The sequence below is a fragment of the Takifugu flavidus genome, chromosome 14 (assembly GCF_003711565.1).
Source record: "Takifugu flavidus isolate HTHZ2018 chromosome 14, ASM371156v2, whole genome shotgun sequence".
Lineage (NCBI taxonomy): Eukaryota > Metazoa > Chordata > Actinopteri > Tetraodontiformes > Tetraodontidae > Takifugu > Takifugu flavidus.
This window is the reverse complement of record NC_079533.1, coordinates 11,957,521-12,029,609: the sequence shown is the minus strand read 5'-3', so window position 1 is coordinate 12,029,609 and position 72,089 is coordinate 11,957,521. Positions and strand designations below refer to the sequence as shown.

General features: G+C 49.5%; 1 protein-coding gene across 1 annotated transcript in view; it reads left to right on the top strand.

The window, feature by feature from the left end:
• Positions 1 to 1,093, top strand: part of LOC130537609 (eukaryotic translation initiation factor 4 gamma 1-like) — a 1,591-nt gene extending 498 nt beyond the window's left edge. The window contains exons 1-5 of the mRNA XM_057054521.1: positions 1 to 72; positions 156 to 277; positions 375 to 459; positions 658 to 795; positions 912 to 1,093. The exon at positions 1 to 72 is cut by the window's left edge and continues 498 nt beyond it. Of these exons, the coding sequence (XP_056910501.1) occupies positions 1 to 72; positions 156 to 277; positions 375 to 459; positions 658 to 795; positions 912 to 1,060 (566 nt within the window). The 3' untranslated portion in view covers positions 1,061 to 1,093. The remainder of the gene's footprint in view (positions 73 to 155; positions 278 to 374; positions 460 to 657; positions 796 to 911) is intronic.
• The last annotated feature ends 70,996 nt before the right edge of the window (positions 1,094 to 72,089 follow it).

Here is a 72,089-nt window from a genome sequence, read left to right as displayed (position 1 = left end):
AACCTTTCCTGCACCTGGAAGAACAAAAGATGAACACAGGAGCCCAGATGAAGGATTTCAGGAAAATTCCAGGTAAATAACTGAAAAAGCCAAAAGATTGGGAGCATTTCTAAAACACCTGGATGGGGTTTTTCACTACTTGTTGCTCTTTGCAGTTGAACACAAGACCCAGGAGGAGGCACGAGCACAGGACTGGGATGAGGAAGAAGTTTACCAAGCGCTCAAAAGTCTCCTCCAGAAGAACTCCGTCAATGAGAAAATAGAGGAGTGGATCCAGGTAAGGATGAGACGAGAATGACCTTTAAACCGGGTTTTTCTCTAGAGAGTGTGACTGTAGGCATGAAACTAACAAAGGTTCCTCTCCCCCCTCCCAGAACACCCTCAACAACAGACAGAGGTCATCAGACGGGTTTGTGAGGGCCTTGATCAGAGCAGTCGGCCGATCAGTCATTGTTGACTGTAAGTGTTCTATAAAGTCATAAAGAGGCAGAAAACTCAGCCTGTTTCTGTCCAAAAACATGACTCATTAGTTTTACCTCACATAGACGTCTGGTTTACATGATGTGAGCACAGAACCAGTGTGGGACACTTTATGGTCCATGATTAGATGTGTTCAGGTTCTTTACAGTGGTGAGAAGAGAGTGTTTGTGTTGTCAGGTGGGGTTAAAACGCTGAGAACCTACGAGCTGCTGCAGAGAGTCAGCCTCTTAAAGAAGTACATCAAGGATGTGGAGAAGCAGCTGGTGGTCCTGAGTGTTCTGCAGCAGCTGGTGGTCCACATAGACCAACCTGATGGTGAGGGTCCATCTATCCACCTTTGTTCATTTGAACTTTGAACTACACATTCAGAAGCCAGTGGTGTGTTTCTATTGACTTATTCCTGTGATTGTTGCTGGTGTGTGTCCGTGTAGGTCTGCTGCGGATGTTCTTTGATGTCCTGTTGGATGAAGAAGTCATCCAGGACGAGACCTTCTTTAAATGGAGGTCGTCCACCGTCTCTGTAGGATCCCTGCACAACTTCTATACCTGGCTGCACGAGGCGAACAGACGGTTACACTGACGTTGGGGAGCACAAAAAAATCTTTTTTTCATTTATTTTTTTAAATCTGCATTATTTAATTGTCAGCAATATCACCTGTCTTTGAATAAAATACAATTTATGTCCAAATACAAGTCTTTAAATGTCATTTATGCTTTAGTGAAGTTGGGTAATATAGTCCCAACTGGCACCACTTATCCTGATGTGATCATCATGTTTTACTTTCTAATGGAGTTTTGGTTTATTGAGGTTGAATGTTCAAGACAGTTATAAACATTTACACTAAAACTACCTAAAGAGCCCAATCTCTACCAAGTAATTAGAATGGTTAATGATGAACTAAAGTGCTATATAAAGTAAAATAGATTCTGATATTTTGAGCGTATTTCTTATATTTATTCTTTTAGTGATACTAAAATGTTACACTCAAGCTTGATGTAATGGCATGGAAATGGGGGGGTTCAATTTCTGCACTTGTGCCACAATGTGGCATTATATATGCAGTTTGCAGTTGTTGAGGGACTCAAACATGCACACACACACACACACACACACACGCGCACACGCACGCACACGCACACGCACGCACACAAAATAAAACTAGCTATAAAAAACCCATTATATGCACGTGAGGGATCAGATTTCAGGGGAACCTTCACCTTGATAAATTATTACACCTGTACGTAGTGACGTTGTTTTGACGCAGTATCCTTGACTGTGTCCCACAAATACACCGGTGGGGGGAGGGAGGGAAGGAGCAAATAAAGGGAGGCAGGGGACCAGAGTCGGACCAGGGGACATCGCTATCTGGGACAGGACACCCATTTAAATACCCTCGCCCTCATGAATCAGCTGGGGGGGAGGGGGGCTCTTAATGAGCCCAGACCCATGTGACCGCTGAGGAGGGATAATGAAGCCAAGTGCTACTGCTTCATTAATAAGCACTCTGTAACAAACGGCGGCCTGTCGGGGGGGTTCTACAGGGTGGAGGGTGTGTATTGGTGACGGCACACCTGCTTCAGCTTCTGATCCAGGCTGATTTATGTGACCTCATCATCATGAAACGTGGGAACGCCGCTGCAGCTACAACACACGGCGGTTTGTAGAAGCGCCAGGCGGTGACCTTATCCAGCCCGCGCACACACAAAGCTGCAGGGCTGCCGCTCGCGAGAAGGTTGACATCCCGGTGTCTGTGTGACGGAGTTAATGGTCTCAGTCGCAGGGTGTGGCGAAGGGTTAGCGGGCACTAAAGCGGGCAGAGACGTGCTCTGGGAGACAGAACATTCCTGACTGTTTATGTTTGAGCCAACACAGAGCAGCCCTGTCCAACAAGTGCAGTGATTTAACGGATAACAACAGTATTCCTGGGCTGAACCAGCAAACATGAGAACATGCTAACACTAATTCGTTTATTCCTTAAAAATCTTTCTTTTGGGTTTGGTTTGGACAAGAACTCACGTCGTTTTTACATGTTTCCAAAAGCCAGTTTTAAAAAAAATGACTCAGACTGTAACAATAAGATGTTTTCAGTATTACCTTAAATAGAGAAGCTGGCTTTGGCCCTCTGGTGGTATTTGGAGAGAGGTCAAACACGTGCTAATAGTAAATAATGCAGGAATTAGCTGCTAGAATCAACTGGAATCCTGAATTACTGACTGATTATTGAGCTCAGTCAACCTTAGAGAGACAAGTGACTGACTGAATGGAAACCAGTCACCCGTCTGATGTCTGAGGGACGCAACTGTCTGGCTCTTTCTGAGGATAAAAGCTCTTCTAAAAGAGAAGCAAATGGATGTTCCAGCACATCAGATGAGAAAAGGCTCCTGCAAAAACCCTCATCAGCCTGAAAACCTAAGAACATTTTACCTGTAAAGACAAACAAATGAAAGGAATCCGAGTCTGGTGCAAAATGCATCATTGTTCTGGAGTCATTCGGCTTTCTTTTCCCAAAAACGAATGAAACTCAAGCTTCAAGCAGTCTGAAGAGCAGCAGTTCCCCCTTTGAGTTGTTGGAATTAGACATTAGAGCTGCTGCTCGCTCTTCAAAGTCTTTTTCCTCAGCGCCGACTAATCAACACACTGACAAAGAAAACATCTTGAATATATTTAAATTTGTGGGGTAATAAACCCCCCTAATCCTGTTTTGATTCCTCGTGCGCCTTAAAGTGAGTTTCTCCTTTCAAGTATTGTTAGCGTAGCCTAAAGTAGCTAAACACATTGTGTGTAAATACATCATGTCAGTGGCAGAGCAACACTGCCATATATTATCTGGAGGCTCCAACACTGAACCAGTTAAACCACTAATACCAGTTGTGCTACACCGCAGCAGCTTTTATACTCTAGTAGGGTTAACGATTGTGATAAGGAAGAACCGTTTGCTGCCTCTAATCTCATGGAAAAATGAACATACAAGCAGTGGCAACGGCTGCAGAAATAATTCAATTTGGCTTTATTCTGGCAAAAAGAGGCGTGGATCTCCTGTATATGTGTGCCCGTGTGCCTATTTATCAAAGAAAGTATCCAGTATGTACGAGTCGTGACGGTATTTAGAGAAAAGGTCGGAACGTACTGAAACTGCAGTCTTCCCTTGTGTTTCCCCACAGGCTTGGCGCGCCGACCGGCTGATTCACGCACGACTTTACGGGAGCGACGGCTGCTTAAGTTGCCAAATTTGGGACGGTGACTTTGACCGCAGCCCCGAGCTGGAGAAAACTGGCTTCCACAGCCAGGCTTTTATGTTTATCAAATTTGAAAGTGGAAACGCCAGACAACAACAACAAAAAAAAAGAGTTGAAAATGGGACTTGAGCCATCGCTGCAGGGACCCGCTGACGCTGTTTGACTGGTAAAAAGGGGCCACGACGACAGCCCAGATCCACGTCCACGTCCACGTCCACAGGCCTTTGATGAGCAGTAGACATCAAGAAAAAGTGAATAAAGTGTTTCACCAGCTTCCCTGTTCTCCTGCCAAGACGATGACACATATGCAGACATACTGTACATCCCAGCATCCGACGCTCCTAACCATCATCGCTAATGTTAATTAGCAACATGGCGAGCTCTGCCAGGAATCTTTCCCCGTCCCCTCTTAGCAACCACTCCATATAAGTCACATGTTTGCTGAGGGATTATAAGACATCGAATGCTCGCGGGATCTGGAAACAGGTCTGACGGAGGGATGCGATCAGGTCCATAAAATGAGATGAATCCACGCTAGCAGCCTTTAAATCTGAAGCCAGATGACTGTTGGCCGGACAATAACGCTGACTGAGAGCGCACTTCTGCTAATGAAGATCAGCGTGATCCAGTGGCCGGCTTGGTGATTTACGACGGGGAGCTGGTGATCCTCATCACACTGTATCGACGCGTGACTTCCAGCATATGGATGAGGCGGACATGGGAGGCGAACCCAACACAACCACACGAGAGACACTGTCAGCACAGCCGTTTTAGGACGGCACACACCCAAAAGCATGTTTTGGACTGGATCGGTGCGTAATCTAACCCACACAGACACGTGCCACGGTCCTGATGGGCAGACTGCAAACGGATCCAGCCCCCCTGGCCGTTGGGTTTGATCGAAGAGCTGGCTGTCAGAAAAACGGTGACTGATGAACGCGTCAAAACACTCAAATTCAAAACCTCAGACAAAGAGTTGCCTTTGATTTCTCTTGCGAGACCATCCAACCCCCCCTGGAGGAGACGTCACGTGGCTCCATAGTGTCCCCACAGGTGTCAGAACATCATTCAGGCCAAACAGTGGCCGTGCGGCCGCGGCGATGGAGCCCTGCTGGCCTGTTTGGCCCTCCCCAGCCTTCGTAGTCACTGTACCTTTGAAGAAGCAGTCCTTGCTGTGGACCACGTAGATGCGTCTCCTCTCCAGGCAGGCGGTGCGGTACACCTCGCAGTGGTTCTCGTAGAACCTGCCGTCGGAGCCGCACACCGGCACGAACGAGGGCCGACACTTCTCCTGGCAGACGCACTCGGCCCGGCCGGTGTCCGCCATCACAGCGCACTGCCGGCCCCGTCCGCAGTAGGTCCTCCGGCAGGGACTTTCCTCCGGGTAGGACGGAGCTGCAAGGACAGCAAACCTTTGCTTTAATGTCACGAACTCGCGCGTTTTATTTGGCTTTTTTTTGCCAAGTAACTCTGAAGCTGGGAAAGGAGCAAACTTTAGGAAGCTAGCGTGTCAAACTAACAAACATTTAATAAAGTGGGACACCTCAACACTCCCACGGCTCCTCCGGTCATGACTGTCACCTGCTCGGAGGCATAACACTCGGAATTTGACGGAGAAACGCGACTAATTATACTCAAGGTGGAAAGAAAAGGAACAACACCTCCGACTTTGTTTGCGGTTACGACGCTGCGCTAATGAAGAGACGCTTCCTATCTCAATAAAACTTGACTCCTGGTAATCAAGCACACAGGTGTTCTTTTCATCATCCCTCTGAACTCATTCGCACCCGCTGCAGATGTGCACATCTGGCAGGAAGGCGGCTCAGGAGGCTCCACATCGCCACCGCTCACGCTGGCAGCGGGACGGAGCTTCCTGCTCCTGATTTAATCTATTTGCACTTCAAGTAAGTGGAAAAGCTGCTGATCCAGCCAGACGCTCCCCTCCGGATTGATCTTTCCTGACTCCACGGGATGGACTGGACTCCACTCTTGTTGTGATCTAAGAGGGGGATTTATGGATCCGCCTGCCTTCGGGTTAATGTAGCAAAGAAGTGTCACATGGATATGTGAGGAATGTGATGGTCACGTGACCACAGACAGGGGGGAAGAGCGCCCCCTCATGGACTGTCCCTCTCACACCTGTGCAGGTGACGTTAGTGTGACACACCTTTAATTAGAGCTCGCTGCTGGCTGTTGCAGCGTTCACCAGGACGTCTGATACAGATTTCCAATTCAAAGTTTATTTTCATATGTTTGTAGCCACATTAACTAGCTGGAATACACCTTCCGTAACTGGCTAGCTTGGCAACATAAATACTGAGTTGAAGCCTGATTCTGATTCGGCCTGATTGCTCCCTTCCCTGAGGATCAGAGGTGTGTGCCTGGAGCCGATACGTGCCGATTTAAAACTGCTCATGTCTGATGAAATCCCACTGTGAACTGGTTTTCACAACACAGCTGCGCAGTATTGAGTGGTATTTTTCCTCCCCCGTCGCCTTTCTTAGCTTTTTATCATACTACTCCTGCCAAATTTAGCTTCATCCACCTGTCAGCGCTCCAGTCCAGTCCAATAAGTTGTTTTAGGACTGATGCTCTGTCACCAACTGCTCTCTTTGTCTTCCCAGCCTGCGTCCTGCTGTGTCGTGCAACTCAAGGTCAGTAAACGTTGAGCCACACCGGACGATTTCCCCCAGTCGGAACCCGTTGTTCTTCCCGTTAGCCTCTGTGCTCCCTGAGCTGATGCTATTGAAGGAGCAGACCAAGCGACAGTTGCTCCCTCACACCTGAGGCATTAACCAGGTACCAAAGGGGTACCCTTTTACCCCAGCATGGAGGTGTTACTCCAGATGTTGTGCTGGACCTTACAGTATTTATACGATGGTGATTCAGTTGGGCTGGATCAATACTTACAAACATGAAGATCTCTCAATCCACAGGTCTTTGGCAGAGAGCTAAAGGTTAGCCCTTATTTGCTTTAATATACCCATTTTTCTGTTCAGGCCTGATCAGCGGGGCTGCATTTTCCCAGGAAAGTAGAGTAGATCAAATCCAATAAATGCCAATTTGCGACTTCTGTTGAACACAGTCGTGCGCGCGTTGATGGAACGGTGACATTATAAAGTGCCACCTGCTCATCGGGAACAGATGCCGCTCACACATGTATTCATCTGGAGCGATTAGGGTCCTGCTATGTACTTTAGCGGTGGTTCTGCCGCCACATCTGTACAATTTTCAGCCAGAAACTCTGTTTTTGTGCACATCTGAGAGCTCTAATTGTCTCTACTTTGGTATTGCAGCTGTGATAAACTTTCAATTAGGAAGCGTTCCATCTCTTCTGGTGCCAAACATGTCAAATTGCCCCCTATAAATAAATGCAATGTCGCGATAGAGGGGAAATAAGGAGAATAGAAATCATAAATCCTTGTGTCTGCTGCTTGGAGATTAAGATGGTGAGAAGAGGGGTCATTTCCATCCTTCCTCTCCACAATAAAGCTAAAAATCTCCCTCTGGCTTCACTTAAAAAGGAGCCACTCTGGGCTTTCTAATCAAACTGCTGAAAACACAAATTGAATTTGCCCAGAGTATAATCATATCTCAACTCTCAGCATATTCAATAACAGAGGTAAAGCGCTGTTGTTGTGGGGGTGGGGGGGGGGATCCTTTAATTACACCCGGGGCCGAAAACACACTCCATCACACACTTTAAAAAAACACTTGTAAGTAAACAGGGACTTAGGTGTCAGTGTTTAGCCAAGCAAAACGTACATTGAATTATTCCTAAATACATTTTTGGTGCAAATATGTGAAAAGATCGACCAGAATCACTTAATTGCTTCTATTTCCATGCCTGGAAGCACAAGAATGAAATAATCTGCCTCATTTGTCACCAAGTTAAGAACCAGGAGGGTGCTGGAGGAGCCGGCGTGGGGATGTGCCAGGTAACAACCGCAGAGGGATCGGGGAGATGCCGCCGCTGTCGCCGGAGCAGAAAGTTCCCTTTTACCCAGTTTACTAATTGTTCTGCGTGTTGCCGCAGAGCATCTGCAGGGAAATGCAAAGTAGCCCAGCTCCCTCGTGACCTTACTGTTCATGTCAAGGTCGGGGACGATTACAAGATGGTTTGTATTCTCCCGGCGTGGGAGATTAAACGCTTAGCACCAACCGTCCGGCAGCAGCTGGCGGCGGCTCTTCTACCATCTTCCTCTTTTCCTTTCACTCCTCCGCCCTCCTCTGCCCTTTTCCCATTTTGCCGACTGAAAGGGGAACATGGACGGAAAACAACGGGAACAAAGGCTCATAAAAGTTGCATCGACAATGCACAAGCTGACTGACATTTAGCTAAGTCCCGGTGATTACGGCCGTCCTGGCACCGCCTCCTTTGTCTTGGGTTTGTCTGCATGCTGTCGGCTGCAGCTCTGTTGCTTAAGAGGCTGAAAGTGCCGTCTGATAATCCCTGACTGCCTAAGCTGCCGGCTCAGCCGCTGTGAATGGATCTTAGGACTTCGCCGGCTTGGCAGGACGGAGACAGTTCCAGGATGACCGTCCAGAGACAGTAGGGACGCGCTGTCACTCAACTTGTCTCCCCTACAGTTAGCACTGGGACGGCAACTTTTTTGCTCTTTATTTATTACCCCCAAAGTCCCATTTGGTGTGTGTGTGTGTGTGTGTGTGGTGTGTGTGTGTGTGTGTGGTGTGTGTGTGTGTGTGTGTGTGTGGTGTGTGTGCGGGTGTGTGCGTGTGTGTGTGAAGGGGGGGTTCACTGGGCTTTAAGACCAGGCATTGTCCGCTCCATGGGTCGGGTACATCCTTCTAACAGGATGAAACCTTGAACAGGACCAGGTTTATAGGGAGGGGGGGCAGACATGTTTGACTTTACACTGGGCCCGTTTACGTGATCATACATATGTTTATCCGATTATTGGAGTTATCAGATTATTTAAGTGATCGTGTGAACAGCGTAAATTGATCTGTTTAATCAGATGTCAGCGGTAATCCGATTATGAGAGATCGGATTAACACACCTTGATTCCTCAGTGCTACTTCAACGCCCTCGTGCACGGAGACCCACTATAATAAAAAAATCATGCATTTTGTCATGCAAAACATCTGCACATATGTAAAAAGAAAAGAAAGAAAAAAGAAAATAAGGAAGTTTGATTCGATGTGTGAAGTCTGCAGCAAATCCGATGAATGGAGTGAAAGCGGAACGCCGGGGTTGTTCTTTAAGCCATGAGGGCAAATACAACAGATCAGATGACAACAATCTCATTACGTCAAATTATTCGATTTTATGACCGTCTATGCACCATGTTTACGACTCATTGGATCCAGTCACTTGAATGGATTAATTATTAAATTAGCCTCAAGCTAACAAACCTCAGCAGGTCCCACTGAATCCCCATGTTAGTGTCCAAAATATAACACACACACACTCACGCACACACACACACACTCACGCACACATACACACAAACACACTCACGCACACACACACACACTCACACACACACACACACACACACACTCACGCACACACACACACACAAACACACTCACGCACACACACACACACACCACACACACACACACACACCACACACACACACACACACACACACACACATTGGTTTTCTGAGGCCAATCTTTTAGAAGCAGCACACAGCAAACTTTGTGTATTTTCTTTATTCTGTTTGTTTTTCATTCGGAGCGGGACGCCGCTTCGCTCCACAGTAATTTCATCAGAAGTCCCTTTTTTCCCGTCGTCCTGCTGACGTGGGACCGCGGCTCTCCGTATAATAACAGCGGTGTTCTAAAGTGGTCAGACGCCCTCAAATGAAGGCTTCCCATCAAAACCCTTCAGTGACCCTTCCCAGTCCACATAAACGATGAAGCTGCTCCCAAACCTGGCGCCTGCTTCTCTTTTCCTCCTCCCAATGCAACTGTTTAGCAGCACGTGCGCTTCCTGCACGAGCTCTTATGTATATACAGCAGAATCCCACCAGATCCCTCAGATCGGCCTATTTGCTCCGATGAAACTGTAGATAATTAAATCCGGCGCCGGGCTGTCAAGCACCGCCTCCCCTGTGCCGATCAGGCGGGTGCAGCTCCTCTGAGCCAGAATATCAATGGACGGCAGCGGCCTGTGGCGACACCGTGGCGTGCGCAGAGATAAGAACAACTGTCCATTTCCCTGCATTGCACCTAAAGTGATGCTTCTCTTCTCCTGCGAAGCGGCCGGAATACAAATAACGCCAACAGAATGCAGAGATGCTGCTGTGGAAGGAGAGAGAGACTTGATCTGTTACAATGAGCCAAGTGAAACGCGCACGTTCGCCCGGCGGACATTAAAGTCGGCTACAGCATCTCGCACGAGCCGACTTCAGATAATTATATTCACCGTCAACTTTGTCCCGCCGCCAATTTGCTTTATTAAGTGCTGCAAATTACCCATTGGCACCGTGACCTCTTGCTAACGGCGTTTTACCTGGAACACGAGTGTTACGTGATGGATGGACGTCCGATGGGATATTTAACTTCAACGATCCGGCCTGGGCGAGCAGTTTAGAGGAGCTGCAAAAGTGCACGAGTGAAGGTAACAAGCTAAATTTACAAGGGCAAAGGTCAATAGGTCGTTATCAGGCGTCTTGTTAACACGCGTCTGGTGACGTTGTCGCGCTCCCCCGGGTGGGGAATTGAATATTTCTACTTTGGGTTGTTTTTTTTTGTCTTAATGCAATGAAACAAAATTAAAACGAAAACAACCGCTACAATGAGGCAATTAAGAGAACAAGAGGACAACTGGCGACGAGCGGGCCGATATTCCGGGGGGGGGGGGGGCGCCCAGCGGGGGGGTTAATTCTTCCCCTAAAACAGGGGGGTCACCACAGAAATAGTGACGCATTGTTGCCCGATTCGCCTCCTCCCGCTAAACTTTGAGCGACTCGGAAAGACCAAAGACCAAATAACCCTTGAAGCTCAGGCTGGTGCGCTGGGATGGAGCATGTTTGTTACCTCGGCTCCACAAACAACAGTAAACAGGACACAGCGGAGCGCCTCTGACCGAACATCGGTCACGATTTCGGAACAATAACGTCTTTTCCTGCGGCGGCTGTGGGAGAGCTCCTCCTGTTCCGGAATCACCGAGAAGAACAACAACTGACGTTTGAACAGAAACAACACAAACAAATTAATATTAATGTTCGTTAAAAATGCAGCCTTGTTGACTGAAACGTGCATGTTGATGCCAGAAAACAAAACATGTTGGTTTTTGTGAGTGTGTGTGTGTGTGTGTGGGGGGGGGGGGGGGGGGGGGGTGCAGCAGTTTTTAGAAGTGATGAGAAAAAACATCATCGGGCTCGTCGTCCGGAAAATGAGGTGAGCTGCACTCGATCCTGTGAGATCCCTCTAATGGTGGCGGCCAATTTGCTTCTGAGCCGTCTGATTGGTCAGGAAGGAAACGGCACGACGGCGTGACGGGAATGAGCAGCGGTTCTCGCCCTCTTTAAAGCTTGGACAACCACTGTAAATATCCACAGAGGTGACCCAGGAATCCAGACATGGAGACAACCGTTCCACACTGGCTGAAGGTGACGCTGTCGTTAGCGTGTCTGCGGCTATCATGGTGGAGACGCCTAAAAAAGTGCGCGGTTGCCCCGCGCGACGGCTTTGAGCTGTTTCAGGAGGAAGCAGAACAGCGGTGAAATACGGAGCCTCTTCAGCTGCCACGCTCCTATTTTCACTCTCACGCCGGCATAGCCGAGGAGGAAATTGGCTACTGTGAGCGTTCAGCTTCCGAGTTTAGGAAAAACAAACACCCTCAGACGGAATGTTGCTCTCTGGCAGGTCTGCTTTTTCAGACACATTATCCAAGCCTGCAGCAGGAGGCTTAAATCAATTTTTCATATTTTTTGTGAGCACTTTTCAGTGCATGTAGTGTGCCCCCCCCCCCCCCGCTCATGTTGCTAAATAAATCTGAGTTTATTTCCCCTTGTTGCTGTAGCCCCCCGTGGTGGCCAAGCAACACCGCAACCCTCGTTATCATCAACAACATCTTAATCCCTTCGATCCATCTTCAGCCTCGTCCTACTTTATCTCTTCTTCTTCATCTTTCTACAGTGAGCACTGCTCTTTCTGCTGACACCTCCCGTCCCGCGGGGCCGCGAGCCAACGCGCCCTGACGGCCTCGCTCCCGCGGCCAGAGATGACTAATGGCCCCCGCGGGGCGAGAGACCACAGAGGTGAGGGGGAAAGGTGAGGCGGGGAAGATAAAGGGCCCCGGCGGCTGACACCGCGCCCGTGTTCGCTGCCTTGCGCCTCACTGTCAGGCCTGTGATTTAAATCTCGTGTGTCCGTTTTGGGGGGCAGATTACAGACACCGAGGGCATTTATCAGAGTGTGGGGGCATCCAGATAAGAGTGCTCTCTCTTCACACACATTGTTTACCCTGGAGATTAGAATCTGATGTGTTTTGCATTGAATTTCTGTCTGAAAGAGATAAAGATCACAACACAATAACATTCTGCTCTGATTAAAACTACAGAATCTCTTAAGTAGGTCGACAATGTAGCTTTTTTCCCCAAAGCTACATAATCCGATATTATAAACACATTTGAGGGCTGCTATGGCAACGACTCCAGCTATTCGTCTCATTTGCTTAGCTTATTAGTGCATTTCTGCAGCTTGTAATGTGCATTTACATCAGGAAACCTTAATTAAATCTACTGATAACTTACAGCGTCCAGCCAGGAAGCCTAAAATGACCAATAACAGCATGTTTGCACACATTTCATGAAGAACCCACACTCAGGGTCAAAGACGGGTCCTTGAGATCGATGCTACGACTCCTGATTCTCTATAATTACTGTCGTGCAAAATGACACCCCCTCCCTGTTCTCCCTTCTCCTCTTTCACCCAGGCAACAGACAGGACAGCCCCCTCCATCCTGGTCCTGCTCAAGGTTTCTTCCTGTTAAAGGCAGTTGTTCCTGCTACTGTTACACTTGATTGAAATAATCTATTTTTTTAGCAACTGGGCCATTAATGCTAAGCCCACCCGGAGCAGCGGCATCATGAACAGCAACAAACCCACACTAGACCCGCGACACATATTTGACGGATCAGCTCTTCCACATCTGTCTTCTCTTCTGGCTCACATCTGTTTGAATGACGATGGATGAAGAAACAGGGGAGCGAAGAATCCAATTAAATGAACAATGAGTCAGACTTAAAAAACACGAGGAGAGTTAATCAGACTGATCCCATTAAGCAGAGATTAATGTGGCTGCGGAAACCTGCACCGGGGCTGTTGAAAGGGGAAAGTCAAGCCAACGCCACGAGTCACAAATGCCGGCAAATAACACAAAGGAGGAGGAGGAGGGGGAGGGGGAGGAGGAGGAGAGGAAGATGAGGGGACAGTCAGGGGAGAGATGGAACAGGCATGCAGGCTCCCAAGGGCTTCAGGGGTCTGTGGAGATGTCAGATTCACTGTACAGCTTCAAATCAGAGCGCTGGATGATGCCAACAGCTTGAAGAGGCTCATCAGGAGGAGGGTAACGCCTGGGAGTTGAACTACCGCGCCCAGAAGATTAAGGAGACTCCGTTGCCATTCTAACTCCACTTTTTGCCACTTAAACAGAACTTTTTTTCCACTTCAGCTCCATATTTTGTCATAATAATGGTAAAGTTTGCTCTATGATATTCAGATTCTGCTCTTTTCTGGAGCCTGGTTCCATAAGAGGATCCCAGCACTGACAGCCGGAGGAGGATGCTGATTAATAGCCCTTCAATATGGACCAATTCATCACTCCGCTGCAGGGCCGGTTAACTTTACCCTCAGATAACAATCACTCAAATTGAAAATGGTCGCTGAAAAAGACGGCCAGCGCACGTTCGTCCGAGCAGAGAACGGTAGCGTTTCAATGTGACTCAAATGTCTGAAATAAAAGGCCGATTTCACTCTCAATGACTCTCAAAAGGCCGATTTCTTCCCGTGGCTACTTTAGCTTTAGCGCCTGTCATGATAAGTGAGCCAACCCTGGTTAAAGACAGACACAAAAGCTTCAGCCCAGAATTAGAAGCCCTGAATAATATATAAACCTTTTTTCTGCTCTAATTAAACTGACAGGTCTAATGATTAAATGATGATTTGCCTCGAGCTGCAGGAGAAAATTAGCTCCACATATATTTTTCTTATGGTTCTAAATCATTAGGAGGCAGACGCACATGGCTGAACACAAAAACAACCCAGAAGCATCAGCAACAGCGCCAAAGAAGGGAGCCGATGAATAAATAAAGGCGAACAAGCAGCGTCTCAGACGGGCCCGATCCAGCTCCGCACCCGTCCAGAGGAGCGCTCTGTGAGTGATCGCATCTGCGCCGCCGCCGGCACATGGCAGCGGTCAGTGGGGGGTGGCGTGGTGCTGACAGCTGGCTGTCATTATTCCAGAAGTGAGAGGTGACAGCAGGACAGCGGGGGGGGGGGGGCAAAGAGACAGCAGAGAGAGCGAGGGAGGTGCCCGAGAAGGCAGAAGTGATGAAAGGGGAGGAGGAGGAGGTGGGAAAGATGAGAGGAAAATCAAAGCACCTCCGCACTCTGATGGGTTTGGGCTCAATTCCCCGCCGCAGGAATCAGACGGAGACTGTTGTCTTTGCCAGATCGGCGTCAGGTGTGAACCATGTGACATTTTTCGGAATTTTGGTTTTATTCCGATTTGTTTTCCAGACGGTTTTATCCACAGAATGCTAGTTAGCGCCTCTCACGTACACCTTCAGGCTGTATTATTATTTTTTCACTTCCTCCACACCTTTAGCGCAGCTTTTCCTCGTGGTACACCGAATGAGGTAAATAAGGTGCTAATTTTAGTCGGGCGACGCAAAGTCGAACCTGCCTCCTGAAACGGGAACAGCGACGGTTCGGCAGAGTAAATGAGAACGGCGGAGGGGCATCAGTCATGAAGTGGTTAGGATCCCGGCGACTGCGCCCGTCCTGAAAGGTCGGGTCATCGTTACGCCGGAGGAGTTGGAGTCAAAGGTCAAGCTGTCAACACTGCGGCTGGGTGGAGTCAATTATAGCAGAGCACAAAGAAGCTAGAGGCACCTGAACGCAACCCTGGCAGATAACCATCATTTCTCATTTAGAGCTCCAGATTTACGACAAACTAAATCTGGAGCTGTAAATGATGATTCATTGGCTAACGGATGAGACGCTAGGAACCTTAGCTTCAAGGCTGTTGAGATGGTTCCTGCAAGTGAGTTTTATTCACTCTAATACTGAAGATCTTTGTTTTTCATGCTACGTCAGTTTAGCTGTATGGCCGAGGACTCGGACCAGGACCGCCATGACGACCGAAGAAGAAATTCCATGAAATGTGATCTAAAATTTGTTTTTCTGCTCTGGATCTGGGCAGCGCTTCTGACAGGGCACCTTTTTGATTCATAACCATAATTCACCGTTAGAGAAAGCTGGGTGCGAGAGGAGTGACGGGTCCCGGAGGGCCCGGAGGGGCCGGGCAACAGAAGGAATTGCAAATCAACGAGGGGTCGGCGAGGAACACAGAGCGGGTGACAGAATGAAAAACAACAAGCAGGGAAGAGAGGGAACGAAAAGAGAGATGTGAGGAGAGGGGGAATAATGACTGGAGGCAGAGCGCTGACATGAACGGAGGAGGTCAAGCATCAGAGGGACCACCAGTGAGTGGTCAGAGAGAGAGAGTGTGTGTGTGTGTGTGTGTGTGTGTGTGTGTGTGTGTGTGTGTGTGTGTGTGTGTGTGTGCGTGTGCGCGTGTGTGTGTGTGTGTGTGTGTGTGTGTGTGTCCTACATGGTCACAGCAGTGGAGGAATGTATGAAATATATTTGGCCTCATTTTCAAAGGGAACCTTTGTTCTTTACTGCCAAGGAACGCAGGATCGGATCCAAACCCAACTTTCGCCTGAGAATTAAGGATTTTCTATCGATCTCACAGGTTTGTTTTGGGTTTTTTTGTCATTTACCCAATATAAACTTACATATAAATGTTCATCAGCATGATATAGTTACTAGTTTTCATCCGATTTTCTGTTTTCTTTGGTGTTTATTCTGAGTAAGTGAGAGGGGAATTGGACTTCCTGGACAAACAGTTCCTTAATTGAATTTTATTTCCTGTCTTTTGCTCATTTCTCAGAATTGTTGACAACCGTTCCAAACTCTTTTTCATGGACCCAGTCAGAAAGGAAGAGGCCGATGCACGAGACATAAAGCACAGAGTCCGACAGCAGCTGCATGGATGGAGCTCCACCTCTACGAGGCTTTCACGTGATATCTGAGCAGCTACAACACTGAGGAGGAAGTGAACAAAGTGGAGAATTAAAAATCTGGGTGCTTGTTTGGGATTAAGGCTCAGCTGGAACAGACGGCCTGTTTAGAAATACTGCTGTTTCCAGCCGATGAGGCTGTTCTGGGTTTGGAGACGCAGCAGATCTCCACGTCTCCACTGGCTCCACTGACTCAGCAGTTCCCCCGCTGTTGACGTGTTTTACGCTCATTCTGGAGGAAAACAGGCTGTCGACACACGGACGGAGTCTGTTGTCCTCTCAAAGCCGGTGCTGGTGCGGCGGGTTCACCGGGGGGACATGACGGGAACACTCAGCTTCAATCAGATCACGATCCATAATAGATGGCCGTGTAAATATCTCATGAGGGGGAGCCATGGAGAAAATGAGTCGGGAACACACGCGCAGCACCGCCGCCATCACAACAGAGGCGTCCCTCGCTGCCGTGCCAGGAAAAAGAACTAATAGAACGTGTATTTATCCAATATTCATGCGCCGCCTTAATGGATCTCCGGTGTAAACGCTTCCTTGTTTCGCCTGTTGTCTGCGTGATGCTCGACATAAACTGGGCGGCTCCGTGAGACACGGGAGTTCGCCTCGGAACCAGTTTTCCTCTTCCGGAGCGCTCGCCTGAGCATCATCTGCAGGGATATTAGAAAGTAAACAGCGTGACACCGTTCTGACCTCAGCAAACTGTTCGATTCCGAGGAGACGCCCACGCACGGACCATCTGGCTGCAACCTGCGAGAAGATTTAAGGCTCCGCGTCGCAGCGGCACGCGAAACACCGCTAACTCGCTGCCAGCGGGAGCCTTTAACGCTAATAATAAAAGCAGCTTTAGCCAAAACGTAAAGCAACTTGGACAGTAGACGGAAAGATTTCCAGCACAAATGAAAAAGGAAGACTTGTTCTGGTTGAAATCAGTGTTAAAATAAGATAAAGCTTGAAAAAAAAACGCTGCTTGGTGGCCAATGAAGGCCAATCATGGCAACAAAAATGTTCAAATGGAGTGTGAGCCTGAATTCAAAGGCGACCATGAACGGAAGGAGCCGGCGGTCCACTAATACGAATATTAGATGACAGAGGGGGGCTGCGTCTGCGTGATAATTGGACAGTCACGAGGACCCGTTCCAGCCTTTTGGAGCAGTTTGGACAGACTTCATGTTAGCGCCGTGCCGCTGTGACAGAGCACTTAATAATTAGGACGTTCCCCACATTTGATATTCAAATTTGCTCCAATGTCTCGGCCTTTTATGCTGGTAATTGCCCCAATGTAGTTTTCTTCTTTGCGTATTAAACCCCGGAAAAAGGAGGAAAAACAATAAATTTGTAGCTCTCCTGGATAAATGAGTGAGCTGACTGGCCTGGGATGTGGACATAAACCTGGAGGATGAGGAGGGTTAATTACAAAATTAACTAACCGCTTCAACGAGTCCAGCGGGCTCTGTCAGGGCTCTCACCTCTGTTCTGTCTGCAAATGACTCCTGCTAATGCTAACGCTAACCCCGAAGGTCAAAGGAAAATTAGGAAGCTGAAAGAATATAAGGCAAGAAATTCTAAAAAGAAAAAAAGAAAAACACCTTAATCGAGCTAAAGTATTCGGGTCCAAGCCCGGTGCTTGACAGTAATTTGCCTCCTGTGAGCGTCTGCTGGTCGGTGATGATATTATGAATACAGATGCAGCAGGAAGCCCCCACATCACCCCACAGGGGAGCACTAAATGCAATGCCCGACCCTGTTGATCATCAATAATTCATCATAAATCAGGGTTACCGTAAGTGCACGTCTGAACGCCACAGCGTTTGCACGGTGCGCGAAGCAGACGATGGTCTCGCCATCATAAAGTTTGCATAAGGCCCGAAGCCTCGCTGCTAGCTGTCCGCAGAGCTGAACATTAGCTCCATTATGATGGGGGCAAAAATGGAGGCTGATGGGAAGAGACAGCCGAGCCAAAGTGCTGGTGAGTCATCTGCAATTCAGGGAAGCAACTGGAGAAGATGGAGCTGGATGCCATCACTGCGGGGGGGGGGCACGTGGACACGGAGCCAAACGGACACGAGGGGAGGGGAAGGTGAGAACCACGTCACGGACGGTCGTCAACAACCCATCGTCAACGTCGTTTCGTCTCCCTCACAGCTAACGCCGGTGCTGCTCAGACCAGCCCCCCCCCCCCCCCCCCCGTTAAAAAAAAACACTCAGAAACGCAAAAAAATGACGTTGTAATGACCGGTGGGGCAGCCCGTCGATGACCGCTCGATGACACCCGTGTCCACACACGGGAACCTGCCGCTTCCTCCGTCGGCAGCGGCAGAAACACTGAAATAAGTCCGCGATGATCCAACAGTCCTGGATTTAGCTTGACCTCCGAGGCGATTTGCATTAGCCAGGTGAACGAGATTAGCATTTTTATGGCGTTCCGGCGGCTCCCGCTCACACTCGGCTCCTCTGGAACGGGCAGAGTGGGAGATACTGATGTTAATTATGAACTACATTGTCCACGCTGGGAATGATCTCGGCCGCTCCATTGTGTCATCACACAGAGCTTTTAATTGAATTAGCGGCGGCGTGGACGGGAGTGCTGACGAGGTGCGGCCGTTTTCAGTTAACGGCGTCAGATTGGGGGACGGAAAAAAAAAAAGAAAAAGGTTTCCCCATTTTATCACGATCAGCAGAGAACTGGTCAGCATCCAAGGTCACTGACGTCACGATTCAAATTTAATAGAGGATCAAAGCAAAGTCAAAGCGAGTGCTGATGATGGTTTGGTGTAAATATAAGGAAAAGGGTCTTTTGCATCTGCTATAAAAATAGATATAAAAACTACTTTTTCCTGTGATTTCTGTCAGCTGAACACCCTGAATAGTAACTGCACGAGCAGTTTGATGCAAATAAAGAGAATTTTGGCTTTGATCTCTTTGATCTGAGAGAAACATGTCTTCATAAATGTTTCAGAACATCATCAGTGCTCTTTTTTTTAACGAAGGAACCTTCAGAACTGACGAGGAGGCTGCTCTTCATCTCCTGTTGTTTCCAGTCGTGACTGTTTCCCTGCGTCACGCGTCTTCCACGTTAGCGTGAACGTTTAAAGATAACCAACAAAAACAGCAACATATTAGCGCGCAAAACACAAAAAGAGGAAAAGAGCCCAACATTTACGTGCCAAAAAAAACAGAAGTTCTCATTTCTCTGTGCTCCGGACGGTCCCAGCGGATGTGGGGGAAGGAGGAGGAGGAGGAGGAGGAGGAGGAGGAGGAGAAGATTGCTGGAGTGAACTACAGTCACATGACACTTTCAATAAAGTCATCATTCTCTCCAGTGTTTTTCCATGCGATGGAATAAAATCCCCCCGTCTTATATGGCGTCTCCCCGCGCCTTCAGTCAATAATTGTTATCGCTCCCTCTCGCCCAGCGACGATGCTAACAGCGTGCTTGAAAAGCGCTACGAGCGACAGCCGTGCGACGCGTTCAGTTGGAACAGAGGGGGAGAAGAATGACACTGACTGTTCTCTCAGAGAAAATAGTTTCATTCACTCTGTCAGGCTGCTGAAAGTGGCATTCCCGGGTTTATAACGGGCGCTAAGTGTTGCGCTAATAAGGGAATAACTTCCGAGGTCCCCGTAAGTCCTCCGTTACCCGTCGAGACACAAGCGTGCATGGAGAAGTCACATTAGTGGGATTTTAGTTGCATTTTCCTGCACTTTAATCCGCTCGATCGCCTCCTGGGCAGACCCGGAATAAAAGGAAAGAACGGCCGAACATCTTTGGACTTTTCCTGCCGCTCCCCACGGAACCATCCTCAAACGACCCCCTGACATTCGAGCAAACGGGCCTTAAACCCCCCACATGAAGCGCGCGCGACACATTTAAGTGGCATTAAGAATCCTTCTCCCTCCAACGGTCCCATTTCTGGACGCCGCGGCCCAAACATCCACGGAGAATAATTAAGTCACTCCCCGACACTTCTGCTCCTCATAATAGCTAATCTAAAGATCATTAGTAACAGTATACGCTCGACTTGTGTTATTTATTACGCGGTTCTGTTTCCTATTAAAAACTCTCCGGATGGTGATTGATGCCGCGGCGCCTTCGCGCGAGCGTGCATGTGTTCCCGCTGTTAACAGATGGCACACGTGATTCCAGCCAGTCCCGGGTCTGATTCATGGAGGAAATTGCTTTCTGAGGTGGCGCGTTGTGGGACCTCAAGGTTGAATCTCGGGCGGCGGCGGCGGCGGCGGCTCTGGACACACACGCTGCACTTTTTAGGGACTTTTTGAAATACGACGGAATTTATTTGCTCTTGGATTCACCGCATGCGTCCGTTCATAAAACTTCCTCTGATGATTCCGCCCGTCCCCGGACAGAGCAGGACGCAGTTATCTGGCGTTATCAGCCTCCGCGGTTCTCCGCCCTGTGGGGTTGATTTCCCATCGACCGCGTCACTTTTTGCTGCTCAACAAAGTCGAAACAATTAACTGTAAAATGAGGAAAATCTTGGCTTTTCCTCGTCTCTTAACCGCTTTATCCTTCCGGGGTCACGGGGAGGGAACAGGAAGGCGGGGCCACCACATGCAGGTTCAGTGCCTTGCTCAAGGGTACCTCAGCACTGCTCTGAAGGTCTTCTGGGCGGTCTAAGGCAAGTCAAAGTTTGGAAGTGTGTCCTTCTATGTGACGGGTGAGATGTTTGTGTTTGTGGTTGGGAATGTTGCCGTGAAGTACTCATTTTATTCCTACCTGTGTTTCCATGGCAACGGAAGGCTTTCTCTACATAAAGAGCCGGAATCTAACAATGGACACTGCGCTATCCTCCCGCATCATTTTTGTTCCTATTTCTTATGTTGTCTTTTGTGTGTTTGCTTGGAATTGGAAGGAATCTGCAGGGGGAGACGTTCCCATCAAGGTGGGGAAAACCCACACGCGCAATCATGCAAACACGTTTTCAGATGACAATCTTCACTTTGGTGTAAAGGGCTCCATCACGGTTAGCTTCATTAGCTTTTTCCGGTGGGCGAAAATGGGATTTCAATCATCTCGGGAAAATTGACATTAGCGCAGGGGTAAACGAAGGGGGATGGGAGGAAAACCCGGAGCGGTGAGCCCGAGGCAGGACCGCCGCTGCGGGACACCTCAAGAAACGCAGATCTGGACCGTGCTCGAAAATCCCGCCCAAGTGCATTCGAGGCCTCTCTGTCGTGGCTCCGATGGAGCAGGATCGAATGTTCCCTCATCTGAGATCCGCCATCCTGCGACATCAAGCCGGCTGATGATGAATAAAACATAATTACAGTAATTCCTTTCATGAAGAGGGCTTCACAATGACACTGCAGTCGTCCGCGAGGAGTTTGGCTAAAGCCAATTTGGACCTCTCCGGGGACAGCGTTATGCTCCCGGCTCGGCCGGAGCCAATTAAAATGCACGGAACAATCAGGGAGAACGTTGAAATCCTGAATAACTGAACTCGGCCAGGATGTTTATTTTGGTGCCGTTTCCAGACCCGCTTCTGTCTATGTTCCCATATCAGCAGCACCGTCGACACCGAGAGTTCAACCATTGACCGCCGACGCCGGAACGCTGAGGCAGAAACGCACGTTCCGAATGTTTAATTCCGGGCTTCTCCTCTCATTCCTGCCACGCTTCGCCGCACACCTGATAATGAAACCCCGGCAATAAGTAATGCTGTGTAAGCAGATAGGGAGGAACGGGAAATACAAATAGGAGCGGCAGTCAAATTGATTGGAAATGGGAAACGGGCCTTTCTCAGGCACCAGTGACGCCAGACTGCCGACACTATTAAACTCAATCATCGACAGTGAGACCATCGCTGGCTACACTGGAAAGAAAACATCATTAGACTGTAAAATACAGTCTGTGCACAGAGACGTGTTGAGGGCCCGGAGCACTTAAATACTTGAGAGCAACTGGAAATTGAATTAAATGCGAGTTCATATCGGGGAGAAAAAGTTAGATTTGGGTTGTGAAATGAAGGCAGAGCATGCTAACGTGGCCCTGAAATGTTTAATTTTAGACACCAACATAGATGGTTTCCATGGAAATGAACACCTATGACCTGATAAATAGGATTTCTTCGGCTTTCACCAATTTTGTTAGCATGAAGAGGATGAAAATGACGCACAGTTGACCAGCAAAGTTAGCCTGTGTTTTTGGAACACGTGAGGCTGTTTGGAATTCCCAGCACCTCCCAGTTCTGGGCCTCCTAGTTTTGTTGACCTCAACAAAACACCGTTAGCGTTCTCCCTCATGGTGAGTCTATCGTGGCGGCAGAACCGCGGGGGGGGGGGGGGGGGCCTGGCCACGACGATCCCCTCCAATCATCACTGTCCTCACAGCTCATCTGCCATCTTCAATCACGATTGCCGCTGATTTGGCGTGATGGTCGGCCGGCCGCTCGGAGAAATCAAGGTGGCGTTCAACTCCGGCGACCTCGACACCCCCAATCAATCGCATCAGAAGACGCTTTTTCCAAAGCGGAATGTTTCGGAGCAACGCTGTCACACATTTGTCCTCCGAGGTCGGAGCGAGGCGCAGTTTGTACGAGAAAAAAGCAATTAAAGAAAACAAAGCCCCTCCTCTGATATCTCCCTGCCTCCCTGAGCTATATATGCTCTACCCAGCTGTCGTCGAGGCTATAAATATCACTTTCCGCTCCCACCGATGTTTTCCCAGCATCTTAAGACGCGAGGAGAGACAGAAAATAAGAAGGGAAAAAAAACTAGCTCAGGCATGATTGCCTGCCAAGACAAATGGCATCCATCAGCATTAGCCCAGCTCCATATTCATTTACTATTAGCAGCTAGCCGTGCATATCGGGGGGGGGGGGGGGGGGGTTACAGAGGTCGATGGTGGCTTTTCAGCAGTCGATGTAACAGTGGAGTTTTATCTAAAGACAGCACAAATGACCTTAGTGGAACACACAAACAGCCTCAGCGCTGGTGGATTTAGGCCACAGTCGTTTCAACCGTTGCCGCGCTGTAGTGATGAAAGAGCGGCCTGGTGTGGATTTAAAAGTTAGATCCACATTGATATATTTGCACCGCTGATCGATGCCGGTGGTGGAACGGCCGGAGGCGTGCATTCTTGTGCCAGTAAGCTCAAATGAGGCCTTGTAGCACACGCGGGGGCAGGAGGAGCACGCTAGCGCCGCCGTTTCCCCAGCTCAGCAACTCCTGGGACGTCTGATCTCAGTGTGAGTCGAGTCTGTTTGTAGATTAGCCTCCCGCCCAGCCAACGTGGGGCAGCACAGCCTGGCAATGCTGGCGTCTCCTCGAGGTGAGCGTTCCTCCCAAGCAATCCGGTGATAAACCCGGCGGTAAAGCTGGTCTCCGCCTCGGCTCTGCAGGCGACCGACAGTGGGGGCTTCAGGCGCATCCGCCACCCCCGGAGCTGCCCGCTCCTTATCACCAAAGCCGGGAAGCGAATCCACATTGCGTGACCGCTATTGTCAAAATAGTACTGGGATTAAATGCTAACTAATAATAGCTTTTCATGCTAACATAACGGTGTGTTTAGCTAACTGTATTGTCAAGTTCGTCAGTGTCTTAAAAAGACTGACTGTGTTACAGGAGTGATAAACAACGTCACCAGCGTAGCATTGACACTAAATTGCTGTTATTTCTGCCATGTTGTTGTTGTTGGTGCATCAAAAGAGTAAAAATCTGCTGCGTGCACATCACAGATCTATTGATCCCGACCCGCCGGGCCTGAGGAGGCGGGCCGCAACAGATGCTTTGGTGCTGCAGCATCCCGCATGAGAATAAGAGGTTATCACCTGTGTCAGCTGTTAATGCGCCTCAACAAGAGGGAGAATTCACTGAAACATCCCGAAACAAGTGGAAGAGAACCATCAATCGATTACCGGAAGGCTGCTGTTAAGGCACACACTCGGGTGTTGCGCAATCGCTGAGGAAGCCGCCTCGGAATTATGTTTGACGGTATCTTTTATTTCCGCTCAGTTTCTAAACTGATGATTCCGTTCGGCCTGTCCGACAGATTTTATTACCTCCAGTCTCCAGTGAATAGAACATTCCAGGGATCCGTGCGACGGCGTGATTTAGAGAGGAGCACGATTCCTTTGGGCGCTCGATGAAGCGTACAGGCCTCATCAATTCTCCCGGTCAGCGGGAACGTCGCGTTTAAGGTGCCTTTGGGGGTTAACGTCCGAGTTAGGGGAGAGTATATATCAGAGCCCGGTTCAATAGTGATCAATAAAGCTGAAGGGGCCTGATGGACCGTCGGGTGATCAGGTATCATCAGGGAGAGAGAGGAATATGGATGGATGGATGGGTGGATGGATGGATGGATGGATGGATGGATGGATGGATGGGGATTTTGGGATGATGGATGGATGGATGGATGGGTGGATGGATGGATGGATGGATGGGTGGATGGATGGATGGATGGATGATGGTGGATGGATGATTGTGTGGATGGATGGATGGATGGATGGATGGATGGCGGGGATGATGGATGGATGGATGGATGATGGATGGATGGATGGATGGATGGATGGATGGATGGATGGATGGATGGATGATAAAAAGATTATTTAACCCCAGTAATAAACCCTCCCAGTCACACCTTTAATAACCAAATATATTATATTATATATACAGTATATATAATATCAAAAGGGGGTAAAACTAAACTAGTGAAACTAAAGCTAAACTAGTGAAACTAGTTAAACTGAAGGTGGTGTCAGTCACAGTCTGGGCCCAGATCAGTGACCTCAGGAGGTCGTTGAGCTCTGCAGCGACGGCTCGTTGAACTCAAACGAATGTGGAATAAAAATAATCAGACAAAATGGAGTCGACAGGAAACGGATTTGACAATAAAAGTGACACTTTTGGCTGCTGTTGGCATCGCTGGTAGAAGGATCCGTTCATTCCTGAAGTTCAGTTGGGACAAACGTTGGTATAAACGCTAGGACAAACGTTGGGATGAACGTTGGTATAAACGTTGGGATAAACATTGGGACAAACGTTGGGATAAACGTTGGGATGAACGTTGGGATAACGTTGGTATAAACGTTGGGACAAACGTTGGTATAAACGTTGGTATAAACGTTGGGATAAACGTTGGGACGAACGTTGGGACGAACGTTGGTACGAACGTTGGGACGAACGTTGGGATGAACGTTGGGATAACGTTGGGATAAACGTTGGGACAACGTTGGGACAAACGTTGGGACAAACGTTGGGATAAACGTTGGGACGAACGTTGGGACGAACGTTGGGACGAACATTGGGACGAACGTTGGGATGAACGTTGGGATAAACGTGGGATGAACGTTGGGATATAACGTTGGGACAAACGTTGGTATAAACGTTGGTATAAACGTTGGGATAAAGTTGGGACAAACGTTGGTATAAACGTTGGTATAAACGTTGGGATAAACGTTGGGACAAACGTTGGGACAAACGTTGGGATAAACGTTGGTATAAACGTTGGGAAAACGTTGGGACAAACGTTGGGATAAACGTTGGGATAAACGTTGGGACAACGTTGGGATAAACGTTGGGATAAACGTTGGTATAAACGTTGGGATAAACGTTGGTATAAACGTTGGGATAAACGTTTGGATAAACGTTGGTATGAACGTTGGGATAAACGTGCACTATATGTAAAAATGATGAAGACGCTCCGCTCCGGCGACTAAACACTGAATGATTACGGAGCGTCGGCCGTGATCCACGGCTTAAGTGGATCCGTTTAGAATATTTTCCACTGGGGACAAACGGGAAAATAAATATGAAAACAGAAGCGGAGGCTCGTTTTTCCCTTCAGTTCTGATTCGTCGGCGGGTCGTCGACATCGTTCCCGGAACAGCTCGTCGCGTCTCCGGGGACGACTTAAGAGGGTTTCATTTATTTTTCATGGTTTTAATCACCATGTTTGTGAGCGCGCACACACACACACACACACAGTAGCAGCATCCATCCATCTTCTGTTAATCTCTGCTTATCTTTAATCACTGGGGGGGGGGGGGGGTACAGGCTAGCGTGGACTATATTAGCGCCCCCACCCAAGGTTAAGGTGGCTCCGGTTCTTTCCGGGAGGATGCGTGTGAAGGAACCAACACCTGCCCACAGATTCACCTCTGAACCGCAGCACATCCCAGCGCCTCCAGAACAACCACCAAGCATCACGAGTGGCGATTTCATGACGTATCCGGTGGTCCGCCATTCCCTCCGTGTCCTCGCTCCGTGTCCTCGCTCCCGGCATTATCCAGCCACGCCTGGCGTACTTCCCCCTCGTTCGAGACCAGACGGAAGTTTTGATTCCTGGAGATTCGCCGCTTCGTTTCCTTCCTGTTTGAATCCGATTGCTGACACCAAATTATCCATCAGTGGACGCCGAAAGGTGCATTTTTATCTGATTTATTCATTTAAATAGGGAATGAGAAGCCGACGTTCGGAATCTGAGCTACGGCCACAACAGAATCTGACAAGGACTTCTGCAGAACGTCTCCGGGGAACTGATCCGGCCGACTGGTGCGCACGAGGATGAACCAGCACAAGTGGAACAGTCTCCGGCAAACTTGGAGGTGACATTGAACCGTTATTATCAGTCTCTTCCCGACTAAATAACAAACCAAAAAGTTGGGCGAACACCATTAAATGAGATCCGGTTTCCTTCAGAACTTGAGAACAAACAAGAATTTTCTTCATTCCGCCCTCGCGCGTTATCACACCAGAGCCGCCGACCTCTCTGACCCTCCGGGAATTCTAATTTCATGGGAAAACATGTTATTCCAAGCTGATTGAACGCCGTGACATCGTAATTAAACCGCAGTGAAGGTCGGCGCGCGCTCGGTGACCCCTCCCCCGTTCCTGACCTCATCACATCAGATGTGCACGGTTCTGCTCACCGTTTCGGACAATCGTCACTTCTTCCCCGGCTGCCGGAGCCCTTTTCCATTTTAATTTGTTGAATGATAAATTATTCAAACGGGCAGATATTCCCGCCCAGCTCGCCGCTCTCCCATGGACTTGTTTTCACAGAGGTCCGACGTCTCCGGGGACGGCGATGGGACGCCATCCAGGGGGTTCCTGCAGATCCGTCTGAGCTGAAGTTCCCCGCGATCGGACCGTCTGTGCCGCGGCGCTTCCATGGCGCCGACTACAAAGGGAGGCGGACGTGGACAAAGAGCCTGTGAGGAAACCTCAGATTGCCACCGTGACTTCTGAAAGCCCCCCCTCAAAGGCGAGATCCTGGCAGGACCGCCAACAATGGTGATTACCTGGAATGTTTTGGAAAACGATGCCGGAGACATAAACGCCGCATTAGCGCCCTCCATTCCCTTTGATCTCAGTCTTCTGGTATCTTGCTTGGTTCCTTTTTAACTGCTAATTTGCCTCCTTTCCGCCCCAGGACCCAGATTTGTTGCCCTATATTCTCCTGACATTTTTCCCACATCCTGCGTTCCTGAAAGGGTCACGATCGTGCGTGAGCTGGCGTTTGGCCTCGCCAACGACCAGTAAACAAACCGAGCTGGGAAATCGATGATAAATAGGAACATGTGCGCTAAAAAGCTGCATCGTACGGTTGGATTGAAAGCATCACTGCGAGTTCCTTGCGGCTACGAGGCGCCGACGTTGGTTATTTTCCGCTCCGCGGTTCATCCGGGGTGGACGTCACCTTTCCCCGGAGCATCCAATTAACAATCAATCTCTTATTTACTCTCTGCCTGACGGCAGCTGCCCCCTCGCACGACCTCTCGCCTGCAGATTTCATGGAAGGTTAAACGGAGGCCGCGGTGGCGTTGGCGACGCTGCTAACGTTTAGTCATTCTGCGCTCACTTACGCATGAGCGGACGCCTTTCCAGAGATTCCAGGACCGAGGGTCCGTCTTCTTCCCAGACTTTGGCCGCGGCGCTCCGCTCTGGCACCGGCGGCGGCCCCCGATCCGAAGGATCTGATTCATTATTGTGGGGAGGACGCGACCGGCCGCGGTGCTAGCTTGAATGCTATCATCAGACATCTAAACATCTAAAACTCTGCCGCAGACAAGCCGTCGATACAGGAACAAAAAGAATCCGGCTGAAGCCGCCCACGGGCCCGGACGGAGTTCTGGGATGTGCTGGGCCTGAGGTGGAGGCCTTCGCTCTGCTCCAGAGACAGAGATCAAAGCAAGGCTGCTGTGTGTGGTGACATCACAGCCACAGCTGCAGACGCGTCTGCTTCAGCACGTGCGCGGCCTCGCGCTCAGCTTTGGTATCGGGGAGTCGCTGCCATGTTCTCAGCGCCTGCTGCGGCGGAACAGCGGAGCTTTGTGACGCTGCGATCCGTCTGAGGCTTGTTAGAGATCAAAGCAGAGCTGTGAGGTTGCTTTTATCCTCTCGGTCTCTCAGCGTCTGTCTCTTCTCACGTAACCTCCGTCTATATTTAGACGGCTCCGGTCCTGCGTGCGTTAGCACGTCGCGGCGTCGGCTGCTGCCGGCCACTCAGAGGGAGGTGTCATCAGGCCCCGACGGTCCCTGGAGGGGCCGCGGGACCTCCCGGAGCCCTCAGGCCTCAGGCTGATCGAAGCCAAACGCAGGTTCGGAGGCGTCGGACCTTCAGATTTACGACCACATTCGGAATTTTTGATTATTTTAATCACAAACATCTTTTTTTCATCTTTTTCTGGATTAACTTCTCGAGGAAGGTTTCACTTTTTTCTCACGGAAGATTCAGTAAAATCCCAATTCAGAGATTTACGGAGACGTCCAACCGTCCAAACGCCGTCCTGTAGCGTCTAATCAGGGGGGACGTCAGCAGAGGGGAACCTTCCCAAGGAACTAACGAGAGTTCCAAAATATGGAACGCAGATATAAAAACTAGGGAAACGGCAGGTTTAACTCCAGATTTACACAATTTCTATTGTCTTCCGGAATTCTATAAATACTGACGATCCGACCCCCCCCCAGTCTTATCTGTCTCATGACAAGAGTCATTACTCGCACGTCCAACGCCTGAAATTAACAGTTTGTGGACTAATTGGGAAGAATAAACAGAAACGTGTCCACATTCCCTCTTAATTCCACCTCGTTTCTTCCGACTCCCACCCAGTTGGGATCTAATCGGACCGTGCGGTCCCGCCTCTCCTGACCGTACCTCTGATGGGGTCGCTGCCAGACTTGAAATTAATTAGCGTCCTCAGACATGGAAGCAGGAATGTCCCGCACTTCCGCGCGTATCTGGCGTGCGGCGACGGCGCGCCATTAAAAGCAGAACGTCTGCTTCCGTCCCAGCCTGCGACGTTCCCACCAGTGATGGCGCTGCGTCCCCCTGCCAGGAAAATGTCAATTACCCACAACTCCTCTCGGCGCCAGCACAAAGCCCTCATTTAGCAATTTTCACCGCTTGCATCCGCGTTGGAGCGGCGCCCGTGTGCACCATCGGATTATTGTCGCCGTCCCCGCGTGAGGTGCGAGGACGCCAAAATAAAAGGCCCATCACGGAGACGAGAGAGGGAAAACAGATAAAAGGCTGAGAGCAAATATGATAAGAGAAGCTAAAATGATGGGGGGGATCGATGAGGGCAAGCAGGCAGCCAATGGCAGCGAAACAAATAATCCCAAAGAGTTGCCGGTGATTATCATCTGTGAAAGCTGAGAAAAACAAGAAAATTGGAAGCGACGGCCTGATCCCACTTTTTTCCCCCCTTTTTTTTTCCTTCTCCGCATCCTGATAATTGGTCTCCAGGCGGAAATCAGCGCCGAGTAAGTGGGAAGCTGGAATTATTGCCTCCCGGTTGCCGCGCGACCGCCTTTAATGTCCAGGAGGCTGCGGGTGTCTGACGGGGAACCTCGGCACGGCAGACACCTGCTGCTGCTCCAGACCCTCCTGGAAGCACCGGAAAATCCCGGCGGAGCGGGAATCCCATCCCGGACGTCGGATTTATCGAGCCTCTGGGAGGACATCATGATGTCACAGGATTTGACCCCGCGTTGGAGGACGGGGGTGGCGTTGAGGGGCGGGGTCAGGCCCCTACGGGCTGCAGAAGTCTGTGAATTTAACCTTTGACCTCTCAACCGCTGAATCAAAAGGGGTCGTTGTGCGAAGCGGGGTTGTGAATTTGGTTGTATGTGGGGGACGTCCTCTTCCCTACGGCAAGATGAGGACTGCTGATCCCAGTAGCAGAAGCTGGGAAGGAGCCCAGATGGAGGTTCAGGGGAAAATGACAAACATTGGACCAAAACAGCAGTTTGTGTCAGCTCAGATGCACCTGAGGCCAGTTTGACTTTAGCTTCTTCACCCTAGAAGGGTCTGGCGCTAATTAGCTTAGCGGGAGCCCTTCTCAGGGTTAGCAGCACCCAGCGGGGTCAGACACACCTCAGCTAATAAACCGCTCATGCCTGCATTCTTGGACAAGGACAGCGGACCCAGTTAACGGTGCGTTCACGTTAGGGTCATGGAGTCAGGCAGTGGGAAAGACCTCCCAACGAAGGCTAAAGCAACACCAACAAACATTCCTGCACTTAAAGAACCAGGAGAACTTTCCTGATGTCAGCAGCTGCATTTGGAAGTGCTGCGTCTCGATATGGCGGAACGCACCAGCTGCCTGCTAACGCCGCTAACACCACGCGTCCGCGTCGTTAACACATGGAGCGACCGTGAGCCAAACTCAGCTCTCCGTTATCACCCCATGAGTCGGCGCTGAAGGGGATTCAGTTTGAACGCCGGGAAAAGTCCTATATTTCCATGGAGCGATGTCCTGATTACTGCTCAAGGTCAGCAGCTAATGAGTCTGGCTGCTGGAACTCATCAGCAAACAGGAGAACAAAGGAACAACAGAGACACCGACTGAGGACAGAAGGTCTCCGGACGACCGCAGGACGTCTGCGCACGTCTGTAGCGCCGACACACCCAAGCTAGCCCCGACCTGCTGGGGAAACGTGTGATTTTTCGCTCTCCTCGTTTTCCCACGGGCCGGCCCCCGCCAGCGGGAACTGGCGAGGGAAGGTGCAGGGTGATAGAAACCCGGAGGAGACGGGAGGAAAGTTAAAACAGCAAATATTGTATCTACAAAAGCTGCAGGTCGTGATGCAACAAACAGAAAGTCAGCAAGAAATGATACAAAAGAGGAGCAAACAAGGCAGTTTTCAGCGGTTAGCTAGCAGGTTAGTTAGCATCTCCATAATCAGGCTAAAAATGGAGTCAGGCTGACAAATGTGACCGTCTAAGATGTCCAACTGGAGAAAAATATAAATTACTTTAGCATCAAGCTCCATCAGTCTCTTGTCAGGAATGATTAAGGATTCGTCTGAGAAACACATTTTCCTGCTGGGATTTATGATGCTTCCGGATTGGTGGGGGGAGACTGGCAGGACGTGTGATGAGGAAATTCCTCAACTTCCAGGACTATGTTGAGTTTATCATGTAGGCAACGAGTGCCCGGCTGTTCTGGGTGGTATCACAAGGTTCAGGTGCTCGAAAACACGCGGTGGTGAGCAGGAGCTGGGAATCTGGGACAGCATCTGAAAATGGACACGGCATGTTTGGCAGCTGGACGGGAATAGTTCCCCAATCCGGCTGGGAATGTCGCCTTTTTAGGAGGTCTCGTAAGCTGTCTGAATGTTTCCTTGGACACCTTTTTGCCGTACACCTGTACTGGAGTCTTGCTGTCTCCATCTTGCGCAATATAAACTTACTTCCTGATGAGAGTTTTGTGGTTTTTCATGTCAGAACGTATCCAGAGTGATTTTAGGGCAGATTCTTGCACCACACGCGTCGCGGTTCGGCTTCATGCTAGTAATGAAAGGCTGGACTACAGTTTCCTCCAGCGATGGGGTCAAACAGAATACACAAACGTCCACGGCACCGAGGAACGTCTGCACACCAGCCCACAGGTGACTCTGACACGGACGCCAGAACCATTGATCAGGTCTGAAGCGCACACGCTAACGCTAACGCTAACGCTAGCGGGCGTTCCTCAGAATCGTGCTTCAGACTCAATGTTTTAAAAACTCCCCGAGAGACGGAGGTCGGGCCGGTGCAGCTCAGGCAGCAGCCGAGGATTCTGTCCACCGTGGGGTGTTTTGAAAAATGCTGTTTGCTCCAAACGTGGTTAGCGTACTCACAGTGATCGATGCTCCCGTCGGCTCTGCCTTGCTCCTGCAAACACACACAGATCACACACAAACGTTACCACAGGCTGGAGCAGGGAGACATGCACAAACCCGCTGCCGCTCCTCCAGAACCACTCTGTCTTCTGAAGTCGCCTGCATTTATTCACTGGGATGCAACAAACGAGCGTCACAGGCAGAATTACACATGTCCTGGTGTTCTGGGGGGGGTTCGGCCCAAACCGGGTCAGCAATGATGGAACTAACGCTTGCTTTACGTTGACGTGGAGCCTCGCTTGAATGAAAACTTCCCGTTTTTCTGTGGGTCGGTTCAGGAGGACAAATAACAGAGAGAATGATTAAAATACCGTTTCAAACGGCGAGCGTGATCGTGCACCAGTCGGGCCCTTTTCTTTTATTTCTACACCTCCAGAATGTAGAACAAGAATAATTCATCGCTTTATTAAACCGGAGCTTCTTTAATGATGTGGAATGTTGCTGGGACCACACTGGATTTGTGGTTATTAGCCGCCGCCAACGCGCCAGGCGGGTATTGGTGAAACGGGCTTGATGTGGAGGTGCTAGCTAAAGGACGCGGGAGCGAACGCCATGCAACTTAAAACACGCTGTCACAATAAAGCGCCCGGCGTTATAAATAGAACAGAAGCGGGTCCTCGAACGCAACGCCGGCGCCTCGGTGAAGACGTCCGTGACAACGAGGCGCGGCGATAAAACGGCAGCGTCCCGTCAGGTTTCCCAGGAGACCCCCAGGATCTCCGGCCTCCTCCCGCCGCCACCTTCATCCCTCCCTCTCTCTCTCTCTCTCTCGCTCGGCCATCTGTCCATCTTAATTGGAGACGCGGCTCGTCGTGACGGCGGGATGAAGCCGAGCGCCTCCCTCCATCATCTCAAGTGTCGCAGTTTGATCAATTGATTAGAGGAGGAACCCAAGCGTGGCGGTGAGAGAGAGGCGGCGCCGTGGTCTAAAAATACGAGTCCCTTCTTTTATTATCGCTGTCATCCAAGAGACGACTGTCGCTTTATTGTTCGTAGAACATCTCAGCGCTCCGACGTGATTGACCGGCACGCGGGATACGATAATTAATCAATCGTGGCTGATGAGCTCGGCTAAAGTGGAACGTTTGTGTGGGAGGTTCTTGGGTTTGTTTGGGGTTTTTCGTTATCGCCGTGACATTCTGGAGGATTTAACGGGTTTTTTTGAGCGAAGACCTTGGAAGTTGCTCGTTGCTTCACAACCGTACTCAGCAAGGGATTAACATCAGCCTTCTAATTAGGATTACATCATAGTTTGGCGTTCCGTTCAACACAGCTGGATGTTCGTTAACCGTACGGCATGATTCTACAGCTAGCCTGTAGCTAACCTTTAGCTCTGATCACGATCTGCACGTCGAGGCGACGTCATGTTTAGGTGAAAAAAGGCATTTTACGATACGGGGAGTTGAAGGAGGGTTCTGGAGCAGCAAATCCGGCGTGGAGCAGCGGGAAAAACCAGGCTAAATGTGGGAAAGTAGCTACTTTGATTAGCAAACACTTTCCAGGCAGCTTTATTCCGCTGGGTGAAGGTCAACTCACTTTACCTTGATTGTCATAAAATAGCAAACTGGGTGTGTTTGTCAGCTGCTCCGGGTGGTTAAAGAATTCCCCGCTGGTCTCCCACCACCCACCACCCGACCGGATGGGGGCTCGCCGCTATCGACCAGGAGCCCCCCGAGAATGATTGCAGCATCAGTTCTGAGGTGATAAGTGGAGTTTTTGTCTGCAAAAACCCACATCAAGTGGGAAAACGGCAGCTCGAAGCTCAAAGTGGGAACTCATTAGGAACTCAGGGCCATCTCGGCTGCACTTTATCAGGCAGGTACTGCAGACGGCGGGCCCGAGGGTGGCGCCGAGCGTGGAGAATTACCCGCTCCTGCCTTTATTGTCATGGAGAGGAGCATTTTCACCTTCTATAACAGTCAGAGCTGCAGCTTCTGACTGCCTGAAACTGTTTCTTCAGCTTTGAAGACCAATTCTCAGGAGGCAGCCAGGAAAATTGTGAACTCACCCCGTGGGAGCAAAAATAAATAACAACTTAAACTTTACTGGGGACAAGTCGTAATTAAAATGTAAATACTGCACGGGCGAGTCGAAGTATGAACTTCTTCAGCCTCCCGTTGGTTTATTTATTGGTGCCAAAAACAATCTAACATCACAATTTCTCAAGCGTTTTGTAAAATATGCATGATCCTAGCAGCCTAATAGCTAATTAGCATCAGTATTCTCAGAATATACGTTTGTGCGGAACATTTTTGTCCTAATATGGCTAACAGCTTTGCATACTGCTAATTACCGCTAGGTGGCGCTTCAGGCATCTCAGGAAAGTTTCTTTCGTTATGCTCCGCTACATCTTCTCCATTAGCAGGTAGCATCGTACACATTATTTAATTAGCGGTATCTAATTTTAGCCAGGGCTGCTGAAGCGCCGCTGGCAGCCGCTCACATGTGCTTTAGCTAAATGATGCTCGTTTCTAGAACAAATTGAGGAGGAACCAAATTTGAACTTGGCCGTTAACGGCATTACGTCTGCAGCTGGTGTTTGTTCTCAGCCAAAAAATGGTGGAGAGTCACAGGCAGCTCAGTCAGGAGGTGGTTTGCACCTTTTGTTGGGGATATTTGAGAGTTTTGTTCAAGACCCTTAAGGTGGAACCTTTTTTTCGGCCGACTGGAGGAATTGTGGAGGGACTTTTCTCTGTTTTTGTCCCCAACGGGCTCCTGTAGATCTTCGTTTGAATGTTTCAAGTAAGATTCGTGGAGTTAAAAATAACCCCGGGGTTCAAAATGGGCTGCCAACCGACGGCTTTTAAGGTTTGAACTGCGGCCAGACGCGGCGAGCGCCCGTAAATTTGGGTTTCGTCTCGAGAGACTTCAGGCGACAGAAGCGCCGCGGCGAAAAACCGCCTTCCAGGACCCACTGCCAAGCTGGCAGAGCTGAAAATGAGTCAGACGTGGCCGAGAACAGAGCCAGGCGGGTGTAAACACGCTCCTCAAAGGAGGAGACCACAGGCTGCACGTCTGCGGAGCTTAGCGCGCCTGTTTTCACCCGCACGTGACATTCAGGGCATTTATTCTTCCTGTTGAGCTCAGGCAGCAGAAACACCTGAGCTGAAGCCCGGGAGGCCTGAAACGAGGCGTCACCACAGTTTACGTCACATTCCTCGAGTAAAATCAGCCTCAGAGCGAAAAGCTGCTGCTAAGAAGCTCTAAAATCCCCTTTGGAGCTTCTAAATGTCGATACACTCTGACCTGACCGTGATGTCATCAGGATGTTCAGAGAAATGAGAGTGTGCTGAAGAAGCGTTTCCGCCACTTACCGTTGAGCGTGGACTCGGCGTGGCGCGTGCCCCACGCCGGCGGCTCCTGCGCTGCCTCGCTTGCTGCTCTTGTGCCCTTCGGCCATCCAGGAGGTTCCCAGCAGGGCCACGGCCACGGCCCAAACGCCCAGGCCGCCCATGAGTGTCGCCCTGAGAGGATGGAAACACAGGTCACAATGTGTCTTGGCCTGGTTGAGAGACACCCAGATGTGTCCCAAACATCTGCATGAGCACACTGATGTCACAACACGGACTCCTGCTGTGAAGCGCTAATCGTATCGTTAGCAGCAGCACTGTGGGGCTCCTGGAAACAGTCAAAGAAAACAACAACGATGACTTTGTTTAAGTGGCGACTGCGTCGGCGATGTTTGTCGGCCAGGACGGTTCGCTGCAGAGAGGCGCTGAACGGCTCGTCGACATCTTTGATTGGTCGGGATTGACTGCGGCTGCATCACGCCGCTTTAGCACAGTCTGATGAAACCCGAGTTAACTCTCAGCCATTAACGTTCTTAATTTTGAAACACGAGCACAAAAGCGCGCGAGCATGCACACACACACACACATGCACACGCGCACACACACACACACACACACACACAGGCACAATGCTTTTTAATCTGTCTGCCGCGGCTCTTCAGAGGAACGGCGAAGACTCCAAGGGCACCACCATTGACCTTTGACCCCATTGTGGTGGATCTGTCTCACCTGCTGGCAGTTAATCTGCATTTAGGTCTAATTAGTGCCAAAACGCTGCATTAGCAAGGTTGTTTATCACAAGTTTCCCATATTTTTAGGCAGACATTGAATGCGTCATTGAGGGAAAGCTAATTGGCTCGTGTGCGCTCTGAATGTTAAGCTTTGTTCTCTCAGGCTAATGCTACAAACCCTGATCGGTCGTCAATGTAGCATCCGAGGCTAAGTAGCTGTTTATAGCAGAAAGAATAAATCATGTTAGCTGAAGCTTTGACATTTGAAATTCCGCAGGTGACCGAGGGAGAAAAAAGAAACACAAATTGTTTTTAATGAGCTACAGATGAACGGTGAAGTCCTGATGCTAATCATCAGGTGTGCGCTAATGACCGACTGAACTAACTGCCTGAACTAAAAATGAACAGGTGAGGGGGTGGGGGGTGGTGAGTGGATACGGAATTCTTCTGGTTATCATCACATTACACAAGCACCACTGATATCGCTCCGCTAGCTAGCCTGAGGCTAATCGTCTGCTCGTAGATGAGAGCGCAACCTTGTGATTTCAAACAGCAAATGAGATCTGCCAGTCAGCGTTTCGATGTGCCACCCACGCCTGTCGTCAGCCACACACACCTAATGACACACACACACACACACACACACACACACACACACACACACACACACACACACACACACGACCCTGATGAAGGAGTGAACTGTTCCGTTTTAAATTCAGACAGGAGAAAGTCTATAAAGCTCTGCTTTGACCAGCATATCAAACAGTCTTTAACTTCAGTCTCCCACACTGCTGGGACATAAAACCAACACCTCCAATCCTTCAGATTTCCTTCCCACTTTCGCTCCACTCCGTGGTTCCTGCAGCGCCTTTTGCATCTTCCTCCTTAACATGAAACTTCTGGACTTGATGGTTGTTGTGATGGATGATGATGGTGATTAAACCATGAAGCTGGATGCATTTAAAATCAAATAAAAACTCTCCTAAAGTGCACAAGAGGAGCCTCATGAACCAGACACGAGCAGCCCAGCAGATCTTTACTTAAAAACAGGCTGACATCTGTGATGTAACCTTTAGAACGGAAAATGTCAGCGCCTCATTTTATCCTGTCAGACATGTTTGAGGAAGTGATGTCATCACTAGCAGCAGAAACTCGCTCTTTAAGCTCAGACAGGCCGACAGACGCCCACAATACCCAAAAAGACGGTGAGACGGTGCCGAAACGGGCGCTTAAAGGCAGCGTTCCAACGATTCACAGGCATGGAAAGCAAGGAATAACGACTTCCTGTCAAACAGACAGGAAACGATGTCTGGAAACTTGAGGAAAACAGAAGTGCAAAATAAAAGTGGGCACATAAACAAGAAACACAACGTTTCTGGGAACAGCCGCATATTGACCGCACAGGTGAGAAAAGTGATCAGGTGTGTTGCGTTCAGGGACACTGCGGAGAAGCCAGAGAGCCGGCGGGTTTAAAAATAAAGCTTTTAGAGGACGGTGACATCTGCCTGAGGCCTGAGAAGCGTCTGTGTATCAACCAAAGTTTGAAACAACCTTCCGCTCCTTTAATAGAGGACATAATCGGCCATCTCGACAGTCAGGTGTCCAAATTAAAACGACCCCCAGGGCAGATTTATGCCACAATAAGTGTTTCTTTGGGCCGTTGCTGCTGAAAAATGTTTGCATAATCAATTTAACGGAGCGCTGAACGACTTCTCGGTCAAATCTGACGGTAAACATGCGGTTCAAAACAAAGACGAGTCGTTCTCCTCGCACGTCCGCGTTTCCTCCGTTTACGTGCATCGATTGGCGGCTAAACGTCCATTACCATTGAAAGAGGGAGATCGATGCAGCGCGGCCGCGTCGCTGTCGTGCCTTTAAACGTCTTTAAAAGTGGTTGGGAAATCAAAACCATGGCAACGTATCGCACAGCTCAATTTCCGAGCTGGGAGTTCTGTCTGAAGAGAGGAGGACAATATTATGATATCATGGATACAGGATACGGGAATATTAGCCTGCTGGCTGCTATCTTCACGATGTTTCGATAAATATGGGTGTGCAGCACGTCTGGGGGGGGGGGGGGGGACTGTTCTATTCATGCCAATTTCAACGCACCAACGTGACCACAACGAGAAGCTCGGCGCTAAATCCTGACCCAAAGACTAACGTTTGGACCGATAAACCCCTCTGGGTTGCTAACATTCTAGCTCTAGCTAACATTCTAGCCCCGCCCCCACCACCAGCAGCTGATCCAAGCAATCAGCCGCGTTCCTTCCTGCTCCAGGTAGGTTTTCTGTCGGGTTACAGATGATGCGTATGACAATCAGTCGGCACTCAGCAGGCATCCTACCTGCAAGCAGCTGGGAGGTGTGTGTGTGTGTGTGTGGGGTGGGGGGGGGGGGCTCAAAGGATGATGATCACAAGAAAACTGCTGCAGATGCTGAACGTCCAAACCTTTTTTCTGCCACGCTGCACATTCCACCGAAACTCAACTCAAGTAACAGGACATTTAGCCCCCCCCATCTCCAAGCCGGCGCTCCTCTTTAATAAAATCCCCGCCGTCGCCCCTCGGCCCATCATCCCGCACCGGCGAGTCCAACAGCCCGTTGCTCAGGAGGTCTATGTAGCGTGATATAGAGCCCATCAGGGGCTTCGCCTCTGCCCAAAAATGCTCCGCCGTCTCGCCTGTGTTCATATTTCACTCCCGTCCCCGGTGCAGAAACCGGAGTGACCGGGGGTGTCAGACCTGTCAGTTGCGCATCGGGATGACCTGTGATTATCTGCCCGACCCTCCAGGTGAGCGCGACGCGCGTCCTTCCTCTTTATTTATTTATTTTTCACGCTACTCCACCGTCGTTCCTCCAGATGAGGATTTATAGGGGAGATCAGGTCATGAACTGTCACTCACTGGAACGTATAAGCAGCTCCCCTGCGAGAGGCTGCTGACACACATCAACTCCACATCCAGATTTCTGCTCTGACAAGGTCAAACTAACACACTTCCCCCTTTTGTTCCCTTAAATTGGACTTTCTTTGGTCCAAACCTTCAGCTGGGAGGAGCGCGGACACGTTTCAGCTACCAAAACAGAGTAGCTCCGTTTGGGGATCATCTCTTAAAGATGTCAACGCTACCGAAAAGCTGGGTCTGCGCAGAGCCCCGTGATGAGCGCCAACATGGTGGGGGGGGGGCAGGGTGCTCCCATTTGCTGAAACTGCAGTTTGGGTCCTTTCGGGGAAGAGCTGAAACATCTGAGACAACAGACGAACCGGTGCAGGATGATGCGCGCGGGACCGAGACACGTGCACGTGAAACCGATGTGGCGACTTTCCATAATTCCGAATCTTGCCTGCGTTCAGAAGACGGCAGAGTTCATAAATGCTCCGCGCGCTCTCCTCAGCACTCCCGAGGACGGAGGCGCTACGACCGTTAGCCGCAGTCTTCAAACCTGAGAAGAAAACATGGGAGAGAGGATTTTGACACCCGCTTCGACCAGGGTGGCCCATCTGGCTAACGAGGGGGGGGGGTAGCTAATGAAAGAAACGCTGTTTCTGTGTGGGGGGGATAAACAAGAGTTAGCAGTACGATAAACAGCTTGTCAGAGACCCCACAGATGCAGCGTTTTGGTTTATTAGCGACGGTGAGGCCTCACTAGCAACCGCAGCTAGTTGGATGTTGCATTTCTGTAGCATCGAAGCGCTTTAGAAGAACAGAAATGATCGACTCTTTGAGGGTGAAGGTTTCACGCAGTTCTAAGTTACGGCAACGCTTTCCCCAATGCTGTTTACTCGTTCCTGGCTAGCGTAGCCTCGCAGCATTTGCTGCCTCAGAGCAGCGGAGTGGAGGAACGACGGGATAAAAGGGACGGACAGATGGCTGAATAAATGGAAATAGATAAAGCCGTCGACCTTTCCCCTGCCCCTCTCTGAATTTCTCCCTCTTTCTCCCGTCTTTCGTCACTTTCCTCCGTTCTGGCGAGCGGGCCGACTATTTACTCGCACAACTGAAGCTCTGAGCTGCGGCTCCTGTGTTCATGTGGGATCCAGCGGAAAAGGTCACTTCTCTAACTTCAACATTAGTGATCTGAATTTCAAGTGAACCGTGTTGCCCCTCGTTCTGCCGGGAGGACGGAGCGCCGATCAGCTGAGCTGGTGGGAATAGAGCGAGTTCCTGGAATATCAAGGATTCCAAACGGGGGAGACGCGGCTTGTTGTTGGAGGATGAGCTCAGGCTCCGCCCACAGCCCTCGAGGGTCTGACCACTTCTGCTTCAGCCTCATTAGAGAGCAGATGTGTGACACATCTTCCTAACCGGCCGTGAGCCTTTGTTCTGGGGGCTGAATCATGATTATTATGGGGAGGAAAATCTGCAAATCCACCAAAAAAAAAAAATCAAAGTCGCCAGGCACAAAAAAGGTGGAAGCAAGTGAGTTTAGCTAACGAGGACGACGGCTTTGTTGAGCTAAAAGGATTAAACAGGCTGTACGAGGCTAACGTGACCTGCTACCATGACGATGTGGTTCAGCCTACCCCCCCACTGACTAATTGGAGGATACGATCATGTGGAGTCTTTGTTTACTGGAATAAAGCTCCTGGAACTGGTTACACAGCCTGTTGTTGATGTGCACCCTTCAAATATGTCCTCAAATCCTGCGATGTTTCCTGGAACGACCCCTTTTGAGTCCGACCTCCTGCTCATTTGTGTGACAGAGGAGCTCTGAAGTGCACGGCGCCAACAACAGCCCCGTCGACGTGTCGCTCACCAGCACGCCATTAAGCAGACGTGACCCTGGGCCGCAGTCGCCACTGCAGATCGCCGATCTTCCAGAGATCCACCGGTTTGGTGGTCGCTGACACGATCAGTTGCTGGAGCTGTTAGCGCATCGAGAGCAGCGAAGCTAAACCCAAACCATGTTTGGGACCCTGCACACAGCTGCCCCAGACCTCTGATCTCTCTGTGCTGGGGGGCAACAAGCGCTCTTGTGTTTCACTTTTCCATCGTGGAAGTCCGACAATTCTTCTTGAAATCCGATTTAGCCGCAACAGCGACGCCGGAGGGCTAAGATCCAGCATTAAACACCGACGTCATGTCTTTTTCTATGTCTTGGTCCAGCGTGCTCGTGTTTGCATGTTGCTGGAGTGCTCGCCGCGAGGGCGTGTGCGATAAGGTGTCAGCGGCGCCTGAGTCATTCCACTAATAGGCCGGCGCTGAAGCACAACAAGCAGCCGTAATCTGCCGGACCGGCGCTGCCATAATGGCTCTGTGTGAGACAGCTAATAAGTTACACAGCAGCTATAATAAGCCGACCGTCTCACCGTCCCGGGCTGCATCATCACGTCCCCGCCCTGGACAGTGACCTCGGGGCGGGCTGGAGAACTGCACCGTCAGGGTTCGGGACCGGAGTCGCTCGGATCCGCGCCGCCTTGGTGCTGTAAACTGGTTTTTCCTGCGTCATTTTCCCACATTTTCATGCCCCATTAGTCAAACCTAGCGTGCTTTCATCCCTTTAAATCTGTTAATTTCTACAATTAGCATCCAAGCGGCTGCTTGTTGGCCTCTGCAGGGACTGATGACGGTTAATGGCTGTGATGGTAAACTGTGGACTGCAGATTGATATTCCCATTTAGGAGTGAAGCTTTCATATTGATCTAGTGTGCGTGTGCGTGCGTGTGTGTTGGGGAGGGGGGGCACTAGGTGCCAAGAGTGCAGGTGTCGGACGCGCACCCAGTTTGTCATAGATAACAGCAGTGATGGATGCTCGTAATTGTGTCGCTGGATGTTGCCTCCATATCCGGTTCCAGGTGGGAATCGGGTCCAACAAGCCCAGAAAGAATCTGGAACGCGGGCGGAGGGGAAGGAGTGGAGCAGAGCTGCCAGGAGGCTGGAGCGTTCTCAGCACCAGTGCTCTGCAGCACGGCGGCGTGCGTGTCGAGCGAGCCTCATTTCTCACTCCGCTGACTGTCACGGAGGCTTTGGTGCCGCTGTGGTGACACTGATCGGATTCTCCCGCGAGGCAGAGAGAGGGACACGAGGCAGCTCATTTAACATAATCAGACCAGAAGATCTCTTGTTTGGAGATCTCTCCGAGTTGTTGGTGAGCGCGCGCATGCATGAACGGACGTCCTGACGACCCGGGAGGGAAGGGTGGAAGGTGAGGGAGCAGCCCGGGAGGCTGGAGGCGCGCGTCTCGCTGCGCTGCCGTGCCAGTGCAGACCTTTGGCGCACCCGGGCAGCCAGAGGAGTCTGACACCATCCATCAAACCCGGATCCGCTGCTTTTGGATCCAGTCGAGGCGCCGCGCGCTCACCCAAACAGGTAATTCTGCTCATTTTTGGATGCTGGCTCTCATCGTGCGTTCAGACATCGGGCGACACTGCAGACAGGAGGACTCCGACACTGTCACTCACTGTCAGTGGCATCGCCCCGCATCGCCCCGCATCCCGCCGACCGTCCTGGGGCTCCGCCGCTCCATTATTCATGCCTTTCCTCCTCAGCTACTCGCAAACTAATTTAAAATGAAGGCACGCCACCGCCGCCGTCTTCACAGTTTCTCTGCACTTGAGCCACCAAATCGGCCACAGCGGCGACGCGCACTCGAAAACAGCCAAACTTGCACAACAAAACGCCACAAACACACCTTGGAACAGGCGGCTCGCGCCTTACCTGCGCGGTTTCGAGTCACCGGGGCGAAAGGAAGGAGAAATTGGAGCAAAATAGGCGTCCAAACTGCGCTGGTTTAGTTCCACTCTTCTCCCCCCTGCATGCGCTCGCTGCGGTTTCAAGGAGCGGGATTAATCGCGGGCTGGTGCGTCAGCGGCGGCTCTCCATGCTGCGGCTCCCCCGGCTGCTCTCCTCCTCTCAGCGCGTCGCTCCTGCTTTTGCACTATTTCAACTCCGCTCGCCGCCTGACGTCAGCCGCTGCGCGCCGCGTCGGCCGCGTCCGCAGGTTCCGCCGCGGCGGAGGGCGACACCTGTGCGTGTGCGCACACTGGCGAAGGCGTGCGCGCGCGCGCGCTCGTCTGTTGACAGGGACCAGATGGCGGGAGATGAGACAACGCGGGCGTTTAACTTTAATTGTTTCTTAATTAAACCCGTTTGGATTTCGAGTTTGAAAGCGAGCTCGAGTCGGACCCGGTGAGGCGCGTGTTTCCTGAGAGGTGGCGGAATCACGGGATTTACAGCAAACGCGCCCCAATCCTGCGTATCAGTCACACAAACAACCATCAACTTAAACCATATCCAACCATACCCCCCCATTCCAAACGTGGGCAGAGACAGAATTGTGCGGCACAATTAGGCCCGACATGAGAACAGTAGCGTCGCCATCAAAGTTGCATGTGGCGCTAAAACATTTATGCTTGATGTAACATTTATCAAGACAACGAAAAAGAGGGACTTGGGGGGGTAGAAATAGAGGGGGGGGCACTGCTGTAGGCCTGAGGATAGGAGGGGAAGGTGTGCTATATAATCATAACAGTGGTCCTTGTCGGAAAGATTTCTTCTTTCATCACACACACGCACACTCACACACACTCACGCACACTCACGCACACTCACGCACACACTCCTGGACTTCCCTTGCAGATGTTCAACATCCCATTATTGACGGATGCCCATCAGATGTATTGCTAACCGGCGGAAGGTGCACAGAACACCTCGCGGCTGGACTGTAGGCGTAGCATGACCGGCGAATCAATCACACTTACATGGTGTAAATGCAACGACCCCCCCGGGGTGTGTGAGTGTGTGTGTGTGTGTGTGTGGGGGGGGGGGTCTCTGATGGGCGACAGCCCCGCAGGAGGAGCCTGATGTGCATCTCTCCGCCTCTGCCTACACACACGGCTGCACAGGCTTACCTTCAGACATGGGGATGGAGCTCCACAGCAGACATCATTATCTCTGCCATCATTGACACAGGAGTGTTTGCACGCGCAGTCGTACGTCACCATCATATCACCCCCCCCACGCTGAGGGGCTCGGCCGTGTGTCAGCGCTAACACACAGCGGCTCCCTGGCAGGACGAGGACCCCGAGAGATAAAGCTATAACTCTCCGGAATATCCTCTCCCTCTCTGCTCAACACTATTTCCCACACACGGCTGGGTCCGATCCTGCACCTTGGAACTGGAATGCAACCAGAAGTAGCTTTTAAACACCTGCGTATATTTATATAGTGTTTGTTAGCTGCACTACTGTCTCTAGGTACTGTACAGAAACCCTGATCCTAACAACAGCAGAGAAACTCCCATCAACAGGGAGAAACCTTGAGCAGGCCCCTCGTGTAGGGGGAAGGGGATCCTTCTCCTGATGGACAGATGGGTAAAGGAGGAGGAAAAGCTGAGACAGCGCATAAAAGTGGAAGGACGGACACAACATACGTGCAAATAATGAGTTAAAATCTGAGCAGGTCAAATTGCAGAAGAGGTTCTTCCTCAACTACCACAGGAAATTTGTCTCCTCCAACATATATGCACTCACAACACGAGTGCAGAGACATAAATAACATTTCCTTCATCAATGTTCTTCATGGAAAAGAGCCTCAAGAAGAGGCCGCTGCTGCATTAGCTGCAGAAATGTTGTTAAGGGGAAACAGGCTGTCAGAGGAGAGAGGCAGGCAGACAAAGTGAGGTCCTGGCGTCTCCTGCAGCCTCTGGGCACCAGGACTGTTATGGACAAACCAATGATTCCCCCCCTCCCTCCTAATGCACAGCGAAAACACAGAAACACACTCAGACATTTACGCAGGCAGGAGAACATTCCTCACTCCTGGTCCCAGGCCCATACCCACGCACAGAGACACACGCGTGCGCACGTGCACGCCTTGTGTAAATATAATGGGCTTTGTTTCCTCCCCCTCCGCGCGCAGCTCCAGTTTGATAGCGTTGGAGGCCGCCGGGTTCCCTAGATGACCATTGAGATAGAGCTAACAGATGAAAGCAGCAGCGAGACGCTAGCGGTAATGGTGCCGCGGCGCCGGCGTACAGCCCGTATTTCTCCCTGATGACCGTGCCGCCTCGCACCGCTCTGACACCTGCAGGAGTGAGCTTTTTGGAGTTGTTAGTGTCGGAGAAGTGTGCGGAGGAAGAGGGATCCTTCGAGCCGCGTTTGATGCGACGAGGGGATCCAATCACGGGATAAATAAACGGAGGAGAAAAGCCGGCCGCAGATAAAAGGGGGCGCTTTCGTGGTGATGCTTTAATTGGGTGTTTTTTAAAAGGAGGAAAGAAAAGGCCGCATGTTCTCGGCTCTTCTGCCTCTTCGCAGCATCAAGGGGCTCACAGGGGCGTCTCTTTGTTGGGTTTCTTTGGTGCTTAAGTGTGCAAACGGCCAGCTAGGCCTTAGCTCGGCCTAAATGTGCCGCAGCGTGTTGGAATCAGCGCTAGCTGCCAAATCACAGCTCCGCAGCGCCATAATCGAATCGTTTAGGCTTCAAAGTTCAGTCAACGCTCGCCTGGTTTTAAAATGGATCAAATGTGTCGCTGACGAAACCCGAAAGCGTCCTGAATTTACCGATACGTTGTTGATCTGGACCCAAATTGCGGCTGGTTAACGTGGCAGTGGAGAGCTGAGCAGCTGGAATCGCTCCCTGTGTTGCTGCCCTGATTTAGTGTGAATTACTGTGTGGATCCGCAGTGTTTGTGAAGGATTCTGCTGCTTCTCTCCAACCGTTTTCAGACATAAATCCTTGCTTTTGTGGCTCAGCAGCATCTTTTTATTCTGAATATTTGTCAGTTTTGGGTCTTTCACACCCTTTCAAAATTCCTTTGCTTTCTTTAGCGCCATTAGCGGCTAAATTTGCCTTCAGTCTATTGACAACAGGCCTGTAGACATCTGCGGATGTCTCTCAAAGACTCCTCTGGGGGCCGCTTTACTGGGATCAGGTTCAGACACTTAACCTGCTCTCTTAGATTTAGAGAAATCAGATGGTTCTTACGTTATCGCTACAGAGATGGCCACATAAAACACACCTCCGACTCCGTTTCATGCTAGAGAAAGTGCCCAGGAACACATCTAGACAGCCTTTACATCACTCCGATGTTAAATTCATGCGCACGTCTGCCAGAATGTATCTTCAGCATCTGGAGGCACCGCGGGGAGCCGTAAAGAAACATAGCTACGTGATGAACGAGGCTGGAGGACCAGCTGGGAGTGAAGGCTGGTGAGATGGGAGAAAAGAGGACAGGCTGGAGTAATCGACAAAAACATGTTTGGCAGGAGGGAGAACACAAACACATCCTCACATTTCTATCTTTGTGGGGACTTACATGGATATACTACACTTTACCCAGCTCCTTAACCAAACCCTGGCCATCCCAACTAACTATTAACTTGCCCTAACTATAACTTAAACATTACGCTAACATCAACCTTAAAACCACATCCAAGCAACAAACAGTCCTCTGAAGATGTGGAGAAGAGCCAACATGTCCCCACTTGTTAAACATGGCCCCACGATGCTCATAGAATGAGGATTGTGGTGCTCAAAATGGCACAAATGTGAGAACACACACACACACACACACAGTGGAGGGCAGAGGGCGCCTCCGGAGAACAACAACCGTATAACAACACGGGACATCCGCGACGCCAATCCCCCATTTTAAAAGTGCAGGAATTAAAGGTGACACACGGCGCAGCCTCGTCACCCGTCTGGGTTCCTACAGGCGCCGCTGCCTTTCATCCTCTCCGCCACGTTGGGCGTAACAGCCGACGTGTCATCTGGTTTCATATCACATTGAGCTGGAGTGTCACCGCGGAGTGTAAACACCGAAAAAAAGAGCAACGGAAGGTAAGAAACCCATCAACGGCGAGTCTTTGCAGCCTTTGTTCGTAGAGAAAGCAACAAGATCACAATTCCGAACAATAAAATGTCGGAATTGGAAACGGATCGGAATTTTTCTTCTCCAGCTCGACCCCGGTGGGACGGCGACAGCAACGAGGGTTGCCATTAAGATTATTTGTCCCTCCGGCGTCTGACCGGCATCATTTAGCAGCACAGTTCCCAGACAGTGACGCTCTGCCAAGTACAACTGTTAAATCATAATCACAGGCCCAGAGGGCAAAGCATGCTGGGAAATAAGATATATGGATTGATGATGGCAGAGAAAATCAATAGGCAGATGTGAGTTAATGTATGTTTAAGCTCAGCTCTCCTGTTATTATTTTAGCAGTAGTAGTAGCGGATGTAGTCCCTGTCTGCGTTTCCAACGGCAACTATTAAATTTGAGCGTATTTGGTGGCAGGAAGTGTCATCAAATAGACCGTTTCTTCTGGAGAAAACTTAAAAAGGGTCGTGTTTCCCACATGCAGGGTGGATCTAGGAGCTGATGGGACTCGGAGCAGGTGGGCCGGAGTTTCTGATCTGGAAACTGAACCCGCCTCCTTAGAAAGAACCGGAAATGAGGGGGAAAGGAAATATAACACCACGGCGAGAAGGTGCTTTCACAACTGCAGTTTCCATGGAAATGGTCTCACACTCTTTGGGCAAAAGTGATTTTTAGACATTTCACATTTATGAAATGTCAACACGCTGTTGTGGCGCCGCGGTTCCATTTCTGCCATCCGACCGTTGCGGAGTGCCTCGTTTGGCATCGTTGTGGCTCCACAGGGGGTCATGCTGCTCCCACCTGACGTTACCTGAAGTCACCAGAACTGACTTACCTGCACAAGCAAACCAGGTCGTCAACGTTAAACACACACACACACACACACACACACACACACACACACACACACACACACACACACACACACACACGGAGCGAGGGATCAAAGGAGGCCCGGCAGTCATCCGGGCCCAGGGGTGGAGAGGGTCTCCGGTTTAGAGGCCCCAGCCCCGGTCTGGAGCTGCACCAGCCCTCTGAGGTCATTTGAACGTGGAAAAGGCACATCTGCCGTTTATATTTAATTTCAATGATCTTTCATTTTATTTTTTTCCCTTTTCCACGACTGGGATCAGCTCAAAGCCAGCAGGGGTCTGCCAACATCAGGCTCGGGGCCACGCGGCCCATCTGCGTTCACGCCGGTCCGGTTCCGCCATCTAGAGCAGAAAACAGTTCAAACTATTCACAAGGCTCCTCATCAAAAGTTCTGGACGGCTTACAGAAGCAGGAGGAATAAACAGGCGCTAAATGAGCAGAAATGAGAGCACAATCGTCCAGTTTTGATCACGTTTTGGCCACAGTTTTCATTTCCTTCCCACCGTTTCACCTGATCCGCGCGACAGAATTCCTGCGAACACGTTCAGTAAGTAGGACAAACAACAGCGAGACACAACAAAGACGAGTTGCTGTTTGAAACTTTATTTAAAAAAACAACAACAAAAAAAAAAAACAGAAGAGCTTCGAGCGCTCAATTCACTCTGCGCCATTTGTATTTTGGGTCTGACGTTAAAACCAGATTTTCCCTGTTGGAACGGCGGCTCTGATTTGCACATCAAACCACAGTTTAAGAAAGGAATAAAGACAAAGTAAATGTTTTGTTCTATCGCTCCTGCGCGCGGTGAGAGGTTCTTTGTGTTCCACTCCCTCGACGCGCCGCAGAATCTGCTGCTTTCTCTTCTTTCTAATAAATATGCAAATCAAACCTTCTAAACTGCAGTGGAGATGCTGTGTGTACATATCAGGATGATCTAGATCAGGAGCGGCGGAATGAGTGGCGGCTCTGTCAAAACAGGAGGCACGAAAACACGAATCTGAGTCATCGGCGTTGACTGGGAGCCGAGCTGGCAGAGGGGTGCTTCACGCCGCCCGCTCGCTGTAATTAATATGCCACAATAAAAGCAAATATTCCACCTTCACTCATCAATTGGAATGGCGTCTGCAAGAAGCAATAACAACAGCCAAAGGAGGAGATCCTTTAGGTGTGATGGCATAATCAAGCCGTGTGTAAGTGATGTGTTTCCTGTCAGAGGAGGCGATTAGGTGATTTCTGAATGGGACTGGAGTTAATTTGTTTGGGAAAGATCATCCCAGCCTGGCAGCTGCAGAGAGGGTTCTACAGCCGACCGCATTAGCCACCGAGCTAACCTGCGGTGGGTCGGGGTGGTGAGCTAATTAGCTACTGAGCAGCCGTGTGGCCTGCAGACATGTTTGCTCCGGTGTCACTGTTGCGGATGTAGAAATCGCATGTTTGTGGTCTTTTGGCTCAAAGACTCTGGCGCAGTGAGATCACAGGGAGTGGAACCACCTTTTAAAGGTGTCTCCACACATACGTGGGACGGGCTTGTCAGGGCCAGGGCCTGCCCATGTGGAGCAGGTTTAACCTTCTGCTAAGTTCATATCAATAATGTCACATAAAAGGATTCATCAAGATGAATTCCTCTGTGTGAATGATAAACCCTCCCGGTGTGTCTTGTCTGTTGTCTGTGCTTTAATTTGGCATATTTTGCACAGATAAACATGTCCAAGTGTCATCTGTGGCAGCCTGTTAGATTTCGGTGGCGCCACGCCAACTCTTCTCTGTCGCTATTTCGGGAACAAAAAGCAGACCTCAATGTGAGGAGTGGAAGAGGGAGTGACAGACAAAGCGAGAGCGACAGGGAGTTTATGAGCATCCGTCCCGTCACGCTCGCACGTGCACTTATTTCTGTTTGTCTTCTCGCCTTGAATTCTTGAACAAGTTTCCACATCAGTCGCAGCCCAGGCGTCCTCGTGCCTTCGGCGCCCCTCAGATTTGGTTATGAAGTCAGAGTCCGTCCCATCTCGTCCCTCGGGGCTGCTCGCGTCGATATATAACAGCACCAGCACACAACAGCAGGTTTGTGGTAATACAGACACCAGTGGACCGTGATGGTCGGTCCTGGCCCGACCCAAGATGGAGGAGGAAGAGGTGACGGCTGTAGCTAACTGGCAGGTTTGTTTTCTAAAAGTTGGCATAAAAGGCATAAAATTTTTGTTTTTAAGTTACCTTGATCTTCCTGAACTACCCCAAAGTCCTGATGTGTGCTGGCGCCTGCAGAACTGTTTTTTCTTACCATCTTGTCACTAGTTTTAAGCAGAAATTGTTTCACCCTAATATCTACATGTGAGGCTGTTAAATCCATAAAGGGTTGATAGAATTACCTGCACTGGAATAACTTGGAGTAAACGTGCATAACGTGCACGGTGGCCTGGTAAAGCAAGAGCGCAACAATGAAGGGTGACGGTGCCTTCAATGATCAGTAAAAAAAATCGGAATCTGAACTTTCCTGCACTCCAGGAGCCAGCAGATTGTTCCCCCCTCAAATGTCTTCCTTATCTTCACAGTTTCCAGCAATCTAACCATGTCAAAGGTCAAACAAAGCAACGGCTGGATGCTAAAAGCGTCCAGGGGAGGACGTGCTGCCGTGGAAACATCTACTGTATATATAAACACAACAGGTCCTCACAAGTGGAAATCATCGACATTTACATACGGGGGAGGAACTCACTGGAGACACACGAGGAGATGCGTTCAGGTAAAAATAGCCGTATTAAACTTATCCTACATGTTGGCATTCAAAGGCGTCCCTGAGCTCAGTGGAAAACAAGGATTTCAACACCCGAATGGAAAAAGAAGATTCCCAAGGAAAAAAATGACTTCTTTAATTGCCTCCTGTTCCACTTCATTTTTTAATCTCCTTATCCATTAAGCGGGCACATTTAACAGGTTAATTTAATAAAGGGTCAGCACTTTTGCCTGCTCAGAGACGGGCGGCCCGTGGCGGCGGCGGCGGGCAGGTGTGCACTCACTGGAAGATCCAACGCTATAAATGCAGAATTCTCATCAAATGGTGGTCATCGCTCATTCTCTGGAAATGAGCCCTCGCCTCATGGCTGGGCGCACTGGTGTCGCTCTGCTCCGAGGGGCCAATAACCCCCCCACACACATGCACGCACACACACACACACACACACACACACACACACACACACACACACAGCTTAATGTGCTGTGTTGTGTTCATGCAGCACAAACAATCATTGTTGGCTGTGATTTCTGTCACACGGCGCCATTATTTGTCCTTTCTGCGTTAAGCTGCCGGCAGGAACCATCGATTCATTACAGCCGACATTGGGAACGCTCCTATTGGCTCCATTAGGTTATAATAAATCCCCACGTCCCTCCAACGATCATCCTAAACAGAAATGGATAGCAGTTTATTTACAGATGAGCGAGATGGTGTGGCGAGAGGAGGAGGAGGAGGAGGAGGAGGAGGAGAGGAGGAGGAGGAGGAGGAGGAGAGGAGGAGGAGGAGGAGGGAGGGGGGCGACAGGGCTTCAGCAGAGGCTGAACAAAGGCCTTCGTGAGAGGCTCCATTTCTCCCACCTGGTCATAATGAAGATAAAGGACGGGGAAAAGTGTGCGAGCTGCTCAGAAACAGGCTTCAGAATCCGGAGAACGAGCTGCTCTTTGTGTGGATTTCAGTTCCGAGACTTGTCATCGACATGAGTGGCACCTAAAAACCACAAGAAGAATGTGCGAACGAGGTCGTTATCGCCGCCGGCGGAGAATTAGGATGAAAATCTCATTTTGCTTCCAAAGGCAGTCGAAGATGCGGGCCAATCATTTCTCCTCCTGATGTGGTTTGAAAACCTGCGTGAGATCCAGAGGTGGCGTGAACCTCTGTAGCCGTCCTCTGGGGAACCACAGACGGGTCCGACAGGCGGGGAACGGACCCACGGGGGGGTTTCAGCTGGTTTGGAGCTGGTTTGAAGATAAGGAAGCCTCATTTATGGCCTCGGGTGGGAACCAGTGAAGAAGAAAAGTGGAGGAATAAGAAGGAAAAGGCTGATTTTTGTGTTAATTTCCTGCCACACGGGATTTGTTTTTTCCAGCAGAGCTTTATATAACAGAATATAGAACGTGGTCGCTGTAGTAACCTTGGCGACACGCCGATGGTGATCCTCAGCTGGATCCAGGAGCAGTAATCTCCCCGTGCTTCAGAAGGAGCAGCAGGGGCCGAGAGACTCTTAGATCCTCCTGTTCTTCCTCCTCAGTTGGCAGTTCTGCCCGCGAGGGGCAGCTCGGCGTTAAATTGCAGTTTAATGTGCACGTTAATGCTGCGTGGGCATCGGCTTTATTGCGCCTGAATTTGACTATACAATTTCTGAAATTAATGGGCCGCGGCGCCGTGTTTATCACGCCGTGATGCAGCGTGCACGTGTGCGATTAGAAGGTCGGCCGGCTCGCTGCCCGTTGGTTTGCGTTCAGGCGCCACAGATGACCAGGGATAACTCCGGATCAGAGCCTCCGACATGCTGGTGGGCCTGGGGACCGCGGCGGGAACGTGTGGCCGCCTTGGGAGGAGGCAGATCCGGTGTGACTTTATCAGAATCAAGCCGTTAATCCAGATTGGTTCATAACACACGTGTTGCACGCGCCCCCGCCCCCCTCGCGCTCTGTCGGTGTAATTAACCAGATCAACAAAACAAAGGAGGACGGGGGGAGTGTACCACACCGGTCCAAAGCAAACATTAGTCCGGCACATCGGTGATGCCCAGCCTGCATCCGACCCTCACGGAACGCCAGGGCCTCCGTCCGTCCACGCCATTCATCATCACAATGGAAGCTGTTTTTTTTTTAACAATCATATTACCAAAATGGCTTCTACCCAACAGGACCCCCCCCCCCACACACACACACACACTGCTGAAGGGGCAATCATCCCGCACTCTGGCTACGTGCAGCGGGGTGTTTCTGAGGCTGGGAACTGTTTGTGGGAACCACTGTACCATGGGATAACCTTGGGATGGGAGGCGTCGCATCATTTCCTTTACACCAGCCAGCGAGATGAGATGGCGCTCACCTCGGCTCAGCAGGTGTCCTTAAGGACTCCTACATGAGAAACCCCCACCCCGCCGGCAATTTAGTGCAGCAAAGTGACCTCACATCCCGGTCAGAAAACACTCTTTTCCCAAACACTTGCTGGAGGCCGTCGGGCTGATGAGAGATTTCAGCCCCATCTGGAAAAAAAGCTAAATTTTCCAAGCTATGCTATGCTAAGCTAAGCTACCGTTAAATCCTCGTTCGACGTATATGTAAAAGCTCACTGTTAATCGCCAATGTTGGTGTTTGCAGGTCTTTGAGGGGAACAGGGAGCAACCTCAACCAGGTAACGTGCACTAGCATGAGCGCTCGTAGGCTAACTGATGGAGTGCAGCCTTCAAGCAGCGGCGAATAAATCTTTTTCTTCTCTCTCTGTTAGTTTTGAGAGCACGCTTCCATCAATTACAGTCCCGGGGGTTAGATAAGATTAAACAACTCGCTGTTGGACTTTCTAATGTAGAACTGGAGCTACACTTGTAGCCACTCCAGAAGGGATCAATACCTGAATTAGATGAGCGATCGCTTGATTTCGCAGGAGGACGGGATTGGATTTGTCTTTGCAGCGTCGGTCGGCGAGCGCTCTGAAAAGTGGCGCCCGAGGATAAACAGGCGTAGGAAAAGCCGGCGTGAGGACAAGACGGTGAACGTTTAAAACATCTCCGAACTTGGAAGTTTCCCGCAGCAGGTCGAGGTCACGCCGATGAGCGCAGATGTTGAACGTTTGACTTTTACCCGTGACGGATTCCTCCGGCCCCGTCCGAGGCCACTTAGCTCTAATTACAGCGCAGGAGTGGCAGCACCAATCACCGGCAGGTTAATTGTTTGATCTCCGCCGTATGTACAGCCTGTCACCGCGGTAATCCGCAGGTCCACACGCAGCACGACTCGATCCTGGAGGATCACCTGTACCAACACAGACGAGCAGGAAAGTGTGTCAAGGTGAATTCAGAGAGAAGCTACATACAGATTTCCTGCTAAGTTTATTTACCGTCCCCATCCAAATATGGTCGCTTCCTTTAACGGGGCAAACAAATGCTAAAGATCGAGTCGTTCCAACCTAAATCTTATTGGGCGGCGTCAATTTCCAATGATGTGATTCGTCCCAAAGCGTCACGTGACTCTGACGTTTGCTTGTTTCCATTGTATCATAAAACCAGTGTTTTGTTTTAAGGACCATCGCTGCAGTTTTTATGTGCTTGAGGTGTAAAATTAGATGATTTACTGTTTGTAAATATAGTTCCCAATAAAAAATATGAATAAGTAGAATTTTAATGGCCATTTCCTCAAAATGAGGTTTTAAACTTCTATAACACCTGTAAATGGAACTATTTTTCAATTCCTAACGTTCAACATTGGGTGTAAAGTGTATTTTATACGTGGGTGACATGAAGCAACATAGGAGAAAATAACCATGAATTATCCTCCGTGTGTAAATGGTGCAGCCCGACGGGGTGAACTTTAGAGTACAAACATCAATCGGGGACTCATTGAGACTCATGAACGTGTTCAGTGAAGTTTATGACGCTGATCGTCAGCGGGCAGCAGGCGTGGCCGTAAAATCAAATCACCGCCGCCGTGTCTATTATTCCAGCCCCCCCACGATGTGCGAAATGATGCATGGCAGCGAGCAGCAGCAGAAAACAGCACTTTTAATCACTTTATGGCGCAAATGTGGACCGACAACACGCGGCGGCCTCCGTTCTGCCCTCTCTGAAGAGCATCGACCTCCTCGAGCTTCCAGTCGGCGCTCATACCGGCTCATTTACCCTTCTGCTGATTCCCTTCTCCCTCTAACTACAGCAGCTCCTGATCTGTGCAGCCTCTCATTACGCACCGACACGAAAAAGAGCAATTTCTCTTTTACGGCGGCGAGCGCAACGTTTCAGTAAGTATTATGCTTCAGATACAGAAATTATGGCTGATGGCAGCGGCGGTAATAGCCTGTACACTGCAGACAGACACGCAGACCTCTGACTTGGAAAAGAAATGGAGCCCTTTTTCTTATGTTTCATATAAAACTGTGTTTGTGAATCAAGCGCCATTAGCGGTGAGGCTAATGCAACCTCACAGGCTTATTACGCAACACTTTGAGGCGAAAACAAAGTTTCTAGGAGTTCTCTGACAATGACTACAACACAGCACGCTGTATTATGGCTTTATTAACCAGTGTTAACAGGATTTGTAAGTCACACTCAAGCAAAGAGAAGCTGTAAAAACAACAGTGCTACGTGCTAAACTGGCTATTTGGCTAATTAGGCTGCTTTGCGTGGAACGCATCCGGCAGAAATACGGAAAAACACAGCAATAAAAACAAAGCACATCTGAAGAATATCAGCGTTATGATGCCTTTTTGCCCCGACTGGAGCCAAATACACAAACACTGTATCCATGTGTGCAGATTCTTTTCCAGGAGAGAAAACAAACACCGAATACACAAGTTACCCTTGTTTAATTTTCACCACGATTGTCCCCCACCAGTCTACACACACACACACACACACACACACACACACACACTCACACATGTGTAGCTGTTGAAAGGGTCATCTGAAAGAGAAAACGTGAATAGCCTCGCCTTGATGGAAAACGGCACATCCGGGGGGGAAAGGACAGATATTACACGGATCATTAGCCGCAAATATAAAAAGGGAGCGTCACAGCGGCCTAATGACACTTTGATAAGCTCTGTTCTGGAAGTAAACATAATCTGTCCACTTTCAATTCTTCTGTCATGCCAGCAGTGATACGTGAAGCAGAATGAAGCCGTCTGCTGTCGCCGGCTGAAGGCGATGAAGATGGGGCCCTGGCGGGGGGGGGGGGGGGACGACTTAGGATGTATGTGAGAGCTGCAGCAGCTGCTGCTCCTCCGCCTTCACGTAAACGCCTGCAATTTTTTCTGCTTTCCAGCGTATTAGCATTGATCACAGAGACACCGGGGGCTCCTAATGGCCGCCGGCAGGGCCGAGGGCGTCTGGGAGGAGGTTTCCTCTCGCAAGGTAGAAACAAATTGCCGGTTAGGACTGAAGAGTTCCAAGTCGGGACTTTAAAGGAGCAGCGATGGGCTTAATTTACATATCGGGTTTTGCGCGCTAATTTCTCCAACATGCATCTTGTTCCTTTTGATGAAAACCCACCCCTTTAACAGTGAAGTTAGTAAGAGAGACATCAGAGGGTCACCTGCCCCCAGCAAACATGCTAATCCCGACACCTTGACTCTGTTTGCTGGGTAATCCAGCACTGGAAACAGAAGCGAGGCTGCCTGGTACGAGCGACTGAAACTGGCCCTTTCCTCTGTCTTGTTGTATTTGCCTGAATCTTCCGCCGCCTCATTGCTCACAAACCCGAATCTTCCCGGGAACCATTGAAATTCAGCAGGGATCCTCCCTCGTTGCGTCGGGAGAGGGTCACCCAGGCTGCAGTTAATCTCTGAGCACTCTACTCTATATTCATCGTCTTTATAATCACTCAAATCCTAAACAGCGTTTAGAAAGCAGAGCGTCGCCAGCAGCCATGTTTACTCTGGTCCACTGACAGGCCCGCTTCATATTCAGCCGTCTGCCTCTGGAGGAGCCCTAATGAATCCTGATTTTTACAGAGCACGACGGTTTGTGTGGTCAGTAATGTCCTAATAAAGTCTACAGTATTTATTCAGCCATGGCAGGTGGCAGAATTGGCTTTGCTGCATCATTTGTTACGGGGAAATTAAGGAGTCGTCGCTCAAACAGCACAATCTGTCAGGCTGGTGAGGAATAAAGTCGTTTATTAACGTAGATAAATGGGAATCGTTTGTCTCTCTCATGTTTTTTGGTTGGTTTCTTTATCAAATGCTGACAGGTGGAGTCCCTCCTAAACAAGGTTAGCATAGCAGCGCTACAGGAAAACAAAGACGCGTCACCGTTGCGGCTTCTTTGGTAAAACCTTCGCTTCTCATACTCAGACTTTTAAAGTGAACGCGGGTTAAAGTAGCGGCACACAGTCCGCCTCCATCTTCCATTTCCACTCCTGGACTCCTGGAGAGCGGGACCACTCCGCTCGCTTCCACCTCTTGTGCCTCTCGCACGTCTCCGGGTTTTACCTGAAGAGGATCTGTGCATCTGCCCCCACAGCTTCAAAGACGGCCCTTTTCCCGTGGTTCAGCTCATGAGAGCTACTCCTGAAGGCGAGAGCCCCCAACAACAATGTCTCTTCCCTCATATCTGTGACCATGCCCCCCCACCCCCCCCCCGCTGAGCTAATATCAGAACAAAAGCCCCCCATGCCTCCATTCATTCTTAAATTCATATTTGCTTCCCTGCCCGGCACGTTTGGGCTGCACGTGCACGGGCGTCTCCCCAGGAAGGAGCATCTAATGGACGATGGGAACCCCTGGAGGAGTCCGGAGCGTCCTTGATTGTCTACAGTCTGGATTTGTCTTCATCAGTCAGTCGTTGTTGCTGTTTGCAACCTGTAAACAGTGTTTGCAAATCACTTCTCTTCTTTTTTAATTGCTGCAGTCACTGATTAAACCTGTTTGTAAAACGACTTACTGTGGTTGTTGATTTTGCCATAGTGTCCTATTGCTCCTTTATATTTGGAGTGGAGGAAAACAGAAGAGTAATCATATTAATATTGTGGGAACAAGACTGAAACCTTCAGCTGTGATTTCATCGGCTCATTTCAGACACGGCTGACGCTGCAGCAGGAAAAATGAGGCCTCAGCCGAGCGGAAAAGAGTCAGAACATCCGCTCACAGGTAAAGAGCTGACAACACAATAGACACGAGCAGCCGATATCCTCACATTAACATCTGGAACATCTGGAAAATGGAAAGAGGCACTGGAGGGAGGAACCGGGATTACCTGGGGATCACCCACCCATGCAGGAGGAGAAGCAGCTAACTCACAGAGATGTGTTCAGGCGCCACCTTGACGCTCTCCGCCAGCATATTTGACAACAAACGCTTTATTTGTGTTACAATTTATGTAAAATGAGAAGCTCTCTGGTTAAGTAGGGCACCTCCTGGGTTTCTGTCCAAAGTCACCGCCCTGCCTCGCTGCCTAGGCGGCGCCGAGGTTAACCCGGGCTGTGTCGTGCACGCCCGGAGGCGTGCTGTCAGAAACCCTCGCCTGATGACAACCTGACAACTCCATCCATCTTATTTACCCGCTGGACACCACAGATCTGCCGCGGCAATCAATAACGCTCACAATTAGTTTCCCTGCTGCCCAGGGAGGCCGAGGGGGGGGCGTGAAGGGGGGGCACGGGTTGACCAACAGTCCCTGACACAGCTGGACCGCGTGTCTGTGTGGCCCGGGTCCACCCCCGCCACATGTTCTGACATTAGCGAGCGCCTCCTGAGAGCCTCTGACATTTCCATACGTCCACCAGGAAGAAGGAGCGTTTACGCGCCACCGCTCCCCGAGATTGTCCACGCACGTGCGCGGGCACTCGTTGTTTTGTTTTTCACCTTGGCTCGCTGACCTGGAAAATCTGCTCCAAAGGGCGGCGAGAGGCTGAGGAGGACTCGCCGGAGGAAGCTGATGGATCTATATCAGGCCGTAAAAACAGATAACTGTCATTCATCACCGGGAAGTCTCCAAGTTAACCCTGACCAACAGGGCTTGGCCACACGGAGCATACAAGTCCCAGCATGCCGCAGTGTCAGTCGGCCGATGTCATGTTTATGACGTCATCGTTGCCAAGAAATGCTATTTTCCGCGTGCTCACATTTTCTTCATCCAAATGCTGATCTGGCAGAAGCGCAGGATATCAAAAAGCCCACGTTCCTTCTTTAATGTTTCAAGAAATTATTAATGTCGCCAAGGCCTTTGGAAGCGCGGAGGGAATGGCAAATACTCTACATATTCCATTCCCCCCCGAAGGCGCCCAGGAAAGTCGTACAGTGAAACCCAAAATGCATCGAGTCAGCGCTGCGAAAGAGGGAGGAATGAAAGAGGCTAAACAAATAGCAGACGTGCTCCTCGTTAATAAATGAAGCTCCAGCAACGGGAACCGGAGGACACGTTCAGGACTTCTACAGGAACTATTGGACGTATTCTCCAGGTTTTATCGCAACGTCGGCGCCTCTCTCGCGGCTCCGCTAAAACTCTGACGAATATCTGATAAAGGAAGGACGCAACACGTTGACTGCACGACTCCCAGAGCGCCGGGCGCCCTTGAAGGTCAACGCCGGGGGTCTCGGCAGCCCCCGGCGCCGTTTAATCGCCGCACGTCAGCGTTAAACTTTGATCATGACAAATAAGGGTGTTTCCATGTGAGTCCGTGTATCGGACATCAATAAAGCCTAATGGTGTGTCGGGGCTATTAATGGATTACTGCAGAGCTCATAAAAACCCCATCTCCCATCATGATCCCACCTTCCCTGCTAAAGTCTCTGCAGCTCCCGTCCGGATGGATATCGGGCTGTTTGGTCCGAACGGGGACGATAGGAGGGCGAGCTGGTCCGATACCTACGGCGGTGTCCAAATAAGAGAACTCGTAAAAAGTGGACCACGTGTTAAAAGTGTCGTAAAAGTTAGAGAGGAATGGTCGGTTTCTGTGATTTTAGAACTACTGAGGAGAATCTGGGGATCATCTGGTGCAGCTGCTGCCTCTGTGGAGGATAAATGAGGAGACGTTAGCGACCCCGCGGAGGTTTACACGGGCGCACGATGAGCTCACACGCCCGCCAGGTCTGTCTGAGCGGCGGCGCTCTGAAAACCCCCCTCTGGTCCGGTTTAAAAACACGAGGCCTCCGGATCGCGGCCACCACAGCCCCAAACACACCTTTACATCTGATCTCCAGCAGCATCTGCTGGCTCGGTGGCTAACTTCGATGCAAAGATCGACTCCGTAGACTTGGAATCCTTTTATCACGTCTCTCGAATCCAGTCTCATCTGATCGTTTGGCCAGATAGGCCCCGCCCCCGCTTGTGTCACTGTTGCCGATGCTTTGATGTCTCGCGACATCCCGCCGAGGGATTTGCGCCGTTGCTCATAAAACGCTAACCTAAATGCTAATTAGCCTTCCTCTGATGGCTCTTTGTAGCTTAATGCACAGAGTGTGTAGCCAGTGTGGTAAACAGGTGTTGTGACAACGTCCCTGTGCCTGTTTCTCAGGGCGCCCGCTAGGAGGCCCCTGCATTCAAACACCAATGTCAGCTAATTATTTCAGCCCCCCTGATGCTCGACACATTCAGCCCCCCCTCCCGGCCGGCCGCCCTGCTGCGTTCCACTCCAGATCCTCGCCGGTTTACACTCCCTCCTTTTCTTCCAGCCTTTCTTTATCTTCCTCTGTTTGTGTTTCCACTCTGCTTTCTGAGAGCGCCTCTCCAAACACGCGGTTAAATAAAGATTATACCCCAGGCAGATCGGGGCCCAAAATTTCAATCAGGAGCGCATACACGCGGCTAACCGACGCCACGCGCAGATATATTTACAGGAGAACGTAAACAGGAGCTGATTAGCATGCAGAGATGAACCAACATCCAGCTAAAGACGCTACACGCACACGCTCATATGCTCATCGTGGTGTTTTCAATAATAGCTTAACAGGTAAAACAACATGTTTGCTAATTAAAAATTGGCCGGTTGAAATTTCTGTTGCTTAGCAGCATCCTGCTAATCAGCAACATTCAGGCTCATTATTAACAAAACAGCTAATGGAGAAATAAAAAGAGGCAACAACGCGCTGCATACATTGTATTTTTGGAATAATTGAGGTAGAAGAAAGAGGTGCATCACAATAAACCGTTGCCGAGAGACCTGTTTGTGTTGCCGCGGTTGTTCATCCGTTCCTGACCCAACTGGATCTGCCTCAATAATTACTATAATAACATTTTCAGCACTTTCTTGTGTATTTAGAGCTCCCAGTGGAGCTGACAGGTGAGGCAGGAGCCTGGTCCTGCCCAAGGTTTCTTCCTCTTAAAGACAGGTTTTTTTCCTGCCGCTCTGGTTTCTGTAGAACGCCGTGTAAATAAAGAAGAATTGGGTTGAAAACAAACAAAGTTATTTGTGTCTACCCTTTCAGGCTGATGCATTTACAGTTTTCCTTCCGTCTCTGGGGGTGTTCGACCGCTGAAATGATGCAGTGTGTCGACCTCTACGAGAAATGGCAGCAGTTCATCTGGAGTAATCAGGAAAGGCCCGCCGGCTGGATTTATCAGTGGGGGGGGGGGGGATTTAACAGTCAAAGAAAGAGTTTTGTACAGCCAACGTGCACAGAAACGTGACGCTGCTTCAGCTTTAAAAGTGTCACGAACACCCTGAACTCTTCAACCATAAAGGATCAATGCTAAATGTTGAGCTGTGAGGGTCATGTGACAGGAAGTGACCTCTCCAACATGGAATAACCTCTGAACTCTTTTTTAAATACTTGTTTTTTGGTGTATAACACATACACACACATACACACACACACACAGCTCTAGAGCGTTATTAGCATGTTCTGTTAGTAAAATAATATAAAACTGAGTAAATATATAAAGTTTTTTTTACAAAACATTGAGATATTTGCTCTGTTAAATAGCAGAGATATTTACCGTGTTTACCACTGAAGCCTGGTTGAACGTATCTATTTAATAGCAGACATAACACATTTTTTAAAGAGGTTATTTAAGAAAAAAACATTCAAAGTGTGTTCTAGTTGGTACACTTTGAGGTCTGAGGCCCTGCAGGCAGACCCATCCTCGTATCTGAATTATGTCCAGGTTTGAAAATGCTCATATCAGCTTTTAAGTTGTCCTCGTTTTTTTGGCTTCTTTTGTATCCCCAAAGTCATCGTTTCCAAACCACAGAGCTTCTGGCTAAACTGGTTATGAGGCAAGGATGTGTGTGTGTGTGTGTGTGTGTGTGTGTGTGTGTGTGTGTGTGTGTGTGTGTGTGTGTGTGTGTGTGTTTAAAGTTTAGCTCCTATTAGCTTCCATTAGCATGCTAGCTGTAGGTTTCCACCCCCTTTGCTCCATTTTTCTCTGCTCCTGCCAAATGATGGTCGCCGACACTCACGTGAATAAAGGAAACGGTTGAAACGGACGACGTTTTATTGAGTGTGGATGCAGGTTTCTGTCACGTGGCGGTAGCTGCAGGCTCATCTTTCATCATAACATGAACGAGTCCCTGGGCACTAAACAGGGCGTCCATTAAGAGATCAGGTTGGTCGGCTTTCATTCATGGACAGGAAAGGGTTTTTTTGTTTCCTTCCATTTCTTACACACCTTAGAACCCAGGAGAGTTGGAGTTTACTAGTTTTAATACAGGAGACGTCATATTTACATGATTTAAGTAGCCTGACAGGTCAAATCAGCAGATCGCACATGTCTATGTGACACTTGTCACAGGTTAGAATCTAGCATCAGCAAACGTAAGATAAACACTAAACTAGATAGTTTTGTCCCAATTTATTTGCCAATTATTAGGTTCACCAGGACAACAGCATTTCCAAATGCTGTTTGTCTCTCAGCTTGATGTGAGATTAATCTTTATAGAAAATAAAGTGCTGCCTGTGCTGTTGCACATGTGTTGTTCAACTCCGCTGATGCTAACGCAAGCAAATAATTGATTAACAGCACGCCGCATCTCCCCCAAAGCCAACCGGTAATAACCATCTCAGAACCTTTACTGTCACGTTTTCCTCCTCTTCCCTCCATTTTTATGAACTGGGCACCAGAGGCCTTTTGTGTTGATTCAGGGCCACTATGACATCAGAAACTCTCCTACCTCCCCCAGATGCTATTAAAACCAAAGCTAGCACATCCTTTTGCAACATCGGCGGCTGGAATAAAACCACACTTCTGTCCTCTGTTGCCTTTTCCCGCCCTACCAGTGAGTCTTTATCAAGCTTATCGTGGAACAGGTTCAGCCTTTCGATCCCGAGGTGATGAACGTGCTCATCTTTGATTTGACCAAACAGCAACAGGTGAGCCAACCAACAACTGAGCTTTTTCCTCACCAAAATGGCCTTTTATTTACTTAATCCTCTTCCGGTTGTGTATTAGAGCTCCAAACCCCCATATTTTCTGGAAACACATCTAAACCCTCATGTTTTCTGGCCCGTTATTAGCAGTTGTGTGTTCTAATTCATGATCTGATATCTTCTGCCAGTTTGCATCAAGATCCGGGAGACGTTGACGGGCGCCTCGGCGCATCACGCTGGGATAAATGCAGAGTGCGCCAAGCTGTCAGAACCGTCGCTGCACTCGGAGTTTTATCGCGACAATCATGAGAGCCAGAGAGTGCGAATCAACACGCTGAAGCATCGCCACTCAAGGGATTGTGGGTAATATTAAAGCTTTTTAGTAAACCTGTGATCCGTCCATCCAGCTCAGGGTTCAAGATCCGATTGTTTGAGAGAGAACGGTTTCGTGGTGCTGCTTTGAGTACTTTAAAAATACTGTTGACATTCAGTGTGTCGTAACTCGATTAAAAGAGGTATTCTGGCTAAGTTTGCTTGAAATGCTTCAAAGTATTTGGTCAGTTAAAGGTCAAATTTGAAAGTATTTCAAAACGTTAAATCCAACACATCCAACCTGGAAATGTCACTCCAACTCCCACTTTTCCCTTAAAGATTGATCAGAACCAAAAACTACCGCGGAAGGACATTTCTGAGTGCATCAGACACAAGTATGTCAGGCCAACGTAAAGTTTTATGAGGTTTTTTTGAGCGCCCTCCACTCCGGGACGTCATGTCTCGTTAATCGTCTGTCAGCTCTGGAGACGGCTGGCAGATATTTGTCCCTCCAAGGACAGTAAGGAAACATTTATCTCACCCTCCGCCTCCGTCTCTACGCACCTTCACCCTCGATTAACCGGTGAACTCCGCGACCGCGGCGCCGCTCCTGTCGCGCTCCCCTGGGCTTTCTGAACGCAGCGTGATGAAGCTCAGCGGGCATTGATGGGGTGATTTATGGGATGGTGAGACTTGATATTTCATAGACTAACAAAGTTCTAGAAGCCTGAGATTCATCCCAACGGGGGAGTTTTTGGGAGTGAGACCCTCAATTTTAAAGGTCTGAGGTAAATCTGGAATTAGCTCTGTAGCAAAGGAAGTCTGCATAAAGCCAGAGGTGGGAGTGGAGATGCTGGGTGAGTTGGCTCCCGTGCACGTGCGCGCCCAGTCCCCGAGTGCTAAGTGACTAAGACAGGCTGTAACAGCCTGCCTGCTTCCAGCCAGAGCTCATCTTGCCCGAGCTGCTCACTCACCTCCAAATGAGGGCTGCCATGCGGAGCCATAGTAACGCCTGCCACCTCTAATTGGTGGCGCGCTAACTATCAAATCAGGCTAATTAGCCAGCGCACGCGACGAGGAATAATATTCTTGCTCTCTGTGACTGTGCACCGCCGTTATAGATGTCCTATTAGCATATTTCAGTTCCTCCACAACAATGGAGGCAGTTTATTAAAGTGTGGGGGTCACAGATCCGCCCGCAGTTGTGACAGGAAGTGAGGTTTGTTCATTTACAACTTTCCTGGTTTTACGGAAGCAGCAGATTGGTTAAACTCGCACGCCTGAAAAGATCTTTGCACTCTCAGCGCATCACCTAAATTGCAGAAATAGCTGCGAGATTCTGGATGCATCAACGAACACTTGAAAAAATGCCTTCGTGTGCGTCACAGGGGCACTTTTATGACTTAAATAAAAGGAAGAATGAGATCTTTGATTCCTCTTAACTGTGTTTAACGTGTTTGTGATGAGATGAGGGGAAAAGACACAGGCTGAAGGTGTATTCAGACATGCTGCTGCTGATCTCCGCCACCTCTACTCAAAGCCTCCACCCTCCCTGTTGCCCTCAGGTGGTGCTATTATGCCCCTCAAAGGAACACAGTTAAAGGCACGTGTTCTTTTATTGCCCCACACCTTCAGGCAAGATGAATTCCTTTATTCTGTCTTGTGTTTTTCAGTAGCGTTGCCTGATTGTTCGTGGAGCTGCGTTGCCGTTTATCATTAACCATCTGCAGGATTTTTAACATTTCAAAGGCTCTTTGCTGGATTTAATGCTTAATGTTCATGTTGACTCATTCACTGCCGAAGAAAAATGGGAAATTTGGGAAAAACGTGAAACTGTCACATCTTGTTTCTCCTGGTTGCATGTTTGTGTTGACAATGGTGAATTTTTAGCACATTTCAACTTCAACTGGGAGGTGCTGATGTGTCACATTTAAACGGGCAGGAGGCTGGACGGTCCTGGACTGGAGCTGCATGTGTGAATACATGGAAATAGTTTGTGCAGAGCAGCTAGGAAACACACTCTCACTCCATTGATGTAGCAGACGAGTGGGAAAGAACTTGGAGAAGCCTGGAAAAAGGCAGCCCTCTGATCTGGGGGCCTGATTATAGATGGTCAGAACAAGAGGAAGAGGGGCGAAGGGAGGTATAAACTCTGAAGTGATTACAAGTGATTGCCCATAGGCAGTTTGGGACTGGATGTATAGGAAAAGATTCTACGCCTTAAAGGTGCTGTTATCTGGCTGATATACAGTCACCGTCCTGGTTTTACGCTTTTCTTTCTTTATCAACTCATTCTGATGATGCAGAAACGTCGTTATTGTTTTACAGTGAGTGAAACCTGTTGCTGCCCCCTGTGGCGGGATTTGGTAATTACACCCATCTGTGATGGACAGTCGGAGGTCGTCTTTACCGTTTTCCCGTACCGGCGCAATTAGCAACAGGCGGGTAATAATAGCTGCACGGCGTCCTCGGCCAGGACAGCTCAGCTGGGAACGAACACAGGAAGCAAACCACAAATCCAATTAGGAGTCAGTGAAAGGCAAAAAAACCAAACTGCTGGTGTTAATTTACCACAGAAGAAGCCGCCGTCGGAGTGAGAGAGGAAGGTGCTGGCGCCTTCTTTTTGTGGAATGTGGTGGAAGGAAAGAAATGGAGGGTTTGGGCAGACAGCAAATGTGTACCATTAACTTTAAAAATATATTTATCTATCTTTATATTTATTTAGTTTAGTTTGGAACCTTAAACACATTAAACGTGGCTATTTCTACAGGTCGGAGATTATGATGATAGAAATCAAGGCTAGGACATAACTTGAACTGTAAATAGGTGTTTGATTCGTGTGGCCGCAGCAGCTGTGAAGGTCTTTAAACGTGTTTTCCTCCAGTCATTGATCAGCTGACAGACGAGTGGCGGCTGCACAGATTATTTCTGGTTATAAAACTGTTGCGTTCGTTCCTAACTTTCCCGTCTGGAGGGTTGAAACTGCGGCGGGTCGATGAGCTGAACCCCAACAAAGAGAAATAAAAGGAAAAGGAGAATAATGAGGGATTAGGAAAAGTAGAGGAAGTTACCGGAAGATAAAAGAGGAGTCCAGAGGGGGAGGACAGGTGAGCTGGAAGCAGCTAAAATGTGAAGCTAACGAGGGGCTGCAGGACTGTAAAAACTGGCCTAATGAGCTGCCCTGTGGGAAACATTCAAGTGTTTGATGTAAAACAACAACCTTCAGAGGTGAATTTACACGATGTCAAGCCCGAACGTCAGCAAAACTATTACTGTTGGCAGTTTGATTGTCTTTATACTCCACATGTCACGTCTGGAAATGAGAAAATTGAGCTTTAAATGGTGTTTAGCTATATTCAGATTGAGTTTGAATAAATAGGGAAAAAGCTGACATTATATGAAAGGGTTAATTATTAAGTTGTTACAACAGGTCTGTGTGGCACTTCAGACGTCAATGAATAGACTCCTGTTGTTATAGAAACACAATTAAAGTGCTATCTGGAAATAGCCGCCGCTGCTTTTAGCGCAATTAAATCGACATTTTGACCCAAATATGCTTTAAAAGAGGACTGTATTCCTCTTTCAATCATCCGTTCCTCCTTGTTTCTGGTCATGTCGTCCTCATTAGCTGCTAACGCTACGCGCTCCTCTCCGGTCGTCACCTGTGTCGTCCGTCTCGGCTCGTCGACGTCCATCAAAGGAGGCGTTTGTTTGCGTGCGGGAGGATAAAAACAGTCATTTTAACAGCGGGAAAGAGGCCCAAAGGTCGAGCCGAGTGGGATTATAATTTCCAGAGACTTAGTTAACACAACGAGTGGCGACCTCTCTCGTTGGAGTTTAATGGAAACTCTGCATTTGAGTGTTTTCACGGGTGCTTGACAAGATTTCCCAGTTTATCTTCTGAACTACCGGAATCTGTGTGAAGGTCCGAAGATGCCGAGAAGCAGGATTGTTATCAGATGATTAAAGGTTCCAGCAGCAGTTTCTACCGTCGTCGAGTTATTTGAATTTCTACCAATTCAAGGATAAGAATCATTCCTTTTGGTGGATCCTCACAACTCTGCTAAACTCTTTTTCAATCGCAACTTTGGTCTTTTGTCATATGATTTTCTCTTTTTATAGTTGCATATTCAAAGAAACACCTGCTACTGGAACTACGATATCATTCACTGTGATGGACTGAGTGAACATTTCCATTCTGGAGGAGTTACTGAATTACATCTCTTGCCTGGTTATTCATCTGCTAAGTGTAGCAGCACAACAGTTCTGTAACAGATCTCACATGCTGCTTCCCAGGAAAATGTTCCTTCATGATTTAATATGTTGAAAAACAAATAAAATGAGCTCTGAAAATTGTCCTTACTGTTCAATAAGTCCTCGTTAGGTCTGGGCCGACGAGGTAGCATAAACACACACACACACACACAGATCTGTGGATCTTAGCAGGGGAGCTGCTGTGCATAATATAAAAGACCCACTGACATGATACAGGGCTTCAAATTACAGAGCAGCACTCTGACTTTTAGCCTCTCTGCCAGGCACACGGAGAACAGCGGGGAAGTTGCCGGAGGGGAACGCCGCTTCCCTGCAGCATGTGTGTTCTTGGTGGTCAAACAGCCCACAAGCATGTGTAAATGCTCTCAGGCAAACCGGCGCTTAATGCTAAAATTACCCTCACTTGATGCACATTCATATAATCCCTCAAACGGAAGTGCCGACGGGTTGATTTTGTTTTTAATTACAACTATATCAAAAATAACATATTGTTAAAGGTTCTCCACACTCCGTGGGTACGCTCCGCTGTGTGAACACACACTCTCGAATCATTCAGTCTATACACCAGGCCGAGTGAGGACACAGAGCGGCCAGGCACGTGCACACGCCTGCTGAAAACGCACGGCGTGATCTAAAACCGAGGGTCACATTTACATAAAAGGGCGCCGTAAAGACGCAATTAGCATGGCGCTAACTAACAATTTGTCTCCGACGCATCAAGGTCGTGCGACTAATCAGCACGACTGTGTGTGAATGGATTCAAGAATAGGAAAGCAATCAGCACCATGGGGGGGTGGGGGGGCAAATTTGGTGTGATGAAGAGCAGAAAGTGGTTAAATTGGAAGAAAATAAACAAAAAAGGGGATTGATTTAATGTCAATAGGTCCCATAAACAATGTAGTGAAGTCAGAGGAGTGTGTGTGTGTGTGTGTGTGTGTGTGTGTGTGTGTGTTCTAATCACCAGTTATGACATCAGTGGGAGAGCCAGAGATTAGAACCAACCAGCAGATGTTCGTTAATTCAAGCCCATCTGGGAGGCATCACTTTGGGCCCTCAGTAAAGCCCAGGATGGACGGGAGGCAGGAGGACGATGATGATGAGGGGATTAAGAAGGAAACAGCAAGCCAGCATCATTTCCTCCCACCTCCATTTATGTGCATTTATCCATACGTGTGATATAAGTGTGTCATCACAGCCGCAGCAGCTCGGGAACATGAAACCAGCAACAAGGTCCAGAGCCGAACACTGTGTCAAACGGAAAATACGGCGATGTTTAAATCATGGCCATGTTTTATGCATGATCTATAGTAACGAGGGTAAATTATGCACGTTCTGGGTGTGCCCGACGGAGGGGGGAGGGGAAAATCCTTTAGCCTGTCATTTTCCATCTGTGTATCATCTGTAAAGAATCGCTCATCTATGCACAGACGAGTGTTGAACAGTGTCATATGTACCATACCACATACATGTGGCTCCACAGACGTGTGGCTCCACATACGTGTGGCTCCACAGACGTGTGGCTCCACAGACGTGTGGCTCCACAGACGTGTGGCTCCACAGACGTGTGGCCCTGCAGGCTACACATATTTAACAAGGGGATTAAAACGATTTATTCTCCCCATAAAGCAGTTTAAGGATTCAACCTGTGAAAAACAGATTTTAGTCTTTTCGTCTGTTCTGCATCTGCACACAATTTCATGGTGCCTGATTACTACCCCCCCATCTCTTTTTAATATTTCATATTTTCATCAGCAACAGCGACGTTTTATTCAAACTTTTCCCAACACGTTCCTCCTCCTGGCCGACGGCGTGGTGAAACTCCCTCTGGACACTTTCCTCTACAGAGGCCACCCAGCGCTTCCTCATTATGAGCCATCAACTTCCTGGACTCCAACAATGTTTTTGCAAATTGTTCTCGACAGTTGCTTCCGTTTTTTATGTGTTTTTTTTCCACTGGAAAAAACAAACGGACAGTCTGCATGGAAAAAAACCCCAAAACTGGGTCACACCTTAGTCTTAATCCAGGTGGAATAAAACACTTCATGAATCATGTAGATGCTGCGGAGTCGTGCATTATAAAGAAAACAGGCTGTGTTTGTGTGTGTGTGTGTGTGTGTGGTGTGTGTGTGTGTGTTGGGGTGGGGGGTGTCTGGGGGGAATATCTTTTGTAGCCATGCCCGTGTTTGTGTGTCTCAGCATTGACGCACATCCAACATTCCTGTTCTTTTCTCCAGTAAAACACAGTTCTGGACCCAAACAGCGAAGTGTAAACAGCAAAAGACTTGGCAAGCAGACAATGTCCCAGTTCGACGGAACAGCCTTCGAGTCATTTTTTTAGTCAAAAACAAATAAAAAAAAGAAACCATGCACCTCAGCCGCTGAATATCAGCGACTATTGATCAGTTTGCATGTAGCGACTTCGTGTTGTGTATTTGCTGTCTTTGTTTCTGACGGCGTCGTCGTTAAAGCGGGAAACGTCTGTGTCATCCTCCAATTCCTCCTGCTTCTGTTCTCTTTCTGCATTGCCGATTAACCTAAATCTGTGACCCAGCTCTGGTCGGGCACATGTTCATCTGCCTGGCACTAATGCTAATGCTAACAGCTCACTGTCTGCTTTGCCTCGTTGGACTGAAGCTCAGCAGAGGTGCCTGGAACCATTAAGGTGGATTTTCAAGTGAAAATGACCCAGATGAAACACAACTGTGGACACTTCACTCACACCAACCGGCACCTTGCAGACCAGCTGCGCTTCCTTGAACTCCTTGAATTCAAGGAAGCTACAAGGAAATTATATGAAAGTTTCCCTGAGTGATTCACAGCGACGTAACAAACTGTCCTGAAGAGAGAGAAAGAAACCCTGATGCTGTACTCGTCCAGCCCGACCTGAAGACCGCCCGGCACACGGTGGTGACACCGTCGGCGGTGACCCCGCCATATGTCTCCGCGGTGAGCGGGTTGTTCTGTTGGTACACTGGTGTCAAAGTCGCGACGTGAGGGTGACGGACACTAATAGAGACAAGAATCTCTGGACTCCACGTGTCCAGGTCAAATACCCTCGGTCTGTTCTGATATCGTCCGTCAGACGACCCCGCCGCTGATCCGCGTGAACCCAGAAAGTCTAAGCCCGCGGAGTCCGTGACGCACCAACGAGATTAAGATTACGATCTGGTTCCCCCGCCCAGAGTCAGAGAGGAAGAAGACGCAGAGAGACCGGTTCAAATGAAGCCTTAAAAATAAGCTCTTTGTAAGTTATCCCCAACAGATCGTGCAAGCTAGCAAGATACACAATCTGGGGGAGTGCTAGCTTCCCCGAGAGCCACGCACCGGCGCAGCTCTACTCATTAATAATGAACGCGAGGACACAAATTCTCCCTGAAGACGCACGAGCCAACTAATAAAAACTGATATTTAGAAATGAAGGTTCACTTCTGTGATGAGGATTAATGGGCGTCCCTGCGGCGAGAACTCAACAAAGAGAGCCAGCCTTTGTCCTTGTGTCCCTGTCGCTTCTGTATCGCCTGCTGAGGTGGTTTAGCTGCGTCCAGACGCGAGGCTTCGCTCGCTAGCTCATTAACTCAGCGCGCTTAAGTGCACTTGAAATCCAACATACGGCGACGATTAATTAGCTCAGACTTTCAGTTAATTCCACAAGCCAGCGAGTTTGGCCCAAGTCCAGTCGTCATCCTGCGGCATCACCGCCTTATTTAAAGAACGAAGCCCTGGCTCAGCTCCAGGTCAAAGGTCGAGGCCCCGTCTGGCCCCCGCTGGTGATGAAGCTACGGTAGCAGCTAACTTACAGCCCACACATGGAGGATCTACCTCCTCGTTTGTACCTGAAACAAGCCCAGAGCTGTCTGCTGAGATGTTTCCCCGTTTCCTGTTTTATATTCATGATCTGGACGCCTCGCGGCCGGACGCCCCTTAAACATGAAACAAACCTTTGAGTGTAACATAAATGTGGGGAGTCGTCTGCGATGGAGAAGCGTCTCCACAGCTGCAGAACCAGAGAGGAAATTCATGTATTCAGGAGGCTTTGAGAAATAATTTATGACAAATATATTGTTTTGCGCAGATGTTGTGTAGTCGGCGCTTGACAGCGTATTTTGAATCGCAGCCGGTTTTCCTCCGCCGCGAGACGGAAAACAAAGAAGAAAAAAAACGGTGAGGACTTTATGGTGCACGGGCACGCTTCAGACGCTCCCAGGCAGGGAAATCTGCTTTTGGCTATCAGGATAATCTCATTTGACCACATCGAAGACTATTAAAAAGGAACTTTAGGAAACCAGAAGGAAGGAAGCAAGAAATTATCCAGATGATAAGCAGACAGGTTTGGATGAATCAAATTTAAAATGGCCGACGTGCTTTACACGCTCCGTGGTCATTGTGATTAGCTCCCGTCAAATGAAAGCGTCAACCATCAGTGCTGCTGGAGGAGTGCGGCGCTGCGACCTCTGACCTTTGGGCCACGTGAACGACCACTGAATAAATCCAGCAGCGTCTGCGGGGCGCCGCGAGCAGCGCGTTACCCATGATGCATTCCAACCCTGCATTCACCTACAAAGTGACTCATTTACTGGGTATCGATCGGCCTCGCCGAGACAACGGCGGCTCGTGTTCTCGCTATCAGAGCGGGGTGGGGTGGTGGGGGGGGGGGGGGGGTGAACAC